Below are 60,948 nucleotides of genomic sequence, written 5' to 3'. Positions count from 1 at the left end.
TCTTTAAGCTCCGTAAGGTAAAAATCTTTATCAATGTGACTTTTTAGCAGGCATTTTGGTAAAGAACACCTTTTAGAAGTATAATTAAGGTTAACTTGCAAGATATTTCTTTCTATTCAAATAACTAAAGCCAAACCTTGTTTCTGAGGGCTCTCATTATGCAAAGCAGTTACCTATCTATATACCCTAAGGTCCTCTGGGCAATGAATAATACCTTCTATATTCTACCTATTTAGGCCAGAGGTCAGGGAGGAGTTCTGGACAGAGAAGACAGGTCGAACTTGAACTTTTATCCAAATTCAATAAACCTGCATTAGCAATGCAAATGAGGCAAAGTTGCATAACAGCACTTTGCAAACCGTAAGGTAAATTACACCAACTTTGGTACACAATGAAAAGTGCCTTTTCTGTCACGCTTCCCCAGTTCCTGCTGGTGGAACTTACCAGGATTCCTTCGACTTAGCACTCTTATAGCTAATAGGACACACCCTCCCGTGTACAAATATTGGAATCGTTTTTATCTAGGGTAGAAAGTAATTAGGAGTTTATGCTAGAATACAACCAAACGTAGAAGACTATGGTAAACTACCAGCTTGGACGAAATGTAATAACAAAACTCCCAAATTTGGAGGTCTCACAGGAACCATTCTCATCCTAATCATCTTTATCAAATCTTTCCCAAAAGGCGCATAATATAAATTCACCATCACACCTGCTGCACCCGCACTGAGAGCCTTTCCACCTCCGCATTCCCTTCATCCCTCCGCTCCCAGCTCCACCGCCCGCGGGACCAAGTTCCGGCGGCGCCAGAGGTGGGCGCCCCAAACATCTGGTCAAAACACCTCTGCAGAGACTCAGAGCTCTGGTTTCCTACCGAGACGGCCCGCGAACCCAACTACCTAAAGCGAGCAAACACTTCTCTCTAAGGGAGTCGCCCAGCGCCCTTCCATTCCCGCGGGGGCGGAAGCGGAAGTGCTCGTGGGTCATAGCGTTTTCTGGTTCCGGTTTCGGGGCCGCGTTCGGGGCTAGAACGCCTCTCCGCCGCCGCAGCTGCCCACCGCCGGCGGCTTCTATTTCCGGGTGCGGCTCCTGTCCTAAAGCGGAGACCTCCCGTCCAACGTGGCGTCGTGGGTCCTTCGCGCCTCGCCTGGGGTCAGCGCGCAAGGACGGGCGCGGGCGGGGTGCTCGCCAGCCGGCGGCTGGAGCCGGGCCTCGGGTGCCGGCCCGCACGAGCACCTCTGATTTCTCAGGACGGGCCGGCTTTTGAGCCCTCGCGATTGGAAGCCCCCGATCCGCAGCTTCCACGACTGCAGCTGGAGAGGACAGACCTCCTGGCCCCTGCCTCTCCCCCATGGTCACGCTCTGCCCTGTGAAGTGCAGCATTTGCAAGTCACCCCTTCCCTACACGGCACTTCCACCCAGGTCCTGCCTTAACGTCCTTCTTCCTTGAGACCCGTCCCTTCTGCCTCCAGAAGTGGTCTTTTCTCTCCCAGTTCCTGTAAAAATTGAGAATTAGGAGTTTCGGATATCCTGCGGAAAGATTACTTTTAAGACTGAGTGCCCATTGGATACCCCAAACAAGTTCATGCTTACTAGGGGCAAAGTGAAACCCAGTGCACGCAGAAAACTATGGCCGAGCACGGGGCTCACATCACAGCTGCTTCTGGGGTGGATGACCAGCCATCCATCTTTGAGGTGGTAGCACAGGACAGTTTAATGACAGCAGTGAGGCCTGCTCTTCAGCATGTGGTCAAGGTACGGTATTAATTCTTTAAGTGGTTTTAGGGACGACTGGGTAAAAACCAAACCAATAATTTGAGTTTATCTTGGAGCCTAGGTTTGAAATTACCAATTAGCACATAATCCATATCCTATTATTCATATAATTTAACGGTTATTGAACCCCTGTTATGTGTAGAGCCCTGTAATGAATGCCCAGCACTGCAGGAAGGATAGGGTAAGCCCCAAAAGTAGTGATCTGTTTAATCTCAAAGTGTAGAATTTAGAGGGCATGGGGGTGAGGAGAATGCAAAGATAAGGCATAGTAGCTGTGAAATGGAATGCATTTCATTTATTAATATCTACTTCACTTTAGGTTCTTGCAGAATCAAACCCTGCCCGCTATGGCTTCTTTTGGAGGTGGTTTGATGAAATCTTTGCCCTGCTGGATCTTCTGCTCCAGCAGCATTATCTGTCTAAAACCAGTGCCTCATTTTCTGAAAACTTTTACGGCTTAAAGCGGATTGTCACCGGGGACACACACAAGCTTCAGAGACTGGCCAGTGCTGGTCTCCCAAAGCAGCAGCTCTGGAAGTCCGTTATGTTCCTGGTTCTTCTTCCCTATCTGAAAGTGAAGCTGGAGAAGCTGGTTTCTAGCCTGAGAGAAGAGGATGAATATTCTATCCATCCCCCTTCTTCCCGCTGGAAACAATTTTACAGAGCCTTCCTGGCAGCCTACCCATTTGTTAACATGGCCTGGGAAGGCTGGTTTCTTGTACAACAACTTCGATACATCCTAGGAAAAGCTCAGCATCACTCACCTCTACTTAGTCTGGCTGGAGTTCGGCTGGGTCGACTTACAGTTCAGGATATACAAGCCCTGGAGCACAAAGCAGCTGAAGCCAGCATGATGCAGCAACCAGCCAGGAGGTAAGGCCTTAACATTTCCCCCAAATCTTTGATGAACAGATTCTAAAATCTTACTTTAATTTTATGAAATCACCTCCTTCAGTCCACATTGAGGTTTTTTTATAAAATCATAGAAAAATTCTGTGTTCATAAAACAAGGATTGCCATCCTGGTAAGCAACCTCATCAAAACTACTACACTTGCTATGGCCAGGCCCTGAGCTAGGTGTTTGTTTTATATACATTATCCCAATCCCCATCACAACTCATTCATTAGCCCCATTTAACAACTGAGGAAACTAAGCCCTAGCAGCTAAGTACCTTGTCAAGGCCACACAGCTAGAAGGTGGCAGAACTGAGATTCAAGGCAGATCAACACAATTCTCGACTGCGCTTAACCACAACGCTATACTGCTTGTAGTTGGTGTTCATGTTCTCCTACAAGTTTAAATGTATATTCTTCAATGCTGCTAAGTTAATTTTTTTTAAGTGAGTTGTTTCTTTTTCTGGATATACTATCTTCCACACATACACAAAAAGGTCTATATAATCAATGTCTCACTAATTTCTTCTCAACACACAACAAAACCCTCGTCTTTAAAAACAAAGCTTTGCTCCTAGGCTCCTAAAATACTGTAAGTCAGAAAGAGGGAAACATTTAGAATACAACCTTAAGGAGACAATGCCAGTCATTCCCCAAACTGAACTGGCGATTCTGATGAAAAGTGTGAGAATTCCATTTATATTAGTCACTCTGCAATTGTACCTAAATAAACAGTTTCTCCTTTTGCCTTCTTGTTCTATTTCCCAACAGTATTAGTGAGAAGATCAAGTCAACTCTGAAAAAAGCTGTGGGAGGTGTGGCCTTATCCCTCTCTACTGGCCTGTCTGTCGGTGTATTCTTCCTGCAATTCCTTGAGTGGTGGTACTCGTCAGAAAATCAAGAAACCATCAAATCACTGACTGCTCTGCCGACTCCTCCACCACCTGTACACCTAGACTACAATTCTGATTCTCCCCTGTTACCCAAAATGAAGACTGTGTGCCCACTGTGTCGTAAAACCCGGGTGAATGATACTGTTCTTGCCACCTCTGGCTATGTGTTTTGCTATCGCTGTGTGTTTAGTTATGTGAGGACTCACCAGGCTTGTCCCATCACAGGTTATCCAACAGAAGTACAACATCTAATTAAACTGTACTCCCCTGACAACTGAAAGGGATTAGCATCTTACCTCGCAGGAAAATCATTGCCCAGAAGGCCACAGGGCTGTTTTTCAGCATGGTACACGGCGTTATTTGGTACTTCTTAGCCTCAATTCATAATTAAATGAATTTTTAAAAATTACATGGATTTCTTTAAAAGGATATACCCATGGATTTAACCTTCTAACCTGCTCTCGAGGCCCCAATTTAAAGTTAACCAAGCTGATTAGAGTAAGAGAATTGAGGGTCAGTATAGAAGTGGATAAAAGAGGATAATCAGTACAGAAGCTTTTCCTTAAAGAACGAAGAAGTATAGAAGCTCTCAGGAAAAACCCATGTTAGACCTCAAAGTGGGTGGTGAAGGGGAAGCAGACCTTGTATTTAGAAAAGTTTTCACTTGCCTATGAGGAAGAGGTTTTATCAGTTTACAATGTGAAAAGTGGGCTTACTCTTGAAAAACAATCGCTCCTTCTATATACTGTGACCCATTTGTTATGTAATGTCTGCTGTAATTTATCAACTTCTAAAGATTTCTTTATGAGTCTTTCTTGGGAAACTGGTTAAAGGAAAATTAAGGTGAAGTGTATATATAGATTTTGGTGAGAAAGCAAAGCTAATAAGCAATGAAGAGATGAAGTAAAGCCGAGGTGGTGTGGCTCAGTGGTTGAGCATCAACACATGCACCAAGAGGTCACCGGTTCAATTCCCAGTCAGGGCACATGCCTGGGTTGTAGGCTCAAGTCCCCAGTGAGGGGCATGCAGCAGGCAGCCAATCTCTTATCAATGTTTCTATCTCTCCCTCTGCCTTCCTCTCTCTAAAATCAATAAATATTAAAAAAAGATGAAGTAAAATACTCATCTATGTGTAAAGAAAGGCTCCTTTAATAAGCCCTTTCTCCTTGCTATTAAGAGTTTGCTTATCTGGCCCTAACCGGTTTGGCTCAGTGGATAGAGCATCGGTCTGTGGACTGAAGGGTCCCAGGTTCGATTCCGGTCAAGGGCATGTACCTTGGTTGCGGGCACATCCCCAGTGGGGAGTGTGCAGGAGGCAGCCGATCCATGTTTCTAACTCTCTATCCCTCTCCCTTCCTCTCTGTAAAAAGTCAACAAAATATATTTAAAAAAGCGTTTGCTAAACTGGCATGAATAATTCTGGCTATTACTAAAGTTTCTATGAAACGCTCAAATACATTTCAAGAATAAATGTTTTTTGGCAAAGAACTGTTCCATGTTGTCATGATTATACAAAAACTGAAAGATTACTTGAGGTGTTTAAATTTTTCATTCAGACAACCTTTGACTTTTGGGGGTATTTTTGTATTAACATTTTGTGGGGGTTTTTGCTAATCCAATAATTGGGGGGAAAGTCCTCTACTCCAACAGCAAGAATTCAGCATTCAGCTTTGTTTGAAATATCTTGTATTAGAAAGACTACAAAAACACTTTAAGTTGCCTATGTAGAAAAATTCATGCCTGGGTTGGCAAATTGATGAAAAAATATGGGTTAAAAAACTCATAACTAGATGAGGAAGGATGAAAGTAATTTGTAGGTGCCTCTGCTGAGATAGGCGTTTTCCAGTATTTTAACTCATTTTAGCAATTCAAAGGACAAACATTCTCTAATAGCACCAAGGTGATAAAACTAAATTCTGAAATGGAACATCCTATGGATTTTAAAATATTAACACTTTTATGTATCACTAGAGGCCCAATGCATGCAATCTGTGCAAGGGGCTCGGCCCTCAAAGCCAAGGTGGCTTGCCTCAGCTTCATCCGGAAGGTCGTCTGAAAGGCCATCCGGTCTAATTAGCATATTATGCTTTTTATTATTATAGATAACAAGAGTATAGGGGATAGTTGCAAGAATTCTTGTTAAATATCAAGGTTTTACCAAAGCAAATATCAATTTAAAAAACATCTTTAATATAATAAGTCAATAAGAGAACTGAACCAGATTCAGGACTGAAATAATGTAGTACTCCGTGAAGGTATCAAAGCCAGATTTTTCACGTCAACCTAAGAAGAAAAACAAAGTATCAGTAAAATTCAAACAAATACCAAAGAAACACTCATATACATAATAAAACCAGTATCCAAATATGCTAGAACATACCAATGTGAGAAAACCATAACCAGACTCAGCTCAGAGAGAAGATTAAGTGATCACACCCTGGTCAGAGCCAACAGTGAAGCAATGGCAATACCAGGTCAGACTATACTTCACTCATCATCGCATCATTGCATTTCACCACCTTGTATTATCTAAAAGTATTTTCACTTCTAAAAAAACTTAGGTTTACCCATGAAAAAAAATAAAGCCTTCTTTTTAGATAAGTTTAAATTGCAACCATTTTATCTTCCACTATGCTTTGGTTTAAGTAACTCTACAAAAATGCAAATTTGAACAAGTTTTGTTTGGGGGAGCTTTTTTGTTTTTGAAATACAGGTGGTGGGTAAGCACTTACAGTTTTAAAAAAAAAACACAACTTTTTTTTTTAATGAGCTCAAACACAATGCAAGATAAAATTTCAGATGCCTGCAAAAGGATTTAGAGACAAGTTCTTAAGCAAAAGCGTTAGAAAAGATTTTTATACTAAATTATCTTATAAACTCCAGTTCATTTAAAATATATTTTGATTTACAATCATGCTGCACATAAAGATAAAAACTAGTCATAAATTTGTTATACCAGGATCTTCTATCTTAAGATTCCAAGACCCAGAGAGGCTATGATTTGCCTAAGGTCCATAGCAAATTAACATCAGCTGGAAGGAGAACTGAGGTCTGATTACCAGATTTATATTTTTCCACTATCAGCTAAATATAAGGTTTAATTTCATTTTCCTCCAGGGCATGAGCAAGATAAAGGAAAAAAGGGAAAGCCTGGATAATTCACGACCTGAACAATTGATTTCTGAATGAAAAGGCTGATTGCATTTCATTTATTCTAAATGGCACCTGGTGATACACAATCATTGACGTGGAAAAGTACTAGGATCACATGTCACCCTTTCCAGCCTTTCAGCATGGTTTTGACAGTAACTATTCTGGAGACCCCACATGCTTCAGCCATCTATAAGTATCAATAGGTTGATTTTCCATAAAACTGACAATCGGTCTGTGTTTGCCATTTAGCAACTAAACTCCATAAAGAGAGGGAAACTAACAAAGTGTCTGTTTTACAGGGGTTATGCTTGAGCCTTTATCTCATCATCCTCTACACAAAGATACTTTCCTAATTTTTTTCCTTAGTACACTACGCCATCCGGGATGCTTCCCCGCCCCTTCCAATGTGGAGAGCGCCTAATTACAGTATTAAAACCTTACTCAAATGTCACCTTCTCTCTCTGTTAAGTGGTCCCTAACTCCTCAGTCATCCATCACCTCCTCTGAGTCCCCTTCTTCCCCCCAACACGCATCAAACGCCATTTATTCACGATCCCCGCCTCCCCCATCACAGGGTTCCTAAAGAACCAGGACTGTGTCTTACTGGCCTTTGCATCCATTGCACTCAGAATGGTGCATAGGAGGCGGCTCAATAAATGAGCGTTTAACTCAGTCAAGGCACGACCCTCCCTACTAAATCCTAAACACCTAGATTTTAAAGGCATCAGCCGACTTACCTCCAACGCTTCACGTAGGTAAGGACCACATCGCAAGCATCTCTAAACCCTCCCCCTGCCTCCCCCCCACCCGCTTCTACCTCATGGCGCTCTGCACGGCGCCCAGCGCAGGACAACCAGTGCTTACACACTGGGGACCGTCAAAAATAACGGTCCAAACCCCACCAACTCCAAGGAAGACAGAGAAGCCGTCCTTGTGGGGAAAGGCCAGTAAGGCCGGAGCCAGGAGTCCTAAGCCCCATTTGGAAAATCCCAGAACTCCTACGCCCTAGACTCCCAGGAGGCTGGCCCAGCCGGCGAAGGCTCACGGGGCCGATTGCCGGCCTCCCAGCCCTCCCTCCAGGACAACAGCTCCCGCTTCCCACCGGCCTCCGCCTCCAGGCCCCGCCGGCATCCCACCACCCACTGCGGCCTCTGCCAGACAACCAATCCCGCGGCGGCCAGCGGGTCACGTGCAAGGAGCAACCAATCGGAGGGCGAGGCGAACGTCAGGGGTGGCGCGGGCCGGAGGGCGGAACCCCCATTTCCGACACTTGGTTTCCAGGCGGCTCCATCTTCAGTGTTGGGGCAGGCGCTTTACAACTGACTCGGAGCAGTTCTCGCCGGCTCTTGGACCTCAGGACGACGGTTATCCCGGTGGTTTCCTCGGAGGCAGTTGTGCCCTGGGTTTCCGTTTCCGGGAAGAACTATTGATGGAGCGATTCAACGTTGTTTATTGCACTTGTCCGCCTGGCGGCGTGAGGGCTAGGGGTTGGGGTGGACTTAGATGAATGTGTCCCTCTCTGTCCAGAGGGACCTTCCTGGCTGGTCGGGCTCTTGGATGCTTCCTAAGTAAACAAGAGGTGCCGCCAGAAAAGTGCAGCGAAATATCAAAGAAGTGTGAAGGAGAGCAGGAAAGACTTCCCGGAAGAGATGGCATTAAATCTGGGTCTTGAAAGATGGGGGCGGGGGGGGGGGCGTGTTGAGAATTAGGAGATTCTGGGAGAAGGAATAATTACCGAATTAAATGAGAATGTATCGGGGGGAGCTGACCAAATCTGAAGTTGAAACGTGTAGTGTTTCTCAAAAATTGGTGAACTAGCAACACCAGGAGGAAACAACAATATAAATGTCCTCCATCAAAAACAGAGCCCCATGGGTGATCCTGAGTCACACCAAAGTTTGAAAACCAATGATCGTGTTAAAGAAGGAGGATGGTAGGAAAGTTGAGAAACGGGTTAAGACTTTGTTAAGGACGGTGTTTGCTGGCTGCTTAGATTAGACTACTCTGGAGAATGATTTAAAGACTGAGGTCCCAAGAAGACAGGTGATCGGAGCTGTACTTGAGAAAAATTCAGCATGCGACTGTGTTTTTCAATTAATTGAAGGAAGGTATTGAAAGGGATTGCAGTGGTTCAGGTGAGAACTAATAAGAGCCCAAATTAGGGCTGTGGTAGTGGAAATGGAGAGGAAGCATGTGATAAGCAGCATGAGGGTTGTGATGAGTGTTGGACAGGGGTGGGTAGAAGGACATGAAAAAATAAAAAGGAAGAATGGAGAAAAACGGAGGGTCTTCTGTACCAGACCTACCGAGGAACTCCATTGTCCTTTAAAGATAGGAGGTTAGACAGTGAAGAGACTGTGCCTTGCCCTGGCTGGGTGGCTCAATTGAAGCATGGTTCCATACACCAAAAGGCTGTAGGTTTGATTCCCAGATGGGGCACGTATCTAGGTTGTGGGTTCGATCCCTGACCACCTATGGAAGGCAATTGAGCAATATCTCTCTCTTCCTCTCTCCTCCCACTCTCTTCCTCTCTCTAAAAGCGATTTAAAAAATGCTTAGAACCCAACATCTAGAAATCTTGTTTAAAAAAAGAGAGAAACGGTGCCTTTGCATGTGCTGTTTTCTCTGCATCTCCATTTCCCTCAGCCTGGTGCATTTTTTTAAAATATTTTTATTGATTTCAGAGAGGAAGAGAGGGATAGAGAAATAGAAACATCAATGATGAGAGAGAATCACTGATTGGCTGCTTCCTGCACGCCCCCTACTGGGGATCAAGCCCGAAACCCAGGCATGTGCCCTTGGCCAGAATCGAACCCGGGACCCTTCAGTCTACAGGCTGCGACACTCTATCCATTGAGCCAAACCAGCTAGGGCTTGGTGCATTCTTATCTGCAGGTTCCAGTTCATAAACCATCTCATTTATGAAGTCTTATTCTTGCACGCATAGTTATTGTCACTCCTCAGAACACCCAGAGAAAACACATTTCTAGCTCTCCAGAGTGGCACTATTTTGTTGTGGTCATGCATATGGACTGTATTTGTAAGCATCACACTCAGTGCCAGACTTAAGATTTCAACACCCTAGATCAGCCGTGGGCAAACTACGGCCCGCAGCCCATTTGAAATGAATAAAACTAAAAAAAAAAAAAGACCGTACCCTTTTATGTAATGATGTTTACTTTGAATTTATATTAGTTCACACAAACACTGCATCCATGCTTTTGTTCCGGTCCTCCGGTCCAGTTTAAAAACCCACTGTGGGTCGAAACCGGTTTGGCTCAGTGGATAGAGCGTCGGCCTGCGGACTGAAGGGTCTCAGGTTCGATTCCGGTCAAGGGCATGTACCTGGGTTGCGGGCATATCTCCAGTGGGAGATGTGCAGGAGGCGGCTGATCGATGTTTCTCTCCCATCGATGTTTTTAACTCTCTATCCCTCTCCCTTCCTCTCTGTAAAAAATCAATAAAATATATATTTTTTAAAAAAAAAAGAACCCATTGTGGCCCTCGAGTCAAAAAGTTTGCCCACCCCTGCCCTAGATACTTAAATGAAGGAATGAGTGAAAGTTAAGAGACCCAGAGTTAGGTAGCGTGGCTTGGTGGAACTGGCATTTTTGTTCTGGGTCCCTGTTCTCTACAGTCTTTGAATTATCTCTGTGAATGAATTTAGGAGGGAGGTTGGTATTTGTATTAGTTATGGCTGTGCCATAACTATGCTGATAAATTGAAATTTGTAGTGAATAAATATATCTGAAATAAATTGGGACTCTACGGTAGTTCTTAGCCAATTGTGAACAGAATGGCCAGCTCACTTTCCCAAGACCTAGGAAAAGCACTGTGCAAGCTGATGATTTCAGATAATTTTGTAGCATGGACATTTGATGTGCGATCCTCCCTGGAGTGATAACCTGTAACTATTTATAGCCAGGGGACCTGACTAAGGAACTTTGAAGAAACTCTCTTTGCTCATCTTTCACATGTTTCCCTCCTTCTGATTTGGTCCCTTATAGTGCACTGAAGAAGAATAAGGAAACCACAATCTGGCTCCTGGCTCTCCTGTCCAAATAATGTTCTTCCTGTGGCCCGGGAAGAAAAGGGGGAGATACTTAGGTAGAGTTCTGATTTTGAAGACTCCAAAACATGAAGGCAGAATCCCAAAGATGAAAGGCAGGAGCAGGAACATTTGTATTAAATAAACCTGGCTTTGAACTCCATCTCTTCCATGTAATCTCAATTTTTTCTTAAAAGCTCCAACCTTGTACCAAAATGCACATGTCCAGTAAAGAATGGTCATTTTTATCTTTCTAAAAGGAAAGGGAGATTGCAATGTGAGTGTGAGGCTGGGAATTAAGGTTGGTGGTAGAACTAAAAGACTGAATTTAGAAGTGAAGTTAATGAAAATCAGTTAAAGTTGAGGCTGAGGGCAGGCTTTTAGAGTTTATGGTGCTACTGTGCTGATTATAGTATCCATTCCGCCTCCTATCCTGAAACTATATTCAGCCAACATATATAAAGGGTAATGCCAGCAAAGCAGAACTTCATAGAAATGTAACCTCAGTTAAAAATAAAAAAACAAGACAACCTAGGGATGTCCAGAAACCTATTTAAGAATGTCATTTCATCATAAACAAATTGGAGTGGAAGCACAGGATTGTTTGATACTTCAATTTAGAAGGAGATGCGTATATTAGTTTTCTGAAGCCGCTATGACACATTACCACAAACTTGGTTGCTTAAAAAGCAGAAATTTATTTTCTCACAGCTGTGAGTGTGACACCAGTTTTATTGATCAGAAATCAAGATGTTGGCAGGGCTGTGCTCCCTAGGACAGAGATGGAGAGCTGTAGGGAATCATTCATTTCTGCCTCTTCCAGCTTTCAGTGGCTGCCCCATTTCTTGTGGCCGCAGCAATCTCTGTCTATAGGTCAGACACTGCCTCCTCCCCTTTTGTGTGTATCAAATCTCTCTCTGCCTCACTTACAAGAACAATTGTAATTGGATGTAGGGCCCACCTAGATAATCCAGGATAATCTCCCCATCCCAAAATTCTTATTTAGTCACATCTACAAAGACCATTTTTTCACATAAAGTAACATTTGCAGGTTTATAATAACAACAATAACGATAACAAGAATTGGTGGCTATTATACAACCTAGTTCAAGAAGCTCTATCCAGTTTAACCAGCACCTCCAAGTGAGATAGCTGTCATCTTTTTATTTTTTAACTATAAAACAACTCATTCACCCTAGCTGGTTTGGCTCAGTGGATAGAGTGTTGGCCTGCAGAATGAAGAATCCCAGGTTCAGTTCCGGTCAAGGCCAGATGTCCGGGTTGCAGGCTTGATCCCCAGTGGGGGGCGTGCAGGAGGCAACCGGTCAATGATTCTCTTTCATCATTGATGTTTCTATCCCTCTCCTTTCCTCTCTGAAATAAAAACAAAACAAAACAAAATATATAAAAAAAATAATAATCCTACATAATAAAAGCCCAGCGACTGAACAGCGGAATGACCAGAACGACCGGTCGACCAGTCACTATGACATGCACTGACCACCAAGGGGCAGAGTCTCAACGCAGGAGGCTGATGAGCATTTGGCAGGCAGGCGAGCGCTTAGGGGAGATCAGGTGGGCAGGAGGCAAGCAGTTAGGGGCGATCAGGCAGGCAGGTGAATGGTTAGGGGTGATCAGGCAGGCAGGCAAGCAGAGTGGTTAGGGGAGATCAGGCAGGCAGGCCAGTGGTTAGGAGTCAGCACTCCTGGATTGTGAGAGGGATGTCCTAATTGCGAGAGGGTGCAGGCTGGGCTGAGGGACCCCACCCCCACCCCCATGCATGAATTTCATGCACCAGGCCTCTAGTTTTAAAATAAAATGAATGTAGAACTTTGAAATGAAATTGACCAGGACAGGAGGTACTTGTATGACGTATGGAAATAACACCCAGTGCCTTAGAGGTGGGCAGTTTAGCTTTGGCTGGCTCTTGAAAAACCCCTGAATCTTCCCATTACTACCTAATTCACTCCCCAAAGTCAAACTGCAGCCTGCTAATCTGCCCTGTCATAGGCTTTTCTTGAGTCCTTATCAGCCTTCCTCAGTGGGTAATGTTATGAAGACTGGGAGAGTCTGGCAGGGTTCCTGCTCCTCCCAGGCTGATATCAAAGAGCCACAGGACTGTGACAAAAAGCAAACATTCAGAGGAAAGCCAGATGTGGAACCGAAACAACAAGAGGAGAAGCAAGAGTATCAGGTAAAAAAATTTTGTTTATTTTTCATTTAAAAAACCTCATCCATCTCATCTTAAATGCAGTTTATGTCTGAGGGAATGAAGGGCTTAGTAAAATAATAGCTACAGGATGATGAGTGAGAAATTTTGGGAAAAGCAGAAAGGCTATTCATATGGAGCTTAAATCTCAGAAAGCATTGTATTTATCAGTTAACAGCAATAGTAACATCAGTGAGACTTGGGAGTCATGATAGTACAGGTCTGCTAGTTCAAAAGCAATTAGATTTGTCCTGTGAATCCAGCAGGTGGAAATTATAGGGAGACAAATTACAGTTGAAAATGAGGGAAACCCTTTCTAACAGAGCTGTCAGAAAATAGAAGGGACTAATTTGGTGGGTATTAAGTTACTCATCACTGGAGGTGTTCAAGCAGTTGCTGGAAAGAAATTTGTTGGGAGTTGGGAATATTATACAGAGGATTTAAGGATCAGATGAATGGTTGGACCAGAAGATCTTTGAAGTCCTTTCCAACACTTCTGTGACTCTATGACATGAATAGAATGTTAATTAGAAGTTTCTCTGTAGAGCCAGGCATTTACATTTACCTGCTCACATATGAAAAAAAAATCACCATGTTGATTCTGGTATACCTGGCAGAAGTGAGAAGGCAACCATAGCAAACTATGGCAGAAGAGGATATATGTCCTGTTCAATGCCTGCTTCTTTCTCTCCTTATGAGCATAAACAACACCCACATGGCCTCTACTTTGCAAAGATTACATAGGAAAAATGGGTTCTCTTTTTCTACAGGAAGAATTTGGGTTTGGGTTAGTAAACATCTTATTTTGCAGTTAACAAAAGCTAAGGGAGCCACGTCTGAAATATTTCCTTCAGAGCCCTGATTTCTATTTAGATGGCTATTCTCTGATCTGAGAAGCAAAAGGAGGCTGGTCACAGTTTAACAACTATGTCCCAAAGGCTCATGTTTTTTCCAAGTCTTAAAGGTCCCCACAGCACAGGGCAGAACTATTAGGAGGGAAGGAAAATGCCTGTATCACACTATATATGAAGAAATGCACTTTTAGAAGAATGTTTGAAAAGTTAAAAAGAGCCCAGACTGTGTAGCTCAGTGGTTGAGCATGGAGCTATGAACAAGAGATCGTGGTTTGATTCCCGTGCAGGGCACATGCCCATGTTGTGGGGCGTGCAGGAGGCAGCCAATCAATGATTCTCTCATCATTGATGTTGCTAACTCTCTCTCCCTCTCTCTTCTTCTCTGAAATCAACAAAAATATATATATTTTTAAAAGAGAAGACTTAACAAAAAAGATAAAAAGAATTATGCATTTGGTCTCAATTGAAAGTCTTTCAGGGATAGAATAAAGCTTTAAAAATGGCCGAAACCGGTTTGGCTCAGTGTATAGAGCGTCGGCCTGCGGACTGAAAGGTCCCAGGTTCGATTCCGGTCAAGGGCATGTACCTGGGTTGCGGGCACATCCCCAGTGGGGAGTGTGCAGGAGGCAGCTGGTCGATGTTTCTCTCTCATCGATGTTTCTAACTCTCTATCTCTCTCCTTTCCTCTCTGTAAAAACTCAATAAAATATATTAAAAAAAAAAAAAAGCTTTAAAAATGTACAAAATAGCACGTAAAGAATACCAAGTTTTACGCTTGTTTACATAGCAAGATATCTACATCACATATATTATTAAACTACACTACCTTAGTTCTCTATCGTCCCCTTTCTTTTGCTTTGAATTAATAGGAGCATCTTCTGATTTCAACTTCTAAGTCTGCATATTCTCTAATAAGTTACTTTGGTTCCTGTGCCAATCCATGCCTTTTTTTTTTTTTTTTTAACCCATGACTTTTATAATACCTGGGCTCACTGATGGCACTTCCTGATTTTAAATTTAAAAATGGCTAAAAATTTTAGCACTGTAAGTTTTCCATGATAGCAAAATATTAAGCATTTACCTTTAACTATGCCCGTTCGTGCTGGGAAGGCTAACGATCTTGATGAAGTTGTTAGAAAACAGTGATATCAAATATTATTTCCACCTGGCCATTGTTTCCCAGTGGTTGAGCCATCAACCTGTAAACCAAGAGGCCACAGTTCGAATCCCGATCAGGGCACATGCCCAGGTTGCAGACTCAATCCCCAGTAGGGGCCATGCAGGAAGCAGCTGATCAATAATTCTCTCTCATCATTGAGGTTTCTATCTCCCTCTCTCTTCCTCTCTAAAACCAATAAAAATATGTTCAAAACTATTATTTCTGCGTTAAAATGTATGTCCAGTAATGTATAGCTTTGAAGAAAATACTGTAATCTCTGGGATTCTTGTTAATGTAGAAACAACATTCTGTCCTGCTTATTTATTGGGACCCCTTTCTGTTATTGTTTTGAGGACACAGGAGCTGCTGAGATGGAAAGTCTCCAGACCAATACGGAAATGCTCTATCCTGAGATCATTGTAGACGTGGGCACAGTGACTTTTGGAGAGGAGAACCGGAAGAAGATGACCAATAACCAGTTGAAAAGAAATGAGAATTCTAAAATCATCCAAGCCGCCTGTGCACTGTTGAATTCTGGAGGGGGTGTGATCAAAGCGAAGATTGATGATAAAACCTACAGCTACCGCTGCCACGGGCTGGGACAGGATCTGGAGACTTCTTTTCAGAAGCTCCTTCCTTCAGGCTCACAGAAATACCTTGACTACATGCAACAGGGGCACAGTCTCTTGATTTTTGTAAAGTCATGGAGCCCAGATGTTTTCAGCCTCCCCCTAAGGATCTGTAGCTTGCGTTCCAATTTATATCAGAGAGATGTGACGTCCGCCATAAACCTGAGTGCTAGCAGTGCCCTCGAACTTCTCAGACAGAAGCAGTCCAGAGCCCAAAGAGGAAGACCAAGGGTGAAGGAGCTGCGTCCTCAGAAAGTTCTTGACAGACACATTCAGGAAGAGGAAGATATGAGACTGTCTGCCTCAGAATTTCTTAAAAAGGACAGACTCATGTATAAAGAGAAACTCAACTTTACTGAGTCAACACATGTTGAGTTGAAAAGGTTCACCACCAAAAAGATTGTCCCTAGGATTAAAGAAATGTTGCCTCATTACATTTCTGCATTTGCCAACACCCATGGGGGATACCTAATTATCGGGGTAGATGATAAGAGCAAAGAAGTGTTTGGATGTAAGAGAGAAAAAGTGAACCCTGACTTATTAAAAAAAGAAATAGAAAACTGCATAGAAAAACTGCCTACATTCCACTTCTGCCATGAAAAGCCAAAGGTGAATTTCACTACCAAAATCTTGGATGTCTACCAAAAGGATGCCCTGTATGGTTATGTCTGTGTTGTTCAAGTGCAGCCCTTCTGCTGTGTGGTATTCACAGAGGCTCCAGATTCGTGGATCATGAAGGGCAGTTTGGTTGCAAGGCTGACAGCAGAGGACTGGGTGGCTATGATGCTGGATATTCCACCAGGTAAACCAGAATAGAAGCCATTATTCAGTCAGCAGGGAGTAACCCCCTTCTCTGCCTTCTGTGGGTAGTTGGTCAGATATTTAAAAAAAATTTTTTTTAATTGATTTTAGGAAGGGAAAGGGAGAGAGAAATAGAAACATCAATGATGAGAGAAAATCATCGATCACCTGCCTCCTGTACACCCCCTACTAGGGACCAAGCCTGCAACCGGAGCATGTGCCCTGACTGGGAATTGAACCATGACCTCATGGCTCAACCACTGAGCCACGCTGGCTGGGCTGGCCAGATATTTTACTTAAAGAATAGGAAGCAATTTTGCTTAAAAATATTCTCCCATGTCCCTGGCTAGTGTTTCTCAGTGGTTAGAATGCCGGCCCATGCACCAAAGGGTTTGGCTGGATTCCCAGTCAGGGCACCTGCCCAGGTTGTGGGCTTGAACCCCAGTGGGAGGCATGCAGGAGGCAGCCAATCAATGATTCTCTCTCATCATTAATGTTTCTAAATCTCGCTCTTCCTTCCTCCCTGAAGTCAATAAAAAATATATTTAAAAATAACATTCATCAGTAATCTCACTCTAAAGATTATATTTCAAAGGCAAATTTGTTTAAGAAGGACTCTTCATTAGTTCTTTCAAGGGAAACTTGTTGAAAATTCTGAACTGTTTCAGTAACATTAGGAACTAATACCTCCAATCACTGGGCTTGGGGCACCATCAAGTGGGGAAAAGCTGATGCAAAAGGACATGCTGGGGCAGGGGTGGTGGTGAGGGAGGAGGACTCCTAGTGTTTTCACTTCCCTTACAGTTTTGCTCAGAATCAGCCCTGGTGATTTCTAAGCAATCCATAGAGGACTTACAGCCCGACCGAAGCTTATCAATTTGCCTTCGTGGTTAATATGTTCCAAATTTGATAAAAGAAGCTTGGATCGAGACTTGAGTGATTGGATTGGATTATTCCTTCTCTTGTCCTAAATTTTTTTGAGTTTACACACACACACACACACACACACACACCAAACTAGAGATCCTGCCACATCCAAACCTTGGGTGGGGACTTAAGCAACTATAACAATATAAAAAATATATAGTGTGCTTAACTTTTTCTGACCTCATGCCCTCTAGAAGCTTTTTCCTATTAGAAATGACCTGGAATCAGAATATTAGAGTTGGAAGGAATCTTAGGGATCGCCTCACCCTGACATGAGGGAGGTGAAATGACTTGCCCTGCAGGAGTCCCCAGACTTCCTTTCTTACATATGTGAACGGTGTGAGGTATAGAAAGTGTGAGAGGACTTTTCCTTTTCCTTTTTCGTCTGAAGCAACTCTCCATGTATTCATTTGTTTAGCTCCCGCCAGTTTGGCCATAGACCACAGCCTTCCCCCGATTTCACCAGCCTCCTCTGCACTAAGAAGATCATCATATCCTATGAAAGTCCTGGAATTTAAGGAGGTTCTACAACAACGTTTGCTTCCAGGTATTTCCTTCTTGATTTCAGCTGAGGGGACTATTTTCTTTTCTAAAATTATGTTGGAAGGAATTGATAGCAATTAATCCAAATTTTTCTCCTTAGAGAGAGGTCAAGTGTAGGACTTGGCGGACATAATGGTCCCAAAATAATATATATGGCTAACTCTGTTTCCCAGTCATCAAATTCACACAATATTTCTCTGTGCTTTGGGGCTTCCAGTCACATACGGCTTTTGTTGCCTAAATTTGAGAGAATTTGGGAATCATCCTAAATCCCTCATGTCTATATCACAAGAGAATTGCACCCCACCCCCCATCTTTCCAATACAGAAGGAGGTGAGCCATGGGGTTCTATGGCAGAGTTTCTCTGCCTTGGCACTGTTGACACGTGGGTCAGCTAATTGTTTGTTGAGGGGGCTGCCCTGTGCACTGTAGGATGGTTAGCACCATTCGTGGCCTCTACCCTCTAAATTCCAGTAGCAGCCCTCCAGCTGTGACAAAAAGTTTCCAGCCCTGGCCAGTGTGGTTCACTTGGTTAGGCATCGACCCGTGTACTGAGAGAGAGGTTGCTGGTTCCATTCCCGGTGTGGGTACATGCCCTGGGTTGTGGGCTGGATCCCAGGTAGAGGTGTGTGCAGGAGGCAGTCGATCTCTGGATGTTTCTCTCTCTCTAAAAATTCAGTAAACGGTGCTTTTTAAAAATGTCCAGATACTACTAAATACCCCAGGGTGTGTGTGTGTGTCAAAATTGCCACATTAGAATCATTGTTTTTGCCGAAACCGGTTTGGCTCAGTGGATAGAGCGTCAGCCTGCAGACTGAAAGGTCCCAGGTTCGATTCCGGTCAAGGGCATGTACCTGGGTTGCAGGCACATCCCCAGTGGGAGATGTGCAGGAGGCAGCTGATCGATGTTTCTCTCTCATCGATGTTTCTAACTCTCTATCTCTCTCCCTTCCTCTCTGTAAAAGTTCAATAAAATATCTTAAAAAAAAAAAAAGAATCATTGTTTTAAAGAAATGTTCTTAGTTCTCCCAAAAGCATCAGGTACACACACACCCTCAACAGGAAGGAGGACTTCCTAGCAGTAGTGGACCATTTGGGGCTGAGGAGACAGTGCCAGGAGGCTGTTCTGTGAAGACCCCTCCTTGACTGCCCTCCCCTGTATGAGAGTTGCCAACAGCAGGAACTTCTTAGCCTTGGCCTGTGAAGAGGGGGTGCTTTCTTTGCAGACAGGGGAGCCTATACTTCCAGAGCTAGACTCATTTCTTCCTTTGATGTTGCAGGAATACTTACAATATGCTTTTGTACATTCTAGTAACTTCTATCCCTTGAATTTTCAGTGACACAGGAAGAGATACAATTTAAACCAGAATCCCTCTGTAAGACGCTGTTCTCAGATCATAAAGAACTGGAGGAATTCATGAAGACACAGATACGTCCTATCTCGCAGGGGATTGTGATATTTTCTCGAAGCTGGGCTAGTGATATTGGCTTAAGGAAAGAGCAGAATGTCTTGTGTGACGCTCTCCTAATAGCGGTGAACAGCCCGCTGGTACTCTATACAATCTGGGTGCACCCGAGTGGGCCCGAAGGGCCTGAGTATGCCCGAACCACTGCTCGTCACTTAAAGCAGAAACTGGGAACTATTGGTGGTTACACGGGGAAAGTGTGTGTCGTTCCGAGACTCCTGCACCTGCCGGGCACACAGCCTAGACCCTGTGGAGTCCCTGTGCACTACCCCCAATCCTACCAGCTTGCTGATGAGGAGGAAATGGAAGACTTGTTGCAGGCCCTCATCGTGGTGGTCTTGCTGTGCTCTCGATCCCTTCTGAGTGACCGGCTGGGCTGTGAATTTTTCAACTTGCTCATAGAGGAGCAGTGTGAGTTGCTTTCAGAGAGCCTTCAAGAGACACGAGAATTGTTCATCCACTGCTTCCCAGGAACCAGGAAGACAGCCCTCGCCATAAAGATCATGGAGAAAATCAAGGACCTATTCCACTGCAAACCAAAAGAGATCCTCTATGTTTGCGAACATGACTCCTTAAAGGATTACGTGGCGTGAGTGTTTCACTGACTAAACACAGTAAATGTGTTGAGTCAGTCTTTTCAACAGTATCACCAAAGTAATTACTTAAGATTTTGCAATGCCTTAACAAAGTAAGTGCAAGAGCCCAGACATTTGCAAGTGACCAGGTAGTTGAGCTATAAATGGGTACTTTGCTATTTCCAGTCTTCAATATTTCATCATAAATCAGCCAAGTCTGCATACATTTAAGTTTATATAACTAGGGACAGTTTCCCACAATCTGTGGTCTTAAATTTAAAGAAAAGTAGAAATGAACCTATCTTGCTTTAAAGAAACATTTTGCTTGCTGCTTAACATTGTAAGGTCACAGTATATTTCAGGTGATGAGACATTCTACCTACTAGAAACTTGAATTTAAATACCATTTGATTTTGCTTATAAAATATTTTCATTTGTTTGACTTGTTCTGAATCAATAATTTTAGAAGACATACAAATCTGCTTCTGATTTAAATCTTTAGCTTTTAATTTAGTAAAAGAAATTGGTTGCTTTATAATTCAGCAAATGAGGGCAAACTCATTTTCATTTTTTGTCTGGTTTACTTATTTATTCAACAAATCTTTTTGAGCACCGTGTATATGCTAGGTACTGTGTATATTGAGTGTTAGTGGGGATAAAGATTTTGAAGATCTGGCCATAAAGCCCAAAAAGGGGGACAAAAAATAAAATAAGCAATGTGAATATTGTAAAATTAGTATGATAGTAAAGATATGCTTATCTTAACTTGGGCTGAAGGTTGGTCAGCAAATACTCCCCAGTGAAGGAGATCCTTAAGAAGGGTACACTCTTAAGAAGTCAATAGACACCCTAACCGGTTTGGCTCAGTGGATAGAGCGTCTGCCTGCAGACTAAAGGGTCCCAGGTTTGATTCCGGTCAAGGGCATGTACCTTAGTTGCGGGCACATCCCCAGTAGGGGGCGTGCAGTAGGCAGCTGATCGATGTTTCTAGCTCTCTATCTCTCACCCTTCATCTCTGTAAAAAAAAAAAGAAGAAGTTAGTAGGCAAAGTGTATAAAATGAGGGCTTTTTAGGCAAAGGGCAGAGTGTGTGCGAAGGCATGGAGATGCTTAGAGAATCAGAAGGGTAAGTCTGACTAGAGCAGTGTGGGGGTGGGGGTTATGGTTATGTAGTTGGTGATGAAACTGGAAAGGAGGCAGATGCCATATTGTGAAAAATTTGTAAATTGTACTATGGGTTAAGTTCTTTATTATGCTTTATAGGTAAGTTTAAAAATGCTCCAGTCAAAGGCAAATTCAATTCAACAAGTATCTATTGAACCCTAATGTGAGGAGGATATAGAGAGTGGCTAAGAATCAGTGCTTTTCTTCAAGATATCTACAGTCCAAATTGGAAGGGAAGAACATGAACAGTTTTGATTCAGGGCACAGGGAGTAAAGCCCCAGGGACTGCGTATGTAGCATCAGGAAATCTATAGGCATGAGTGATACACCTGGATCCAAATTAGAGGAGGTAACAATCCCACTTGATTGTTTCTTGCCTCCTCTAAGGTGTTCCTCCTCCTCTGATATGCTACAACATACTGTAAAGGGAAACTGAACACGCAAAACAGGATTACAGCCCTGAAGATTTATTACCCTACTTGACACGCCATGGAACTCAGCAGCTTCTTCGTGTTTTCCTTACCAAAATCAAATGAGGCTTCTGGTTTTGTACTACATGTAAAAGGGGTGGTGGGATTTGCTTTAGAGGAATTTGTATTTATCCATACCTCTTTTCCACATAAAAAAGTATGATATGCCTCTAGATAACTGTTCTCTAGCTCTAAAAAGGACAAAGTAAAGAGCTTGTCCTCAGGGATTGTCAAGCAGCAGAAATGGACTACTAATAGAAACAATAACGTTCCTACCTGGGTTTATTTCAAAAGTTTCACATGCATATTTAACTAGATAACCCTGAAGAGTAGGGTTTACAATGAAGTAGTCTCTCTATCAGGTAACTTGTAAGTAAAGCAGTTTTGTAGTATTTCGTACACAGCTGGATCAATGAATCGTCCTCCAGGTGAGAACTAGTCTCTAATTTCAATCCCGAGAGTAATGAGTGCATGGTGTTCCCTGAAACCCAATTCTCTCTTTCATCCTTACAGCCAACAAACCACCTGCCAGGCTGTGACGCGGAAAACCTTCATGCAAGGGGAGTTCCTAAAGATTAAACACATAGTGATGGATGAGACGGAGAATTTCTGCAGTGTATATGGTGATTGGTACAAGAAGGCTAAGAGTATCACCCATCCAGAGGTGAGGGGAGCTGGAAGGAGAAACCTTCACCATGGGGTTCTCTGGCTTTTCCTGGACCCCTTCCAAGTCCATCATGCTGATGTCAACGGCCTCCCCCCTCCATCTGCTCAGTTTCCTCGGAAAACAATCACCAAAGGGATCCACTGTTCTCTGGAAATAGCAATGGTCATGAAACAAGAAATGAAGAAGACCAAAGAAAGTCCTCCCTCCGACATGTTTCTGGACACACTGGCACTGTTCAGGGAAGCTGCCTACGAGGAAGCAATCCGTGCCCAGGCTCTTCCTGGGGTGTGTGAAACAGAGACCAACCTGACAATAGAACAAATTGCGAAGTACGTGGCAGAAAGATGTCACAGCCTGTTCCAATGTGGCTATCTGTCCAAAGATATAGCAATTCTGTGCAGGAGAGGGGAGGACAGAGGACGCTATGAGCTTGCACTGCTAAAAGCAATGGAATTAATTGAGACCCACAGAGCAACAGAAGTTGTGTTCAGCCAGGCCTCTGGTGTTTTGGGCAGTCACATCATTTTAGACAGCATTCAGCAGTTTTCAGGCCTAGAGAGGAATATTGTGTTTGGGCTTAGTCCAGAATGCAGTCCTTCAGAGGAAACTCATAAGCTCTCCTTTGCCTCAAGAGCCATTAAACACCTCTACCTGCTTTATGAAAAGAGAACAGCTTTCTGAAAATTATTTCAAACAATACAGGAAGCCATAAGATGCAGAGTCCCTTCTCCCAGGCAGGTGGCAGGTACTCCTTTTCACATATTACAAATGAGGAGCTCAAGGCACAATCAGTATGGCAGAGAGCCACAGAAACGTTTCTTGGGACTGATCCTGCCACTGCATTCGCAGTGTCACTGTCTTTTTCCCAGTCTACTTCACCTCCTCAATGTACAATTACAACAGACTTATAATTGGTCCCCTGCCTCTGGTTTTACCTTGTCCAATCCAGCTTTCATCCTGTCAACCAGAGATGTTCTCCTCAAACAGAGAACTGATTTTTATGACATTCCCTGCTAATGTATCTTCAGTGAGTCCCTGCAATGTTTAAACCAAGCCATTTTTCAAGGCTTTCCATGATATACCCTGACTTACTCTCTTAAAACAGTCTTTATTATGCCTCCATCTTCCAGTGTTTCTAATGCACCCAGCCTTGCTGACCTATTTTGGGGATGGGAGGTAGGGTGGCCTCCAGGCTACTTACTTTGACTGGGTCTCTCAGGGTAGTACCTTGGTTGGCACCTCATACTGGCTGTGGGTCCCAAGCTTCATAGGGTCAGAACTTGATTTCCTCTTTGCACCAAGTTTGGATTAGTTTCTTGGGGATGGCTTTGTGTTAATCAAGCTCACAAAAGACCAAGGCATAACTGACAATGCGACTCTGTCAATTTACAATGAGGATTATAGTAATAAATGGGCCAGATGCTCTTGCTAATCAGCACATGCAGTAGTAACATAGGAGGCCAAATTACATAAGCATAGCTTTACAGCAAGGGGAGCTGGTAATATGATCAAATGTATGGCTTAAAGCTATGATAGACTATTGCAAACACCTCTAAAATAGGGATATTTCCATCACAAGGTCAGATTTACCAAAAAAAAGCAAATTTAGAATGCTAAGAGTGACTAGTTGTTCCATATTCTTTGCCTTAAATGATTTTTTTCTTAATTTCTGAGTTTCTAAAGTAAACCACCAACCTCCCCCTCACTCCTCTCAACACATAACAGTACTTTACTCACATTCATTTTCTACCTGTTAATACTTTCATCTAGACTAGAAACTGCTTCTGTCCTGTTATTGGCCTGGGACGTAGTCTGTCTATCAGGGGGTCTTTGCACATTCCTAAACTCTTCCATTATGATTTGGTGTTAATTTTATAATTCAACTCTAAGAGTTCATGGGGAGCCTGAATGGCAATTCTACCACCTATGGTGCCTATACATTCTTGCTCCTGGCTATGCCAGTGCCATTTTCTCAGCCTTCAAACCCTTTTCTGCTCCCTTTGTTGAAATTCTTACTTGCCAATCAAGTCCTTATTCAGTTAAACTTGGTCTTTCTTTCACAGCCTTTCTATGGCTTAAAAAATGTGTTTAAAGATAACACCCAACTCATTCTAAACTATACCAAAGAAGTAGTAGTTGAAATAGCAGAGTCTATGTAATACCTTCCTATCATGTCTTCTTGCCAATGTATGTGCAATATATTAGAAATAAAATCAGAAGTCCCTTTGTCTAGTCAGATCCCAAAATAACTAAGCCAATAATTGCTCTTCAATGCAATTTTGTTTTCCTGTCTGTAAGGTTTTTTAAGTTGCTTTGGAATTATTCCTCTTTCTGGACTATTTTTAACTTCTAGAAAGGTTAGGACAACTTTATTAATGCTGGTGAGGCCTCGATGCAGGAGAAAGTATGGAAATATTCTTTTGGCCATAATTTCAGATAAAGCCCATCCCTTTCCATGAGGTAGGAGGGCAGGCAGGGCTTGCAAAGTGCTTTTAGCTGCCTTTCTGAACTGCTCAGACTACCAGATGGGTCACTGTGAATTGTCCTGTCCAGAGAACCTTTCTCTTACCTCCTTGCTGCACCAATTACTTGATGTTATTCCTTATATCTTTCCTTGGGGGCCTCAGGGTACTTTTAGGTGGGATAAAATGAAGTTCAGCAAGTAATTCGTTTTTGATGGTGCAGAAGATACCAGTGTGTTAACATTTGGATAATGGGAGAAGTGTGAATTCTCTAAAAATAATTTAAAGGATCAAAGGTGGAGGGGGGTTGCGGGAGTGAAGAGAACAGGGAACTGCTAGACAGTATTTTAATCATAAACCTCAGGACCACGTAACTTTTTAAACTATATGCATGCATTATGTAATTTTTGATAAAATAATTTATTTTAAAAATGATTGCTTTAAAATAATTGTTTTAATTTGAGAGTCCTTATCAGTTCTTAGTGCACTCAAACAGCTCAGTCAGGTTTAAAGCAGAGGCCTAACCCAGTAGTGATTCTCAACCCTGGCTACTCATTATGATGATCTGAGGAGCTTTAAAAATACCAGTGATCCAGCCAGACGCCAGACCAATTAAATCAGAACGCCTGGGCATGGGCTTGGACATTGGTATTTATTAAAAGTTGTCCAGATAATTCCAGTTTGCCACCAGGGTTTAGAACATGGGACCCATCTACTAGTCTGCTCTTTCAATCCTCAAACTTCTCTTCCCATTAGATTGTGAGATCCTTGAGGGTAAGGATGGTCATTTACACATCTTTATTTCCCCCAAAAGCAACTGGTGTAGTACCTCAAACTTGGAAGGTGCTCATAATTATTTGTTGAATGGATTTGCTACTTTCAGAGGATCAGAATCTACTAGGGATAATGTTTATATTTAATGAAATGAATATCTAATTTTGGAGACTTCAAAGAGGTCAGTGTGGAGAATAATCAGCACTGCAATAATGAAGAATAAGAGGATAATGGAAGTTAAGCTGTTTTTTTTAGGCAACAGGCAAAGTTAAAGATCCATGTTGATGGGAGTTCATTAGGTTTGAGTTTGAGATTAGAAATTGGTGGGGACTAAGAATAATTGACTACCTTGCTTGTTCTTAGAATTCTAAATTTTTCTATAGACATTTAATAAAATGGATAAAACAGTTAGTTTGATGAACTAATTTGCCTGCTATAAGAAGTTCTAAAAGTTACTTTTAAAAAGAAGGGTATCCCTGGCCTGGTAGCTCAGTTGGTTAGAGTATCATCACAATAAACCAAGGTTGCATGTTCAGTCCTTGGTCAGGGCCCATACAAGATGTAATCAATGAATGCATAAATAAGTGGAACAACAAATAGATGTTTCTCCCTTTCTCTTTCTCTCCCTTCCTCTCCCTAACATCAGTTATAATATAAATAAATAAAGTTAAAAAAAATAAAAAGAAGAGTAGTATACTTCTATTGTGTTAAATTTGAGAAATGGAGAAAGGCAAAATAAAAAGTTCTTATTATCTTGTTACCCAGACACAGTTTTTTTTTTCATTTTTGCTTATTTCTATTCTTTGTTGATATGCAAAAATATTTTTACATAGTTATGATCAAATTGTACAATCAACTTTATATCCTGTGCATCTGTTTTTCCATGTAACCTTTTTGTTCTAGTCTGTACTATTGTTCCCAATACTTCTCCCCCTCCCTATACCTACACCCTTTATAGTTCCCTAACATTAGAGCTGGAGTATATTTTCCCACCCCCTTGATGTGGGCTTGGCCGTGTCACTTTGTTTGGCCAATGAAATGTTAGTGCAGAGGCTTTACGCATTTCAGTATTACATCTGTTCTCCTGGGCTTCTGCTCCTGTGAAGACTATGCCTTGGGCAGCCCATCAGTCGCTGAGGAATGAGGGATGTGAAGCAGTCTTGAACTCAACTCACGACATGGAGCCAAGTTTGACTGATCCCAACTAGATAGCCAAATCCCAACTGATTTGCAATGTGTAAGTGATAAATAAGTGCTTATTATTGTATGACCGAGATTTCAAGTTTGTTTCTTTTGCAGCAGTAGCTGACTAATGCAGGCATTTCCTCATGTTGTAGCATTGTCTTAAAAATTATCATTTTAAATAGTTGCACAATATCTCAGCTAGACTACACAAAATTTCAATAATCAATCCTCTATTAATTTGGGTCACTAGCAATTTTACACTATTAAAATTAAACCAGGCCCATACTCAGGCATACAACACAACCTTTTCTTCCTTTGGTATATTTATAAATCCCCAGAGATGATATTGGATCAAAGGGGTGGCCTAGATAAAAGATTCACCTTATTTATATTGGTTCTGATGGGAAGCGCATAGAAAACCCTAATCACTGTGCCTGACAACATACAGGGTTGTTGCCTTAAGAGAACAAAATGCTGACATCAGGACTACAAAGTTCTGAACCCATGTCTGCCTGACTCCAAAGTCCATTTTAGCCTCTATGCTTTTCTGCTTTCCTGTACATCAAAGTTACAGACAGGAGTCTCCATGACCTGCGATCTGATGTTGAAATCAAGATTGAGTATATTTATAATATTTGTGATATTAAGCAACAATGGTTATTGTTAGTTTCTAAAATTTTTCTACAAAATCGATATAAGTAAAATGACTTACATAACAAAAATATTTAGAGAAAAACGTATTCTACACTAAGAAACAATATACATTTCATTTCTAAGTCTATATAGGCTTACAGTTGTTTCGACGGAAAATAATACAATAATTAATAAATAATAATACAAGAATAAATGCTGTGCTTCTCATACGCACAACTGTAAACCTGCTTTTGTCCCACCCTGGATAATGACATCACGGAAAGCTTAGAAAATAGAGGACAAAAGAAAACTCATCCCCAGTATTACCACCATATCACACAGTTTGTCATTTTTGCTTATTCATTTCCAGTGTGTTCCATTGACAGATATATTTTAGCAGAGTTGTAATCATTGTGTACATTTCATTTTTCATCCTGTTTGGGTTGATTTTTCTGGAAGCCATTCCGATTCTTCTATGTGAGACATTTTCCACACTGCAGCCTAGGATAGGGCAACTCTCGGTGCAGAGGAGCCTCTCACATTCCATTTGATTTCTTGGCCCAGTCCACCTGAGTTTATACCTACAGAGAGGAAGACGGTGACGGGCAGTAAAGGATCCAAAGCTCATCACCAAGCTCCATGAAATACGGGGGTGGGGTGGAATGAAGCTGTTTTAGGGAACTCAGCAACAGAGCTCCACAATTAGGGCAGAAGCATTCTTCTTCCCTGGCTTTGGTGGTTGTGCCATCCCTGCAAAATGGCAGCTGCCAGGAGCACAACTCAGGTCTGTAGAACAAACCTTCAATTGCACAAAGCAACCTAAACAGTTTTCCAGCTTTGCCCAATAAAAATCACCTGGAGTGACTGTTAAACTTCCAGATCCCTGGGCCCCTCTCAGCTCTAGGACAGGTGCTTGAGACTAATTGGAGATTCTGTAGGAAATATTGTATTGAATGTTGAGATGGGTGGAAAAACATCCACCCACTACTTAGAATCCTACCCAGAAAAGACCAGCTTCCATTCAACTGAGCCTTGGGGTACCCATGTTCTTGTGTGGGTTTCAAGTCAGATATGACAAGGTTCAAATATGGACTCAAGCTCCCAAATGTGATTTGGGCAAATTAACTGGTCTTTCTTTTTAAAAAAATCTATATCTCTATGTGTGTGTATGTATTTTATTGATTTCAGAGAGGAAGGGAGAGGAAGAGAGAGAAACATCAATGATGAGAGTATCATTGATTGGCTGCCTCCTGCACGCCCCCCCCACTGGGGATCGAGCCTGGAACTCGGGCATGTGCCCTTGACCAGGATCGAACCTGGGACCCTTCAGTTCATAAGCCAGAGCTCTATCCACTGAGCCAAACCAGCTAGGGCTGATCTTCCTTTTGTAAAATGGAAATAACATACCTCAGATGATTGTTGTGAAGATTAAGTGCTTTCTTTCATGTGATTGGCACAAACCAAAGTGTCTACAACCAGTAGTTATTAAACTAAATTCTCAGTGCCTGGCAGATATAGTATACTAGAGGCCCAGTGCATGAAATGTGTGCACTGGAGGTGTGGGGTGGGGGGTCCTTCAGCCAGGCCTGTGCCCTCTTGCAGTCTGGGACCCCTCAGGGTATGTCCACCTGCCGGCTTTGGCCTGTGGGGAGCGGGCCTAAGCCGGCAGGTGGACATCCCTCTCACAGTCCAGGACCCCTCACTCCTTACCGCCCGCCTGCTTGCTGCTCCCTACCACTCATATCACTGCTCCTTAGTACTGCCATGGAGGCTGCCTCTGCTGCCATTGTACTCACCAGCCGTGAATCCGGCTTCTGGCTGAGCGGCGCTCCCCCTGTGGGAGTGCACTGACCACCAGGGGCCAGCTCCTGCATTGAGCATCTGCTCCCTGGTGGTCAGTTCATAGCAACCAGTCAGTCCACTGTTTGGTTGATTTGCATATTAGGGTTTTATCATATAGGATAGGATATTGAATGTGAACTGTAAATGAAAAAATGAAATTTAAAAAAGAACCAAATAGTTCGAATCCCACTTCTGACACCAAAAAAAATAAAAAAATAAAAAAAATAAAAAAGAACCAAATAAAATTTTAGATCTGAAAATTTTTTAATATATATATTTTTAATTCTCACCTGGGAGTGTTTTTAAAATTGATTTTTAGCCGAAACCAGTTTGGCTCAGTGGATAGAGCGTCGGCCTGCGGACTGAAGGGTCCCAGGTTCGATTCCGGTCAAGGGCATGCACCTGGGTTGCCGGCATATCCCCAAGTGGGAGGTGTGCAGGAGGCAGCTGGTCGATGTTTCTCTCTCATCGATGTTTCTAACTATCTATCTCTCTCCCTTCCTCTCTGTAAAAAATCAATAAAACATATTTTTAAAAAAATTGATTTTTAGAGAGAAAGACATCTATGTTACAGAGAAATACCGATAGGCTGCCTCTGCACCTGCTGACCCACCGGGATCTAACCTAAACCTAAGTATGTGCCCTAACCTAGAATCCAACAGGAAATCCTTTGGTGTACAGGTTGAGACTCCAACCAATTGAGCCACCTGGCCAGGGCAGATCTGAAAAATTTTTTTTAATTGTACCTCCAGGCCCTAGTCAGTGTAGATCAGTAGTTAGAGTGTCCTCTCACGCACCAAAGAGTCATGGGTTTGATTCCAGGTGAGGGCACATACACGGGTTGTGGGTTCCATCCCTGTCAGATTAATGTTTCTCTTTCTCTTTCCCTCTCCCTTCCTCTCTCTCTAGAATCAATGAAAAAAACATATCCTTAGAGGAGGACTTAAAAAGAAAATAAATGCTGGTTTGGTTCAGTGGATAGTGTTTCTGCAGGTGGACTGAAGGGTACCGGGTTGGATTCAGATCAAAGGCACATACCTGGGTTGCAGACTCAATCCGGGGCCCTGGTCAGAAATTCAGCGAGAGGCAACCAATTGATGTCTCTCACATTAATTTCCATCTTCTGTCCTCCCTTCCACTCTCTGTAAAAAAAAATAAAATAATAATAATCAATGGAAAAATGTCCTCAGGTGAGGATTAACCAAAACAAACAAATAAACATCCATCCCCAGTGTGATTATTGAAGGAGTATATGAAGTATTTGTTGAATGAACAGGAAGGGATGGGACTTTGCTTTCTAACTGTTTTAGCAACTCTGTAAGCCAGAGGGTTTATTTTTTATTTTAATTTTTATTGATTATTTTAGAGAGAGGAAGGGAGCGAGAGAAACACCAGTGTGTTGTTCCACTTATTATGCACTCTTTGGTTGCTTCTTGTCTGTACACTGACCAGGGATCCAACCTGCAACCTTGCTGTATCAGGAGGAAGTCCTAACCCACTGCGCTGCACACTGCCTGTCAGGGCCCCTCAACAAAACCCCTGTGGCATGCCCTGGCCCCTGCTGTGTTTGGGATCCATTCTGTGAGGTCACCTACTTAGGTTTAGGGTTTGATCCCCGGTCGGGGCTGACTGCTGCTCAGGAAGTGACTGAGGATCATTGAGGTCCGTGTGCTGTACATCATTGGGCACAGAGCTGCAGTTCCATTGCTGACAGGGCCGACTCCGATCCCCGCCACCCCCGCTCCTCCATCCAGGACGACTTCAACTATGACAGCTGCGTGGCCTCCACCAGCATACACATCCGCATGGATAGGTCACCCTTTCCGCGCTTCACTCAGCCCGGCTGCTGCACAGTTGCCCCCGGAGGCGGATTTACGGGGCCCCAGGGAGAGCACCCTCCATGCCGGACTCCCAGAAAGAGTGGGGTCCCCAGGGAAAGCACTTTGCTCCGCCTCCCCTCCGGGCTTCCGGCCTGAGCGCCCATCGTGCACACAGAGGCCTCCTAGCTGGGTACCGAGAAAACGAAACGGGAGCCTTTCCTCTTTGAACCCTGTCTTCTTCAGTGTAGAAAGGGACAGATGAAAACTTCAGTAGCCTTACTGGAGCATCTTTAAATGAAAAGACACCAGAGGTTATTTTTTTCGGTGAAAATAAGTTTATTGTGTAATCAATATTGTGTAATCATTGTGATTTATTGTATAATCATTGTGATTACACAATAACTTGCACTGAGTTATCTGCTGGGGTGTTTGTGCTCTAAGGCATGTGAACGCATTTTATTTTATTTGACGCAGCCTCACATCCCCTGGCCTCATGCACACGCAGCCCAGTCGTTAGGCATGAGGGCATTAGGACCATTTGCATATTACCCTTTTATTAGTAGACGGTCAAAGACTCAGTGATTGGGAGATGTTACTTTATCAGCATTGTTCCTTAACCTTTCTGAAGCATAGTTTCTTCCTAGAGATAATCAGCGTATACGATTTAGCACAACACTAAATCCTCTGTAAACATGGTTAACACATCCTCTGGACCCCGCTGAGTTTTTCTCACTGGACACTTTTCAAGCATGATTTTTTATGTTTTTTATAAAATTGATTTTTAGAGAGAAAGGAAGGGAGAGGGAGAGAGAGAAACAGCGATTGGTTGTCTCCCACATGTACCTTAACCAGGGATCATGTGATGGGCATGCACGCTTAGCGTCATATAGTGAAATGGGTATAGATATGTAACCTTTAACTGACGTAAAGAATATTTTGTAACTTCTTTGTACTCTATGTATCCTGATGTTAATCTGTACTTCTTGGAGGCCCGGACACGCTCCAGCCAGGTGTGACACTGATTTCCATTGAGCTTGTAAAGGAATAGGTTGTGGTTAAATGCTCCAGCCAGGTGTGACACCACACTGGTTTCCATTGCTGGTTAACACCCTTAAATAGGCTCCGAGAGAAAGGCTCGGGGCTGCAGCAGAGTGGGGCTTCCTACGGGGGCACCTGTTGCAGACGCTGGCCAGCTTTCAATAAATCCTCGCTTGCTGCTAAGACCTGATTGGAGTCGGTGGTCTTATTCTCACAAATGTTGGTCCATAACAATCAAACCCACAGCCTGGGAATGCCCCAACCAAGTGAGCCACACCAGCTCAGGTTTGATTTAAAAAAAAAAAATGCTGTGTCTTCAGGGGGTAATTTGTAGATTGTAACACTTTTCTGCACTCAGATAATTACTCTGTTTGACACACGTAGGCAACATCATGAAGTGATAATGCTGGCCATATTGGAAACAGATTTGGTACAAACTGGATTTGTGTGGCAGTCTGTGATACTAGTAATTTCTGTGACAATTTCTGTGAACAGTGAGCCTGGAGATTGTAATAATAGGAGGTAGTAAATGGGAGTACAGTAGTTCCTGGCTGACGATAGAATTACCTGGGACCTTAAAATAGATCCACTGTTAGATTCTGTATGTCTAGGTAGGAAGGAGCCCTAGAATCTGCATTTTTTTAAAAGTGTGCTGAAAGATTGGGAGCTTGGTTGTAATGTACTTTTTCTTTTTGCAATGCAAGGGACTCACTTAAGTTTTGATTGCCAGGCATCCATTTCAAAGAGGATCTACTTCAAAGATGACAGTCTTGAATAAACACATTACCTAGCCACGCGACAAGGTAAAGAGCCAGGCCACCTCGTCCTAAGATTCCTTTGTTTTAGAGATCTTGGTTGATTTCATAACTGATCATTTGGGCTGCTGTTTCTTTAAATTTTCTCCTGCTTTAACTTCCCATTCTAATGTTTTCAAATCCACCAATGAGGAGTGAGCCCGCGAAACTTTAAGCGCCATCTTCAACTTCAAATAGAAGCAGAACCCCAGGCCAGTGCCTTCTCTCTCTTTCTCTACCGGCCACCTCGCTGTGTAACCCGAAGTGTTCTGTGTGACTTCCAGGTCCTGTAAGTAAAAAACCTTTATGTTTTTCAGTTACCTGATGATTACTGCTGAAGGGCGTCTTGTAATAATAATAAGAACCACATTGTTATTGACAGGATGAGACCGGCATAAAGCACTGGCTCACGACATCTCAAACTAAATTCCCTCTAGGACACAACACCTTTCCTCATAGTTAAAAATGATTACTAAAGCCATCCTGTAATAATTCTTGAAATCTGTACGGATGGGCACATGAAAGAAACCAAACAAGAGCTTTCTGCTAGATTTCCTATTGTTGATTTGGCGGCTAATGCTGTTGCTATTGTTCTAAGCTTCCTCTGTTGACCACATTGATTTGTAACTTCCCTCCACAGCCTACATAAGTCACTTTTCTCCACGGGGGCTCAGATTTCAGAGCCAGCTCTTCCTTCTGAGGGTTACCGTAGCCCTCAGTCCTGACCGGAACAGATCAGGACTCCAGGAGTTTTGTCTCTAACATCCCAACCCGGAGGAATCTTCGAATTCCCAAGGTCAGTACAGACTGTCTGGAAAGACCCACCACGCCTTGCCAGTTCAACAGAAAGGATGGTCTCAAAAAGAGATTTAAAAAAACACAACTCTGCCCTGGCCAGTGTGCTCAATAACTAGAGAATCACTCACTCCACCCCCACACTAAAGGGCTAGGGTTTGACTCCTGGTCAAGGGCACGTACCTGGGTTGCCAGTTTGATCCCCAGGCCCCGTTTGGGGCAACCAGTGGAGGTGTCTCTCTCACATCAATGTTTCTCTCCCTCCTTCCCTCCCTCCCTTATACTCTCTCTCTAAAAATCAATGGAAGAAATATCCTCAGGTGAGGATTAACAACAACAAAAAAACCCTCTAAGATGAAAATCCACCCTGTGACCCTTCCCGATATATCTTGCCTGTTTATTTAAGCAAGAGAAGCTGCGGTGGACACAAACAGCCACATATTTCATAAATGAATGAAATAGATCATGAGAACTGGTCTGTAGATGGGACTCACCTTCTTGCTCAGGCCAGCAATGCAGGATTCCAGTCCAGAAAACCTGGCAGAGTTCTGAGACAGACTGTGGTGTAGGGGGTTATATAGGGTAAGCCAATCAAAGATCTGGGGGGAAAAAACTTTCAAATGGGAAAGGGAGGAGCTAGAGTTTTGGCGGGAGGGCATGACTGTTCAAATTATTTGTCAGGTTTGTTGTGTTTTTTTTCATAGTATATACATTTTAATTTTCAGGAGAAACTTAAGCTATATTGATTGGGAAGCTTTGATCCATCTGGATTTTCCAGGTTATTTTTGCAAGTGTCAAAAGTACGTGTGGTTATTTTGTTCACCAACATTCATCAAAAGCACTGGAAAGTGCTTTTAAACAAGTTGCTTCTTCAAATCTTTTTGGTGATGGGGCACGCATGAATGTATAACTATGAATACTTCAGGGGGCTGGTTGAGAAATAGTTGGTATTCTAGAATAGGAAAACAATAATCTGTAACAACAGATGTTTATTTTACTAGACACAGCACCACCTACATATATTCTCTACACATCAATTGGCACAGCCACTATTGTAACAAATGTTTTCATGACTTCAGCCATAAATGTAAGATGATTATTTAGACCCAAATTAAATAAATTATTTCCGTAAGTGTGTGAACAAACTACTGGAGACAATAATTAGGCATTGAGGTGGGGGAAATAAATCCGAGGAGCTCATTTAATCCTGGTTTTAATTCTGAGCAGGCCATAACTTCTCTTCGTCTGTGTGAAATACACAGCATATGCTTGGGGTGGATGGAGCCAGGATGTAGGATGCGTCTGTTGTTTCTTTGAGGGTCGTAATCTTCTGAGCCCCGGGGGAGCCTAACCTACTTTCCGGGTGGGGCAGCGGGCAGAGGCTCCCCACACGCCAAAGCACTCCTTAGGCCGCATTTCCAAAGTAGCTCCCACTCTCAGACACACACCAGCTCTGGCCCCCGGACCCCAAGCTGTGATCCCCACGCTGCCCTGCAGGAGCCTTGCTGGCCAGGGCTCGCGGGAGCGTCGCTGAGGTTGGACACCGGGGGAAGCTACTCGGTTGGCGCTGGGGGAGCCACAGCGAAGCTGCAGCACTGGGCGCAGGAGGCGCAGGGCGCAGGCGCAGGTGAGGAGCGCGCAAGGGAGGGGGTGGAAGCGGAAGCGGGCGGGAGGCGCAGGGCGCAGGCGCAGGTGAGGAGCGCGCAAGGGAGGGGGTGGGAGGCGGAAGCGGGCGGGAGGCGCAGGGCGCAGGCGCAGGTGAGGAGCGCGCAAGGGAGGGGGTGGGAGGCGGGAAGGAGGAGGGCGGGAGGAAGAGTGTGTGTGTGTGTACGTGTGTACGTGTGTACTGATGTTGCAGCAAGGCTTTCTTAAGTTAAAACATGTTCATGTTACTATTTTTTTAAACACTATTACAGATGTCTCCCATTCCTGTCTCCCATTCCTGTTACTCTTTTTAAATAATGCTTCTCTAGAATAATTTGTAAATCGTATCAAACACATTTTTAATGCATTGAGATAATTTTGACTATTAATTGCTCATGTCATATTTTATATTAGTTCATGGTTTTTCTTGTATGTAAAACTATTTATTCTGTGATAAATCCAATTTGAGTTGGTGCGGTGTGTTGTCTGTGTGTTTAATAACAGCAATTATAAGAAACTTAAGTACAAAGATAATATAACAAACACTTCTTTTGTTCCCTTAATTTTTGTTACCCCATTACCTCAAACTGCCAACTATTAACATTTTGTCAGTTACTTCAAGTCTTTTTCAAATTCGGTAAATAAAATATTGTAAATAAATTTGAAGTTCTCCTTTCTTTTCATCTCCAGTTCCATTTTTCTTTTCTTTTCTCAGAGACAACCAATATCCTGTTTATTGTATAGCTTTACAATCTTTTTAGCTTACACCCAGTTTTACATACACATATCCAGGAACAATATGTACCTTGGGGGTATGTGCATACTTGGCATATTTATAAAAGATAAAATCTGTATGTATACTTCTGCATCTTGAATTTTTAATTCTACATTTTGTTTCTGATAGCTGCCACTTGTGTGTCTGTTAGTTTATTCCCTCACAATGGTTTATAATATCCTATTTAATACATATTACCACATGTTATTTCCTCACTCCTTTATAGATGGAGAGTTAGGCTATTTCCAAAAGTTGGTGTTACAAACAGTACTAAAATGACTGTGCTTGTTCTCCTTGTACACATTATTTATCTGTTCATCTGTTAAACAACATCTTGGTTGCTTCCAAGTTATGGCAATTAGGAGTAAAGCTACTAGAAACATTCTTGTGCAGGTTTTTGTGTGAACATAAACAACTAATTTGGGTAAAAACTAAGGGGCACAATTATGGGATCATATGGTAATAATATGTTTAATTTTGTAAGAAACTCTAAATTGTCTTTTAAAGTGGCTGTACCATTTTTCATGTTGTTGGGTTTTGTATTTATTTTAGCCATTTTAATAGGTATGTTGTGGTATCTCATTGTTGTGTTAATTAGCAAATTCCTGATGATATATGCTGTGGTGAATCTTTTCATATACTTATTTGCCATCTCTATATCTTTTTTGTAAGATGTCTGTCCAGATGATTTGCCCATTTTAAAAATTGGGTTGTTTTATTGTTGACTTTTAAGAGTTCTTTGTATATTTTAGATACCAATACTTTATCAGATATGTACTTTATAAAAATTTTCTCTTCATTCTCTTAACAGTCTTTTGCAGAAGTTATTGATTTTAATGAAGTCCAACATATCAATTTTTTTCATGGGTCATGCTTTTGGTGTTGTATCTAAAATGTCATTAGCAAACCGAAGGTCACCGAGATAATCTGCTGTTATTTTCTACAACTTTTATAATTTTGTATTTTACATTTGGGTTTATTATCAATTTTTAGTTAATTTTTATGAAAGGTATATGTCTGTTTCTAGATTCATATTTCTGCATGTGGACATCCAGTTTTTTCAGCACCCTTATTTGTTGACTTGCCTTTGCCCCTTTGTCAAAGATCAGTTGACTGATCTGTGTGGGTCTGTTTTTCATCAACAGCACACTGTCTTGAGTATTATAATAAATGATTACTATAGTTAGTCTTAAAGTTGGTATTATCAGTCTTCTGACTGGTTCTTCTCTTTCAATATTGTGTTAGCCATTCTGTGTCTTTTGCTTTTTCATGTAAACATTTGAATCAGTTTGTTGATATTCATAAGATAATTGCTGGGATTTTTATTGAGATTGCATTAAATCTATAGATTGAGTTGAGAAGAAATGATCTTTCGACAATATTGAAGCTTCTCTTCCATGCACATGGAACATTTCTCTATTTATATCTCCTTTGATTTCTTTCAACAGAGTTTGTTGTTTTCCACATATAGAACTTGTACATGTTTTGCTAAATTTATACCTAAATATTTCATTTTATGTTTTGGTGCGAATGTAAATGATATGTTTTCAATTTAAATTTTAGTTGTTCATTGTTAATATATAAAAAAGCAACTGACTTTTGTGAATTAATCTTGTATCCTGCAACATTGCTATAATCACTAATTACTTCCAAGAGGTGGTTTGTTGTTTTTTTTCATTGATTCTTTGGGATTTTCTACATAGGTAGTCATGTCATGTGTGAACAAAGACAGTTGTACTTTTCCCTTTCCAATCTATATACCTTTTATTTTCTTTCTTGTCTTATGCATTAACTAGGACTTATAGTACTATCTATCTCTATAAAGAGGTAATATGCAAATTAGGCCAGGACACCATAACGGGCCACGACTGGACAGGAGGAGGTTGTGCGCGCAAGTGAGGCTCAGAGCGGAGACGGAGATAGATGGGGCCAGCCTGAGCTGCTGCGCCCCGGCTTGGGCCGACCCCCTGGAGCCGGAGCGGACATGGACAGGGACATGGGGGCCGGCCCCAGCCGCTGCACTGCGGCTTGGGCAGTCCCTTCAGAGCTGGAGCAGACACGGACAAGGACAGAGGGGCCAGCCCGCGGCCTCCACAGCTGATCACAGGCCCAGAGAGTATAGGGCAGGGCTGCCTGCATCCTCTGCAGTCGAGCACAGGCCTGGAGTAAAACATTAACAGCAAATCCTTTCAGTATAATTGGGCATTAAAGACCTAAAGAATGATCATTTCCTTTTCTATGAAACACATAACTCTGACATCCTATTTGCAATTAAATAAGTTCCATATATTTTGACATTTTACAGCCCTGGGAAGTTACATATAATGATCAGCAAAGTAAGAAGATGAAAAGAATTTTTAGGCTTTTAAAGATGTAACTAATTTCTGTCTAGAAGACAAACCAATTCAAAAAGTGATGGTTTTATTGTTCTACTAGAGGCCCGTTGCACAAAACTTTGTGCACTCGGGGGAGTCCCTCAGCCCGGCCTGTGCCCTCTCGCAGTCTGGGACCCCTCGGGGGATGTCCACCTGCTGGTTTAGGCCCGCTCCCTGGGGGGATTGGGCCTAAGCTGGCAGTCAGACATCCCTCTGGCAGCCCGGGAGAGAGAGAATCATTGATTGGCTGCCTCCTACATGCCTCCTACTGGGAATCAAGCCCGCAACCTGGGCATGTGCCCTTGACTGGTATCGAACCTGGCACCCTTCAGTCCTCTGGCCGATGCTCTGTCCATTGAGCCAAACCAGCTAGGGCTCCTATAAATATTCTTTATCAAGTTGAGGAAGTTTCCCTTAACTGAAAAATTGTTTTTTGACTGTTAAATTTTAGAGTTCTTTATATATTCTAGATTTGGTTCATTTGTCAGATACGTGATTTGTAAATATATTTTCCATCTATATAGTCTGTCTTTTCATTTAATGGGATCTTTTACAGAGGAAAGTTTTAAATTTTTTAAGAAGTTCATATTATTGATTTTTTTTATTTTACAGATTGAGTTTCTAGTGTTATCAAGGAATTCTTTAAAATATATATATATATGTGTGTAAATATATATACACATATATATATATTTTATTGATGTTTTACAGAGAGGAAGGGAGAGGGATAGAGAGTTAGAAACATCGATGAGAGAGAAACATCAATCAGCCGCCTCCTGCACATCTTCTACTGGGGATGTACCTGCAACCAAGGTACATGCCCTTGACCAGAATCGAACCTGGGGCCTTTCAGTCCACAGGTCAATGCTCCATCCACTGAGCTAAACCAGTTAGGGCTATCAAAGAATTCTTTACTAGGCCCTAAGTCAGGGGTGGGCAACCTTTTTGTGAGTGCGTGCCAAAACCAGCAAAATCTCTGACTCAAAATTCTTCTGCGTGCCAACCCTAATTTTTGAGAACAGGTTATGCCTACTTGATATCTCTTAAGGTGTACGTATGTGAAGAACCTTGAAGAAATAATAAAATTCATTCGAGCAACAAAAACACAGTATATGATGATGAAAAATACATTTATTTTTTAATGTATACATGTACACTGATAGTCCGACAGAAAACTTTAATATCAAACTCTGTTTGATATTATCAGTGGGACTTCTGCTGCTGCATCACTGATGACAGAGATTTTACATCAGGTTTATATTTCGTGACCTTCAGAGATATGCACGAGCTACTACTTTCATCCGTCAGGCTACTCCTATTACGAGACTTAACAAAATTCATCACTGAGAACAAAGATTCACAAGCGTATGTGGATGAAAACATGGAGAGTAACAATGTTGCAAAGTTTTTTAAACAGAAAAAATTTTCTGGAATGGCATTCCAAGTCCTCAATAGTTCCTTTTCGGCACTTCTCTCTGGTACTCCTGTCTCTAATCGCTTTTTTTCAATGTTTTCCAAGTCAACTCTAAGGTCAATAAATTTCTGCTTCCAAATTGAGCTACTCTGAAATTCAATCAATTGCATTTCAAAGTCAGCCATATCTATCCATGAAAACATTTGTTAGGTTTAGTTCTTCAGTTTCATGCTGTCTGGAAACCTCATCAATTTTGCTGTCTCTTCCAGTTCTCTGAATTTCGCAAATCTTGAGAAGAACTGCCCAATAGTTGACTCGATGATGTTTAAAAACAGCTTTTGAAGGCTTTGACAGTCTGTTCTGTCATCTTTTGGAGGTCTTTGATGTGCCTCTTGTGGTTTGGGAAATATCTAAATATCTCACCATCCACATCCCTCTTAAAGACTTCCAGTTTCTTTTCAAAAGCCTTTATGTAACCAAACATAACATCAAGTGTCTTTCCAGTTCCTTGTAATTTAACATTTAAGTCATTCAAATGTTCACAAAAATTGTAAATGGAAGATTATAAGAGAGGGTTTCGCGTGCCAGTAAAAGTTACTGGCGTGCCATGTTTGGCACGCGTGCCAGGAGTTGCCCACCCCTGCCCTATGTCATCAAGCATTTCTCCTGTGTTATCTCATAAAATTTTTTTTATCATTGTACATATTTAACTCTATGATTCATTGTGAGTTATTTTTTGGTAAGGTGTCAGGAATGAAGTTTAAGTTGAAATTTTTTTTTTTCCTTTGCCTATGGACCACTTCATCCAAAGTCTACCATTTACATTATGGTTTATTCTTGGTGTTATACATTATCATCAGCCAAAGTCCATTTACATTATGGTTCATTCTTGGTGCTGTACACCCTATGGGTTTGGACTGGGACTCATACCCGAAACCTCTTGGTGTACAGGATGACACTCCAACCAACTGAGCCACAGGGCCAGGGCTGTGGTCCCTAAATTAAATTCTCTGGCAGAACGCACTGGTTGACCCAGCTCATCTATTTTCTTTATCATATCAGCCAAGTCAGAGTTTTGCTGGCTTGAGGCTGACTTCTCCCTTGGTCTAGTCAGCTGGGGCCATTCAGTAGGAGGGAGCAGAGGTTCCTCTAAGACCAAGCCTTTCACATATGTGGGAGATGCACAGGTCTCTAGTTAGAGAACTCTGTGAGGATGGTGCTTGTGGTGCCAGAAAGACCTCCGTGTATGGATTAATATTATAACAGGGAGGAGAGTAAAGGAAATTCGAATAACCCAGACAGCCCATGCTGAAGCCTGAACCATCCCACACAAGTTCTAGTTGTCAGCTGTAGGAGGCACAAAAAGAGAAGGTGGAGAAGGGCTTTTAGTGTTGTTTTTATAATTTTTATTTATTTCCAAGAGGAAGGGAGAGAGAGAGAGAAACACTGATTGGCTGCCTCCTGTACGCCCCATACTGGGGATCGAGCCTGTAACTGGGGTATGTGTCCTTGACCAGTTTCGAACCCAGGACCCTTCAGTCTGCAGGCTGATGGCTCTATCCATTGAGCTGAACCAGCTAGGGTTGGAGGAGGGTTTTAAGGAAACAAGAGCTTCCCCCAGTAAGAAATTCCAATCTTGAGTCTTTAAAGTGTGTGGACTATTTAATTTTCATCTGAAAAGCCAGGAAGCAAGAGCAGATTCCCTACTGGGAACCTCCAGACACAAAGGGGTCCCTCCTCTCACCTGTCCCTGTGTTGTCTTCCAGAACATCTGGAGGTGTGTGCCTGGGAAGAAAGTGGACCAAAGCATGGCTCACTCGGAGAGCAGGTAGGCAAGACTTGTGTGCAGGCCACTGACATTAGTAGTTGTTTTTGTTTTTTTTAAGTTCTTTAAATTTTTAAGGAAATCACTATTTTTATTTTTCTCTCTTACAAATATAGGCATTTAGTGCTACGATTTTTTCTCCACATACTGTATAAGCTATTTGATGTGGAGACCTAAACCATGAATCTCCAACAGGCAGATTCTTTGTATCTCTCACAGCACTTAGTGTGCCTACAATGAACACTCATTGAACATTCCCTGTATTCATAAGTAAAAGAATGAAATCCTTTGATCACATTTTTTCAGTCTATAATCATGGAAAAGAGAAAAATGACTGTGCAGGTGGCAATACAATCCTAAGCATCTCAAGCGCCCCCTCCTCACCATGGTACTGTTGAGTTTTATTAATTTGCTCAACCACTCCCAAATGCAAGTTATTTGATATCATAACGACTTAGAATCCATTGATCCTTCTTTTTCCCATTTATCAGGTCCACCCCCTGTGTTGTAATGTACCCCGCGAATCACAGAAGGACACCTCAAGAAGTTGAATTAAAGAGTCACATTTATTGCAATCCGGGACTGAGGGGCCATTCCCCAAATCTCATAGTAGTCATATGGTAGAAAAACCAGACTTATATAGGCAAAAATCACAAAGGTATTGATTACATCCCAGGGTTTGGAATGAGGACCCTGGTTTGCACAAAGCAGTTACAGAAGTGAAATTGAGCTGATTAGTTATCTACAAAGATTAATTATAGTTTTTGGGTCTTGGGACCACTGAGTTGACAGAAACACATTATCTAGAGCCCTCGGGTCTGGAATGAGGAACCTAGTTTGCAAAAAAACAGTTTACAGAAACACATTACCTAGAGCCCTTGGGTAACCTGGGTTAAACTTAGGCATGTTATCTAAATTACAGTTTTGGGTCTAGAGCCCTCTGACCTTGGGATAACTGTGCTGTCCTTCCCAGGTAAAGGAAAATGTGCTTTGTAAGACTAGTATAACCACAACCCATGGGATATTCACATTACAATCAATAAGGCATTTAATCGAATGGGATGATTTATATAATTCAGAAAATCAAAATAACCTGTCTATTGTTAAACAAAGCAAATAGGTACCATACTTCACCTGCCCTGACCATCTTCATTTCCCACTCTGTCCTAAGAATGTGTACAGTCCAAAAGTTTAACCACTTTCTTGCTAATGATCTAAATTTATTGTTATGTTTCCCCACGTTCTGTATGGTTCAGGGTTCAGGATCTGGAAGAGGAGCCGCACACAAATGAAAGAGACGAGACAAGAAATAATTTGGAAATTGGGGGGCCAGGCGAGAGTCCATCCCAAGAGGATGGACTCCGCTTGTGCTCAAGCCTTGCCATCATTTTTATTTAGTTTGGGATACACCCATAGCCCTTAGGCAAGTTCCAGTAACAGACAAGCTTACCAGTAAGGATTTACATGACTATCCAGTGGTGAAGTTGCTTCAGCTACCATTGTCTTGACTAAACAGTGGGTATATCCCTGACCTTTGCCAGGGCTTCAAGGGTCACCAGCATTCCAGGCTCCTTGTTCACACCTCTCTGCTAGAGAAGACAATAGGCGGTTTCCCACAATTTATATCCCCTACTCTCCTTTTATTTATTTTTAAAATAATTCCTTATTGTTGAAAGTCTTACATATGTCCCTTCGCCCCCGCCCCCTATGTATTGATCCCCTCCAGTCCACCCCCCTTACTCTCCTTTTAAATTTTTGGAGGTAAAGATTTTTCTGTGTTATGAATAATTTAAAACTTACAAAAAATACAGAGAACAAAATAATGAGCACAAATATGTCCACCACCCAAATTTAATAGAAGATGTCAATTAAAAAGACTTCTTATGCCATGGCTCAGTTGATTGATCATTGTCCCACGCACTGAAAGGTCACCAGTTCTATTCCTGGTCAGGGAACATGCCCAGGTTGCAGCCTTGACCCCTCAGTGGGAAGCATGCAGGAAGCAGGAGGCATCTGATTGATTTTTCTCCCTCTCATTGATGTTTCTCTCTCCCCCTCTCCCTTCTTGTCTCTCTAAAATCAATAAAAACATTTTTTAGAAAAACCACTTCTTACTATGCCAATAAGTGGTATCACTAACCACCTAGTTGCCTATGCCAAAAACCCAGTTACTAAAATTGAATCCTTCTGATTTCTACCTGGTTAGTGCAGATAATGTTAATTTTATTCCCTAAATATCTCTCATATATGCTCAAATTTTCTGCATCCCACTGCCAGTACTATGGCCCAGTGCTCCATCATCTCTCACGTGGTTTACTGCAAAATTCTTCCAGCGATTGCTTTATTCAACCATGTTTCCTTTCAAACAATAAGCTCTGAGAGGCAGGACTGTGCTCATTCTTTTTTTTTTTAAGTATATTTTTATTGATTTTAGAGAGGAAGGGAGAGGGAAAGAGAAATAGAAACATCAATGATGAGAAAAAAATCATTGATAGGCTGCCTCCTGCATGCCCCCTCACTGGGGGTCTAGCCTGCAACCTGGGCATGTGCCCTTGACTGGAATTTAACCCGGGACCCTTCAGTCCACAGGCCAATGCTCTATCCACTGAGCCAAACTGGCTAGGACTCATTTTTGATCTACCACTTAATCTCCAGCCCCCAGCACTTAGCAGGAACTCAATAAATATTTTCAGATAAATTAATGAATGCATTTTTATGTACTATGTAATTTACTTCATCAACATGAGATGTGTTTTAATGCTTTCTGTTGCAGAACGAACATGAAGAAACATAATCCATCTCTGGTGGTAGAATTATCTTACCCAGACTTGGTCATCAATGTAGGAGAAGTAACTCTTGGGGAAAAAAACAGAAAGAAGCTGCAGAAAACTCAGAGAGATCAGGAGAAGGAGAAAGTTTCGCAGGCTGCCTGTGCTTTGTTAAACTCAGGAGGAGGAGTGATTCGGATGGAAATGGCTAACGGCAATGAGCAACCTGTGGAGATGGGGCTGGATTTAGAAGAGTCTTTGAGAACACTTATTCAATCTTCAGATTTGCAGGCTTTCTTTGAGTATAATCAACAAGGGAGGTGTTTTTACATTTTTGTTAAATCTTGGAACACTGACTTGTTCCCTGAAGATGGTTTCAAGCCCCGCATTTGCAGCCTGGATTCTTCTTTACACCGTAGATCTGGCACCTCTGTGCTTCCCATGAATTCAGGAGAGGCATTTCGTTTCCTGGAAACCAAGAAAGGAAATGCAAAACTTTTGGGGAAAGAACCTTCTAATAAAATTCTCAGGGTTGCAAAGCAAAACTTCCATGACTCGAATCCTGCTCACCTAATTTTCCAAAGAGACCGGCTTCAGCGTGGTGAAATCCTGCCTTTTCCTGAGTCTCAATATGTAGAGTTTAAACAGTTCTCTACGAAACGCACCCCAGACCGTGTAAAAGACATAATTCCAAAGTACATATCTGCATTTGCAAACACTGGGGGAGGCTATCTTTTTATTGGAGTGGAGGATGAGAGTAGGAAAGTTCTGGGATGTGCTGAAGAAAACATTAAGCGTGAGGATTTGAAAAAGGAAATAGAAGATGCAATAAACAAATTACCTCATTTCCATTTTTGCCAATCCCAATGCCAGCTAACTTTCACAGTCAAATTCTTGAAAGTGTTATCCGAGGGGCAGTTGTATGGATATGTTTGTGGGATCAGAGTGGAGCCATTCTGTGGTGCAGTGTTCTCAGAAGCTCCCAGGTCATGGATGGTGAAAGACAAGGAAGTCTGCTGCCTGACAACTGAGGAATGGCTACGCATGATGATGGACACAGACCCAGGTAGGAGGGGAAAATACCTCCCTCCCTGTCCTTTTCTTCCTCTAGCACCCTCATACTAAACAGGCTTTCCTTTGTTTCCTATGACTTTGAACTTCTCATATCCACTAGACTCTGTGTTATTCGAATCTCCCAGTATCCTGCTTCCCATACATGATAAAATTTTGCCAGGTAATTAGAAGCCCAAATCAAGTGTCTTATAATAGGCAATGTTTTTACATCAGAAGATGAAAAGAAAATTTGGGGGAATTGTTGCCTTGTAGTGGCTCTTACTGGCTCTAGGGTCATTTATTAATATTTCAAGAATTTTGTGAGCCAGTTGTTAAACACAGTCATTATTAAAAATTAAGTTATATAAATTGATAACTAAATTATATTAAAAACAAATGTAACAAATGCAAACTCACCACTTCTGAATTATTTACTACATTTTAATAGTATCTTTGCTTGTGAAGTTATTTACATCAATTGTATCTGTACTAGAGGCCCGGTGCATGAAAATTCATGCACTGGAGGGGGGGGTCCCTCAGCCCTGCCTGCCCCCTCTCACAGTCCAGGAGCTCTCAGGGGTGGGAACCGACCCAGCAATCAGGAGAAGCGACACCCCATCACACCTCTGCTGCTGCCACTGCTGGCAGTGCAAGCCTTGGCCGGCCCTGGGTGACGGGGCAGCTGCCATCCAAGGCTTGCCTGCACCTTGGGTCGGCCCTGGGTGGCTGGGAGGCTAAGGGGACTGGGGGACTTCAGAGGCAGGCATGCAGAGCGGCCAGACCCGCCTTGAGGCGGACCCGGCTGTGCTACGCACCTGACGCCCCGGTGGGGCTGAGGGGACTGGGCGCCACCATCTTGTGGCTGTGGATGCTGCCATCTTTGAGGGTGTGACAGTCAATTAGCATATTCCCTCATTGGCTGTGGATGCTGCCATCTTTGTTAGGCTTTGATGGCCAATTAGCATATTCCCTCTTTATTAGATAGGATGGTAGAAATACTGTAAAAGGCTGTGCTATTGTGTGTTTCTTATCAACTCTGCACTTAGTGATGTCACGTTGGTAGCTTGAAACTGTCCGTGGTGAGAATATTGCACCACAGAAATAAGCTACATGTACATAGATATTTACTAAAACACTGTGCTACATACCATAAATACAAATGAAATACTATCTAGACATAGAGAGTGAAGAATTATATTGAATGGGAAACACATTCAAACTTCCAAATAATGTCTCTTCATTGTTGGATTTTGGCAACCTCCATATGCAATGAAGACATGTGTCTACACAGGTGAATAGAGCATTATCTTGCCATTATTTCTCAAGTCACACCACCTAGACAGTCATAGAATACACCTACTTGTAAGGCAGTGATTCTCAACCTTGGCTGCACATTAGAACACCTGGGAATCTTTTTAAAATCCTGATTTCTGGGCCTCATCCTCCAGAAATTGTTTCTTTGTTATTAATGATGAGGCCCAGAAATCAGGATTTTAAAGAGATTCCGAGGTGATTCTAATGTGCAGCCAAGGCTGAGAACCACTGTTGTAAGGCCTCTTGCAGTGGTGAAAAGATGGACTAACACGTCAGAATAACATGAGTTTTTTTCTTTCTTAAGACCTTCTGAAATTGTCCGAAGACTTTAAATCTCAGCTGAGTCTGTCTAGCAGGCCTCCTCTTAGCAGACCAGTGTTCTCCAAGAAAGAAGTAGGATACAAGGAAGATCTCCAGCAACTTTTATTTTCAGGTAGCAACTGTGGTTTGCCTACTTGACACCAGACAGTTTCTATGCTAGGATAAGGGCGGCGGGGGGAGGGTGCGGGCGTAAATGGTTATGCTTGTTTTTTAAAGTCCTGAAAATATACTCTCTAAACCTATGTGTACAAGATGATGATGCTACCAGTAGATTGGTGATAAGTAATTTAAAAATGAATCTTCACTGACTCCACTGGCTGAGGCAGTACCACATATAGAATCTAGGATTATTATTGCCCTTAAAGACTCTTTGGTCTTAAAGTTCTCAAATTACACTGATCATCAGTATTTATGGTTACTTTTTAAAAGTACAGATACCTGGATCCTCACTCCAGACTCAATAACTTAGACTATCTGGGATAGTATGTCATAATGTGCATTTTTATCAAGGTTACTCACATGATTTTGATGTTCATCCATCCAGGCTGGAAATCTTTTTATCTAGTTGAACTAGAGGCATACACTACACCCTCAGAAAAAAAATTGCCCACCTCTGCCATATTTTCCAGAGGAGTAGCTGCTATGAATATAAAAAAGAATAAAGATTTATATCAAGATGTAACATAAGCCCTAGCTGGTTTGGCTTAGTGGATAGAGCATTGGCCTTTGGACTGAAGGGTCCCAGGTTCAATTCCCAGCAGGAACATCTGAGGTTTTTCCATTCATTTGCATATAAAATTTATATTTTAAAAATTGTCCAAAATAAATTGAATTAGATACAAGATTAAGTATAAACATTGATAACTATTTTCTAAACTCTATAAGCTCCATTTTAGTAGAGCTTATTACCACGGAATAAATTATAACTGAAACAAAATAGCAGATTGTATGTTCATAAGAACAACAATCTATTTTTCTTATATAAAAATCAAATTTTTGCCCTAGCCAGTTTGGCTCAGTGGCTAGAGCATCGGCCTGCGGACTGAAGGGTCCCAAGTTTGTTTGATCCCTAGTAGGGGGTGTGCAGGAGGCAGCCAATCAATGATTCTCTCTCATCATTAATGTCTCTATCTCTCTCTCCCTTCCTCTCTGAAATCAATAAAAATATATTTTTAAAAAGGCACATTTTCAGGAATTGTACCAAAAATATAAAGAATAGTTTTTAATCCTCACCTAAGAAGTGAGGATATTTTTCCATTGATTTTTAGAAGGAGTGGAAGGGATAGGGAAGGGGGGAAAGAGAGGAAAAGGGAGAGAGAAAAGCATCAGTGTGCAAGTAACACATCAATTGATTGCCTCCTGCTCTCACCCCAACCGGGGCCAGGGATTGAACCTGCAGCCAAGGTACATGCTATTGACTGGAATCAAACCCGCAACCCTTCAGTCCCCAGGCCAATATTCCAACCACTGAGCCAAACTCGCTAGGGTGAAAGGGACACTTCTTTTTTTTTTTTTTTTAATATATTTTATTGATTTTTTTACAGAGAGGAAGGGAGAAGGATAGAGAGCCAGAAACATCGATGAGAGAGAAACACTGATCAGCTGCCCCCTGCACACTCCCCACTGGGTATGTGCCTGCAACCAGGGTACATGCCCTTGACCAGAATCGAACCTGGGACCCTTGAGTCCACAGGCTGATGCTCTATCCACTGAGCCAAACCAGTCAGGGCGAAATGGACATTTCTTGCCTTGACATAATTTACTTAGGAAGCATGTTCTATTGTATTGTTAAAGTAAGACTATTCAATGATGAGATAAAACACATTTGCTATGAAATTCTTTAGTGCTTTTCTCCATTTATCAGGAGGGATGGTCTGTGTGACTTGCAGGGCAGTGCAGTAGAGTGGAAACCACAATAGTGTCTGAGGCTTGGGTTTGGATGCTGGCTCTGCCATTTCCTATGGGTGTGGCCATGGGCAACTCACTTGACTTGTCTGAGTTCCAGTTTTCTCATAAAAAGGAGAATAAATGAGTATATCTCCCTTGCACAATTGAGAGGCCCAGAGATGTCTGTAATCTCCCTAGTACAAGCAACAAATAATGTGTTTTCTTATCTTATACTTCTTTTTGTTTCTAAAGTTCTATTTTAAACATATCCTTATATTATTCTATTTCCTCCATTCTAAGTAGTGTGTTTCCCCCATCCTTTAACATCTCCTAAATCTGGATGTTTCATAATGGATGCCGTCTCCCACTGGCTATCATCCAGGTTGCAGACATAATCAAGTCTTGTGAACACCTGGTACAAGTGAGAAAGCATCAGCAACAATGGACAATAAACAATTACCAATGAACTTTGGCTAATTTAACTTAAAATTACTACTACAAATCTGACACCAGCACAACAGGATAAAACAGTCTCTTCACTCCCTCCTCCCTCTGCCCATCTTTGGAACAAATGATCATTGAAAGAAGTTTAAAACCCTACATTATTCTCATGTCACATCATCGTTCTTTGCTCCCTCATGACAAAGGGAGACTTTGTGATGGATGCAGTCTCACCCTGGTCTGTGAGTGATACCAGAGTTAGCTTCAGGAGAATTAGCTCAGGGCCTAACTTCAGAGTCTCTCAGGCCAGGACCACAGTGAATTCTCTGTGACTAAACGGTTTAACATGGCTCCATCTTCTCCGCAAATCTTTAATGAGCACCTTCTTTCAGGGAGGGCTCCTCCTACCTCCATCAATGGGAACTGTTCAGGGAAAAATTGAGATTCAACAGAACTAACATTTCCTAAGCAGCTACCATGAACCAGATATTTTATTTATTCCTTACCATAAGAAATGTGCTATTTGTTAATGCAGGTGTTTTTTGTTTTGTTTGTTTTACAGATGAGGGAACAGTCTTAGATAGTGGTTCTCAACCTTCCTAATGCCATGACCCTTTAATACAGTTCCTCATGTTGTGGTGACCCCCAAATTCATTGTGACAAATTGAACATAATTAAAGCATAGTGATTAATCACAAAAACAATATGTAATTATATATGTGTTTTCCAATGGTCTTAGGTGACCCCTGTGAAAGGGTTGTTAGACCCCCAAAGGGGTCACAACCCACAGGTTGAGAACCGCTGGTCTTAGAGAAACTAAGGAATTTCCCAAGGTTATAAACATAATAAGCACATAGATTTAGATGACGTGTGCCAGGTTTCCAATACTTCTTTTCCTTTATTATAAAACTAGTGGCCTGATGCACAAATAAAGATTTGTGCAAGAATGGGCCTTCATTCCCCTGGCTGCTGACACCACCTTTGCTCTGGCCAGAGCAGCCTTTTCTGCCTTCCCACGCTGCCCAGAGGCCCGGAGTGGCTGGGGTGGCCATGGCGATGATGCAAGAGTCCTGCCCCGTCTCTGGCCACTGGGAGCCTGCATGTGCAAATTAACCCACCATCTTTGTTGGGTTAATTTGCACACTCACTCCTGATTGGCTGGTGGGTGTCATGAAGGCACGGACAATTAGCATGTTAGTCTTTTATTAGGTAGACTAGAGGCCCAGTGTGCAAACTTGTGTCTGCCCCACCCCACTGCGCCTTAAAGAGGCGCCCTGCCCCATCCCCTGTGCTGTGGAGAGGTGCCCTGCTCCGCACACCTTGAGAGCCGTTGCTCATGGGCTGGAGGTGGGGGGAACTAAGAGGTGCTCCATGCACCTCATGGTGACTGGTCGTTTGGTTGTTCCAGTCGTGACGCCTCTGGCCTTTTATTATGATAATAATATTTATAAAAGAACATATACAAAAATATTTATCATAAGATCATTTATGATTGAGTATAATTACTTTTTATTAATTGTAATTAATCATATAAATAAATGATATTGACCTCACATTTATAACTCTTTTTATATCTAGTATCATCAGAAGACTTGCAATTTACTCCCAAATCTCTCTTGGAGGAGCTGTACTCAGAGCATGAAGGCCTGGAGGAATTACTAAAGAAGCAAATGCATTCTTTCTCCCGGGGAATTTTGATCTTTTCTAGAAGCTGGGCTGTGAACCTGAACTTGCAAGAGAAACAGGGAGTCATTTGCGATGCTCTGCTGGTAACACAGAACAGCCCCCCCATTCTCTATACCATTCTCGGGGAGCAGGATGCAGATGGGCAGTTGTACTGCACCCGTACCGCCTTTACCTTGAAGCAGAAGCTGGTGAACATGGGGGGCTACACCGGGAAGCTGTGTGTCATGACCAAGGTCCTCCATCTGAGTCCTGAGAGCAATGCAGAGTCCTTTGAAGGTTCAGACTCTCTGATTAAGTATCCTGAGTCCTACTACCTCGCAGACACCAAGCAAATGGAAGCCTTGCTGCAGTCCCTTGTGATTGTCTTGCTCAGCTTCAGGTCTTTCCTGAGTGACCAGCTTGGCTGTGAGATTTTAAATCTGCTCACGGTCCAACAGTATGAGATCGTCTCAAAAAACCTCCGCAAGACCAGAGAATTGTTTATCCATGGTTTACCTGGCTCAGGGAAGACAATCGTGGCCATGAAGATCATGGAGAAGATCAAGAATACGATGGGTTGTGAGAAAAATGAAATTCTCTATGTTTGTGAGAACCAGCCTCTGAGGGACTTTATTGGGTAAGCAGTTGGATCTCCCTGACACCAAATGAGGTTCCGTGTGAAATCATTCCATGTCTTCCTCTACTCAAATCACTTTGTTCCTTTTTTTTAAAAAAAATCCTCATCCGAGAATATTTTTCCATTGATTTTTAGAGAGAGTGGAAGAGAGAGGGAAAGACAGAGAGAAATATTGATGACACATTGATTGGTTGGGGGAGGGTCCAGGCTGGAGAAGAGCCTGCAACCAAGGTATGTGGCCTTGACCGGAATTGAACCTGGGACCCTTAGGTCCTCAGGACTACACTCTATCCACTGAGCTGAACTGGCGAGGGTGTCACTTTGTTCCTTGACAGTAGGGTGGTAAATTGATCTGTAGCAACAGTCCTGTTTGTAGAAGTATGATAGAGTAATTTTCCTCCATTATATACTTGGAGAAAACCTGATTGTGTCTTTTTAATTGTTACAGTAAAAAAGATATCTGCCAGGCAGTGACCCGAAAAACCTTCATGAACAAAAACTCAAACTTTGAAAACATTCAACACATCGTCATCGATGAAGCTCAGAATTTCCGCAATGAGGATGGGGGCTGGTATAAGAAGGCAAAAACCATCACTCAGAGAGGAAAGGATGGCCCTGGAATTCTCTGGATCTTTCTGGACTACTTTCAGACCAGTCACGTGTACTGCAGTGGCCTCCCCGGCCTTGGATATCAGTATCCAAGAGAAGAGCTCGTCAGAGTGGTCCGCAATGCAGAACCAATAGCCAAGTACCTACAAGAAATTATGCGACGGGTCAGAAAAAATCCACCACCTAACATCCCCTCCAAGTCCCTGAATATATTCAGTAAAGCTAAATGGTCTCAGAGTGTTACAGGCTACTTTAAGAGAATCACGTACTCGAACTTGGAAATGATGGTGGTTTGTATAACAGAGAAATGCCAGTTTCTCTTGAGGAATGGTTATTCCTGCAAAGATATTGCTGTGATTTTCAGCACAGCAAGTGATGTAGATGCATTTAAACATAAATTTCAAGAAGCAATGAGGAAGATAAGAGCTCAGCTCAATGAGGAATCTGATCAGTTCGTAGTAGAAAATGCATCAGCTATCATGGGCAATCACATTGTATTGGACAGTGTCCGTCGATTTTCAGGCCTGGAAAGAAATATCGTGTTTGGGATCGATCCAAAGGCAGCTGAGTCAGCTGTTTTGTACAATCTTGTCCTCTGTCTGGCTTCTAGGGCAAGGAAACAGCTGTATATTTTTATTCCCTCATTTTAATGATGGTCTTAATTTTTCCTATCATAAGCACAGTATATGCTTCCACTTGTTTGTATCTCCCTCAATTTCTTCCTTCAGGAACTTATACTTTTCTGATTACAGGTCTTTTACCTCCTTGGTTAAATTTATTTCTAGGTACCTTATTTTTCTTGTTGTTGCAATAGTAAATGGGATTGTTTTCTTAATTTCTCTTTCTTATAGTTCATTATTGGTGTATAAAAATGCCACAAATTTATGAATATTAATTCTGTATACCACTACTTTGCCAAATTCATGGGTTTTTTGGTAGAGTCTGTAGGATTTTCTATATACAATATTATATCATCTGCAAATACTGACAGTTTTACTTCCTCCTTTCCAGTTTGGATGCCTTGCTTGAGTAAACCCAGCGGAGATCACTCAGGCTGTCCCAGGGCAGACAACCAATCCAACTTATAGAATGTTTAGCTATATAAATGGTTATTGTTTTCTATCTTTAAATTTTGGGTGGATATGTGAAGCAGCAAATACTGATCCAATAACTTCTCAAAGAGATATCTGCACACCCATGTCTATTGCAGCATTATTCACAACAGCCAAGATAGAAACAACCTAAGTGTCTATCAAAGGATGAATGGATAAAGATGTGAGATATATACACAATGAAATGTTATTCAGCCATGAGAAAGAAGGAAATCCTGCCATTTCTGACAACATGGATGAATTTTGAGGGGATCATGCTAAGTAAGATAAGTTATACAAGAAAGACAAATACTGTGTAATGGTGTAATGTCACTTATATGTGGAATCTAAAAAAACTGAGGTGGAGAGAAGAAAAGTGGGGACAGCAGCTGGGGACCAGGGAGTTGGGGAAATGTTGTTTAAGGTTATAAACCTGCATCTAGTAGATAAAAAAGTTCTGGAGATCTAGAGGACAGCATAGTGTATATCATCAATAATTCTGTATTATAAACATCAAGGTTTCTAAGAGACTAGATCTTAATTGTTCTTACCACAAAAAAAAAGAAGTGATAATTATGTGACTTGACAGAGGTGTTAGCTAACACTATGATGGTAATCACACTACAATGTATAAATGTGTCCAATCAATATGTTGTTTACTTTAAACTGATACGGTGTAATGGCAATTAATCTCAATAAAAATAAATGTTAGCTATTGCTTTTATTACTATTGGATATAGCAAGTTGCATTAGCTCTACACATGGTACTATAAAACAAAACAACCTTAAGGAGAAGGTTTAAAATATACAAACCTTGCCCTGGCCTGGTGGCTCCGTTGGTTAGTATCATCCCGATATGCCAAGATTTCAGGTTTTACCCCTGGTCAGGGCACGTACACAAATCAACCAATGAATGCATAAATAAGTGAAACAATCTCTCTTTCTCTCTCTCTCTCTCTCTCTCTCTCTCTCTCTCTCTTTCACTCTCACTCTCTCTCTTCCTCTCTCACTCTCTCCCTCAAAATCAATAAACAAAAAATTTTTCAAAATAAAATATATAAACCTCATTATACATCCTTGAAAGACTAGAGGTGCAATTTTTAAAAAAATATATTTTATTGATTTTTTACAGAGGAAGGGAGAGGGATAGAGAGTTAGAAACATCAATGAGAGAGAAACATGGATCAGCTGCCTCCTGCACACTCCCCACCTGGATGTTCCCGCAACCAAGGTACATGCCCTTGACCAGAATCGAACCCGGGACCCTTCAGTCCGCAGGCCGACACTCTATCCACTGAGCCAAACTGGTCAGGACTAGAGGTGCAAATTTTGAGATCAGATTCAATCCCCACTAACAGGAAAATGGGGAAGAAAAATCTTTGTTCATTGTTACTGAAGTTACATGATAACTAATAGCAGCCAGATTTATTGAGCAACTACTATCTGCCAGGAACTCTTCTGGGCGCTTTACTTCTACACACTCCCTCAATCCTTTTCACAGCTCTATAATGTAGGTACTATTACCTCCGATTTACAGACGAGGAAACCAACTCAAGTCACGAAGAGATGGCATGGAAAAGTCCAAAGTTTTAGAGCTGTTAAGTGACAGAGACAGCAGATCCACTGTCTATGTACTATGTACTATGTTCTATGTACTATGTTCCTCTCCAAGTGACACTTTTCAGTCCAGGCCTGGAAAATTCACCAGTTTCAGGGAAGACAAGAGATTACAGAGGAGCCCATGGCCAAAGACAAAACTGGCCTGTAGTAAACATGGGACACGGGTTTTGGAAAACATTAGCTGTAGCTCCAGTTCAAAAATCTGCTGATGGGATCTTCAGCTGGCAAAAGAAGAGCAGGCACTGCCCAGAAATGTAAGAAGTTCCAGAGCAGGAGACGGGAGGAGTGGCATCAGTCAGCATGTCGCGTGGCTAGACAAGTACCTTGGAATATTGCTAGGTAAGACAGGGAGAAGCGCGCTAATCCAAAGGAAGCAGAGGTGTGTGACCAGAAAGTGAGGTGTGGGCTTTGATTCACCACAGAAGTAGCAGGAAATGGGGAAAAGGGGATATGGAAAGTAAGGTTTTAGAACGCATTGGGCTGACACTGGGAGGAAGCATGTGTTGAGGAATATCCCGAGGACTGGAGTTGCCATCTCTGCAGGAGGCAACCGATCAATGTGTCTAGCTCACATTGATGTCTCTCTATCTGCCCATCTTCCCTACTGCCCTTCTATTCCCTAAAAATCAATGGAAAAATATCCTCAGGTGAGGATTAACAAATAAATAATAAATATAAAAATTGGTCCACAATAGAGGTTCCCTGATATCAAGGCACCAACTAGGAATATTAAGAATTGGGATTTGCCAAAACCGGTTTGGCTCAGTGGATAGAGAGTCGGCCTGCAGACTGAAAGGTCCCAGGTTCGATTCCGGTCAAGGGCATGTACCTGGCTTGTGGGCATATCCCCAGTAGGAGATGTGCAGGAGGCAGCTGATCGATGTTTCTCTCTCATCGATGTTTCTAACTCTCTATCTCTCTCCCTTCCTCTCTGTAAAAAATCAATAAAATATATTAAAAAAAAGAATCTCAAAATTCTAAAAAAAAAAAAAGAAAAAGAATTGGGATTTACAGCCCTGGCCGGTTTGGCTCAGTGGATAGAGCATCAGCCTGTGGACTGAAGGGTCCCGGGTTCCGGTCAAGGTCACATGCTTGGGTTGCAGACTCAATCTCTAGTTGGAGCATGCAGGAGGCAGCCTATCAATGATTCTCTCTCATCATTGATGTTTCTAGCTCTCTCCCCCTCTTCCTTCCTCTCTGAAATCAATAAAAATATATCAAAAATGCACCCCACAAAGTGTTAAAAAAATAATTGGGACTTACAAGGAGTCAGCATTATGAGAAACATGGAACAGTCATTTGAAAATATAGTCATTTGCTTATGGTGTCAGAATATAAGACAATTTTTTGAATCTATTACTGATCTATTTTTCTCTCACAATGGATTGGGAAATATTCCACATATAAAGTGTTCTAGGCATGCTCTCCCTCCCAGGAGCAACCCCCTACCCTTTTCTCCCTCTCAGGCATTCATCTCCTAAACTCTAAGGGTCCCCATGAGACTTGCAACCAGGAGAGCAATGGGCAGCAGCAGCTGGTCCCAGGTGAATGCCCTGAACTTGTACCCAAGGCCCACTTTCCTCTGACTTCTCAGTGAGCCATAGCAGCCCCACCTACGCTCTCTCCTCTTGCTTCACTGCCTCCATTTTGAAGATTGGGTGTTTAGATATTTGGGCATTTCTCCCAGAAAGGAAATGGTGCTAGGTGTAATTTCTTCCAAACCTAGGGGGTGCACAGTGTTACAATTAACCTTTGATAGGAGATTTTCCCCAGTCTAGTTAAAGCCCCCCGCCAAGTACCACTGACAACTGTAACAGGTTGGTTGGGAGTTGGTTGAAGTTGGAGACATGTAGACTCTCCTTTTCTCTTGTCTAGTTTTCCGCTACAGCATTTATCCAGGGTAAAACTAAGTGTCTGACATGGGCAATGATTAGAAGCAACCCTGTGAGTGTCAATTATGATGTGTACCATCATAATTGACCTGTAAAGAGCATTTTGTAGTGGTTATGCTTATATGCTTATAAATTACTAGAGGCCCGGTGCACAAAAATTTGTGCACTCGGGGGGGAGGGGAGGTCCCTCAGCCTGGCCTGTGCCCTCTCGCAGTCTGGGACCCCTCAGGAGATAATGACCTGCTGGCTTAGGCCTGCTCCCGGGTGGCAGAGGGCAGGCCCAATCCCTAGGTGCAGCCCCTGGTTGGGCTCAGAGCAGGGCCGATTGGGGAGGTGGGGTGCTGCCCCCTGTCATGCACAGAGCAGGGCGGATTGGGAGGTTGCAATGCCACCCTCAGTCACGCTCAGGGTAGGGCTGATTGGAGGGTTGGGGCACCGCCCCTGTCACACTCAAGGCAGGGTCGATGGGGAGGTTGCGGCGCCACCCCCTGTCACGCACAGAGCAGGGCCAATCAGGGGGTTGGGGCGCTGCCCCCTGTCATGCACAGAGCAGGGTCCATCAGGGGGTTGGGGAGCTCCCCCCTGTCACGCACAGAGCAGGGCCAATCAGGGGGTTGGGGCACTGCCCCCTGTCATGCACAGAGCAGGGTCCATCAGGGGGTTGGGGCGCTGCCCCCTGTCATGCACAGAGCAGGGCCAATCAGGTGGTTGAGGAGCTCCTCCCTGTCACTCACAGAGTAGGGCTGATAGGGAGGTTGTGGCCCCGCCCCCTGTCACACACAGAGCTGCAGGGCAATCAGGGGGTTTGGGTGCTGCCCCCTCTCACGCTGATCCCGGTGCCGGGAGGCCTCTCGGCTCCGCTGATCCCGGTGCTGGGAGGCATATTACCCTTTTACTATATAGGATAGAGGCTTGGTGAACAGGTGGGTGCTGGCTGGTTTGCCCTGAAGGGTGTCCTGGATCAGGGTGGGGGTCCCCACTGGGGTGCCTGGCCAGCCTGGGAGAGGGGATGATGACTGTTTGCAGCTGGTCACACACCCTTCAGGGTGGGGGTCCCCACTGGGGTGCCTGGCCATCTGGGTGAGGTGCTGAGGGCTGTTTTCAGGCTGGTGGGTGACTGAAGCTCCCAACCGCTCCTTTTTTTCTTTTTTATTCTGGGCCAGCTTTATCTTTGAGGCTTGGCTCCAGCTCTTAGGCCTCTGCTGCTGAAAGCAGGTTTCTGGCCTTTGTTTACCTTCTGTATTTGAAACAATGTTGCGATCCTGCTGGCTGAAGCCCGGCGGACTAAAGCAGGTTTTTGTGGTTTTGTTTAGCTTCTATATTTGTAACATAGTTGCTTAGAGTTGCAGCTCAGAGGTCGGCAGCGGCAGGCGGGGACGTTGGAGTCCTCCGTCACTGAAGCAAGCAAGCCTCATGTTAGTTTCAAGCTGCCTGGCTGCTGGCCGCCATCTTGGCTGGCAGTTAATTTGCATATCGCCCTGATTAGCCAATGGGAAGGGTAGCAGTCATACACTAATTACCATGTTTCTCTTTTATTAGATAGGATTTGGTTAATCTCTTCCCCCCCACTTTCCCTCTGAGATCCCTCAAACTCACTAACTCTTGACCGCTGTTGAATCCAAGCACCAATCAGCCAAAGCCAATTAGCCAAATCTAGCATAGTATTAACATCCTCCAATGTCAGCACATTCAACCTCAGCTGAGTCTACGATTTTAAGCAGATCAAGCCTTTTATTTCATCCTCCTTCATTGAACACTTTTAGTATATTTTTCCAAAGCTGCTCCCCAGGCTCTGCCAATACACATTGATGAGGTGCTGCAATTCTTTTGACTACAAGCTACCTCCTTGGGGAACAGGTCTTCGCCTCTGGGCCATGTAGGGATCTAACTCTTACTATGGGGTGGGTTTGAGTCTTGAGGAGCATCAGCATCAGGTTGTGAGGCAGCTGGCCCAAGTGCAACCATTCACCTATCAAAATGCTTCTTTGCCCAGGAAGGCAGCTTCCCTTGGGCACAGTATACCTGTCTCTCTAAAGGTACTTGGGGTCCAGAGTTCTCGCACCTACCCAAACGTCCTTATTTCATGTCTCGGGTATCACTCCTTTCACACCCATGCCCTTTCCTGCAAGAGACCTGGTGTGGTTGTCGGTTTTCCCACTGATCTCAGCAGCCCCAACAATCAGGCCTTTGGCATGGTGCTCAGTCATGTCTGTCCTGCAACTACAGGGGATGAGGGACTCCTCCCACACTGTCAAGGCATTTGGGTTTTCCATGGATCTTCTCAGCTGAATAGTTTTGTCCACAATCTCAATTTTTTTTTTTTTTTTTACTGTTTATTCTTTCCAGAGCCATCAGAAAGAGAGTTTATTCCACAGAAACTAAATGCCTCAGGCTAGAAGGGGTCAGTGGCGGGGAGGGGAACATAAGTAATACTTTCAACAGTAACATTTTTTTTAGAAAAAGGAAACTGAATGCCAGTCACGTGATTTCCCAGTGCCTTGTCCTCCACCTTCACTTCATCCTATGCTACTCCTGATAATAATGATGCCGCCGTGTGTGTGTGTGTGTGTGTGTGTGTGTGTGCACGCGCGCGAGTGTGTGTGTGTGTGTAAAACTATTATCAGGTAGCCTGCAACTATCCCCACCAAAGCCATGGTGGGTTTTGCTGCTGGGGAAAGGGTAGAGAAATTAGAGAGGAAAGAGAAAACAATGAATTCAAATTTCTATAAGCTATTTTATTTCTTTTATTTTTTTAAAAGATTGAAGCAAATATGAAAAAATATTAGCACTTATAAATTCTATATAGCAAAGGTGTATTATACATAATTTTTAAAATTTTTTGTATTGTTTAAATTTTACCCCTCCTCACTCACTATACATCATTATTCATTATGATCATGAAGGGCTTATCCCAGGGTATGGATTGATAGAAAACTAAGAAAGTAATTCATAAAACCATTACATCAACAAGTACAAACACACACATAGCAAAATAACATCAGTACATGCCCAAGATAATTACACTGTTTCAAATCCAAAAGTCATAAAAAGCAAAAGCTGTCTTTTTCTCATCTGTGTTCCCTCACATTCATTTGCCCTTCCCTAGAGCCAAACACTATTACCAGTTTTTAGTACACTTCCAAAAATATTTAATGTATTTACAAAGACATCTCTTTATCAGTTCTATAAGTCAAAAATAAACATTTTTAAAACATGGCTTTGTTCACCCTACAATATAAAGATGGTCCCACATCAATACTTCATATTATTACAGTGTGTTGTTATGCTATAAGTTAATTCAATCTATTAAGGGGGTAGTTACTATTTTGCAGTCTTTTGCTATTAAAAATAAAGTGAAGTTCAATGAACTGTACAGAAGTCATTGCACACCTTTGAACATATGATGTAGAAGAATGGCTAGCTAAAGGGAAATGTGCATTTAAAATGTTGGTAGATTGTTCTTGATAGAAGTTGTACTACTTATAGCAATGTATAAAAGTGCTTTCCCCCTGCCAAACAGTAAAATCATTAAGTTGGAATGTACTGATTTTGTCAATCTAATAAGTGGAAAGGAGTGATATATTGTTGTAGTTTTTAGTTGCTACACCTACATTATGACTAAAGTTTCCATATTTGTAGAAACTCTTTTAAATTCCTTTTCTGGGTTCTTCTGCTTGCTCACATCCATTGCCCATTTTTCTTTTGGGATCTTAGAATTTTTCTCTTTGATTTTTAGAAACTTGTTTTAAAATAAGGAGTAAACTATTTGTCTATAACTTTTGTTGCAAATATTTTTCCAGTGTATCGTTTGTTTCTTGACCTATTTTCATGGCATTTTTACCCCAAAGATAATTTTGTTTAAAATAGTCAATATTTTCTTTCATGGTTTCTGATTGGAGACTATATTTAGGCCTTCCCTATGCTGAGATTATAAAAAATGAATGCCCTATTTTTGCTTCATGTACTTCCACCACTCCATCTTTTTACATTTAAGTATTGAATCCACCTGGAATTTATTTTGGTGTCAAGTGTGATGTATAGCCCAAG

At 42.4% G+C, this 60,948-nt stretch overlaps 2 protein-coding genes, 1 long non-coding RNA gene and 1 other non-coding gene across 4 annotated transcripts; 2 read left to right on the top strand and 2 right to left on the bottom strand.

The window, feature by feature from the left end:
• The first annotated feature begins 734 nt into the window (after positions 1–734).
• On the top strand, positions 735–5,048 carry PEX12 (peroxisomal biogenesis factor 12). The gene is made up of 3 exons (XM_036339417.1): positions 735–1,755; positions 2,096–2,649; positions 3,442–5,048. Exons 1-3 carry the CDS (start codon positions 1,630–1,632, stop codon positions 3,839–3,841), a joined length of 1,080 nt encoding a protein of 359 aa, XP_036195310.1. The 5' UTR covers positions 735–1,629; the 3' UTR covers positions 3,842–5,048.
• A 684-nt stretch (positions 5,049–5,732) lies between these two features.
• On the bottom strand, positions 5,733–7,865 carry LOC118671327. The gene is made up of 2 exons (XR_004972743.1): positions 7,454–7,865; positions 5,733–5,846 (listed from the first exon to the last, which is right to left on the bottom strand). It is a non-coding gene; the product is annotated as an uncharacterized LOC118671327 (long non-coding RNA).
• Positions 5,970–6,066, bottom strand: LOC118672545. The gene has a single exon (XR_004973109.1). It is a non-coding gene; the product is annotated as a Z30 small nucleolar RNA (small nucleolar RNA).
• Positions 7,866–12,702: 4,837 nt separating the features above from the next.
• On the top strand, positions 12,703–53,079 carry LOC118671409. The gene is made up of 11 exons (XM_036339566.1): positions 12,703–12,958; positions 15,340–16,417; positions 17,762–17,890; positions 19,224–19,941; positions 22,074–22,905; positions 33,488–33,571; positions 41,545–41,606; positions 44,377–45,437; positions 47,043–47,171; positions 50,966–51,689; positions 52,138–53,079. Exons 1-11 carry the CDS (start codon positions 12,818–12,820, stop codon positions 52,946–52,948), a joined length of 5,769 nt encoding a protein of 1,922 aa, XP_036195459.1. The 5' UTR covers positions 12,703–12,817; the 3' UTR covers positions 52,949–53,079.
• The last annotated feature ends 7,869 nt before the right edge of the window (positions 53,080–60,948 follow it).

Source organism: Myotis myotis, unplaced genomic scaffold (assembly GCF_014108235.1).
Source record: "Myotis myotis isolate mMyoMyo1 unplaced genomic scaffold, mMyoMyo1.p scaffold_m19_p_17, whole genome shotgun sequence".
Lineage (NCBI taxonomy): Eukaryota > Metazoa > Chordata > Mammalia > Chiroptera > Vespertilionidae > Myotis > Myotis myotis.
Note: the sequence above shows the minus strand (reverse complement) of the source record. Positions and strands in the feature narration are given on the sequence as shown.

What these genes read in the sequence shown, in the direction of transcription:
- PEX12 (XM_036339417.1), top strand. Translation starts at nt 1,630, where the DNA reads ATGGCCGAGCACGGGGCTCACATCACAGCTGCTTCTGGGGTGGATGAC. An exon ending in CTCTTCAGCATGTGGTCAAG is followed by an intron (nt 1,756 to 2,095) that starts GTACGGTATTAA and finishes ACTTCACTTTAG; the next exon opens with GTTCTTGCAGAATCAAACCC. An exon ending in ATGCAGCAACCAGCCAGGAG is followed by an intron (nt 2,650 to 3,441) that starts GTAAGGCCTTAA and finishes ATTTCCCAACAG; the next exon opens with TATTAGTGAGAAGATCAAGT.
- LOC118671409 (XM_036339566.1), top strand. Translation starts at nt 12,818, where the DNA reads ATGAAGACTGGGAGAGTCTGGCAGGGTTCCTGCTCCTCCCAGGCTGAT. An exon ending in GATGCTGGATATTCCACCAG is followed by an intron (nt 16,418 to 17,761) that starts GTAAACCAGAAT and finishes TCATTTGTTTAG; the next exon opens with CTCCCGCCAGTTTGGCCATA. An exon ending in ATGGCTCACTCGGAGAGCAG is followed by an intron (nt 41,607 to 44,376) that starts GTAGGCAAGACT and finishes TTTCTGTTGCAG; the next exon opens with AACGAACATGAAGAAACATA.